General features: G+C 44.7%; 2 protein-coding genes across 4 annotated transcripts; one reads left to right on the top strand and one right to left on the bottom strand.

The window, feature by feature from the left end:
- The first annotated feature begins 26,661 nt into the window (after window positions 1-26,661).
- Window positions 26,662-30,654, top strand: LOC123413204 (protein PHR1-LIKE 2-like). Its single transcript, XM_045106150.1, has 7 exons — window positions 26,662-26,939; window positions 27,513-27,734; window positions 28,083-28,159; window positions 28,238-28,280; window positions 28,360-28,417; window positions 28,645-28,714; window positions 29,890-30,654. The coding sequence occupies exons 1-7, from the start codon at window positions 26,678-26,680 to the stop codon at window positions 30,445-30,447; spliced, it is 1,290 nt and encodes a 429-aa protein (XP_044962085.1). The 5' UTR covers window positions 26,662-26,677; the 3' UTR covers window positions 30,448-30,654.
- A 293-nt stretch (window positions 30,655-30,947) lies between these two features.
- LOC123413205 (probable calcium-binding protein CML21) lies at window positions 30,948-33,840 on the bottom strand. Of its 3 annotated transcripts, none has more exons than XM_045106151.1 (5): window positions 33,634-33,840; window positions 32,808-33,076; window positions 32,273-32,472; window positions 31,924-32,098; window positions 30,948-31,354 (listed from the first exon to the last, which is right to left on the bottom strand). In XM_045106151.1, exons 2-5 carry the CDS (start codon window positions 33,001-33,003, stop codon window positions 31,251-31,253), a joined length of 675 nt encoding a protein of 224 aa, XP_044962086.1. In that variant the 5' UTR covers window positions 33,004-33,076; window positions 33,634-33,840; the 3' UTR covers window positions 30,948-31,250. The 3 variants fall into 3 exon arrangements, with proteins under 3 accessions (XP_044962086.1, XP_044962087.1, XP_044962088.1); XM_045106152.1 differs by having other exon boundaries at window positions 33,639-33,813; XM_045106153.1 differs by lacking the exon at window positions 33,634-33,840 and adding an exon at window positions 33,434-33,615.
- Between the last annotated feature and the right edge of the window lie 38,249 nt (window positions 33,841-72,089).

Below are 72,089 nucleotides of genomic sequence, written 5' to 3' on the forward strand. Positions count from 1 at the left end.
TAGAATTGTATTGCTTGGAAACTCAAATACATGTGTGGATACATAGACAACACACTGTCCCTAGTGAGCCTCTAGTTGACTAGCTCATTGATCAAAGATGGTCAAGGTTTCCTGGCCATAGGCAAGTGTTGTCACTTGATAATGACTTGATAATGGGATCACATTATTTGATCGATAACGATTTCTCAGCTTCAATGTTTTTGTTTTTTGAGTGAGCTTCTTTCCCTTCTTGTTAGTTGACGAATAATTGAGCCCCTCATTGTGACTTTTACTTTTCCATGGAGTACGATCTTTCTTAAGTAATGTAGTACTGATTCTTCTTTTAATGTATACTTCATCGTCGTTGTCATCTTCCCTCATTGGGTTGTCGTACTGGTCGTAGTCTTCCTCGTTGGCGACTCCATCCATTTCAATGATGTTCCTTTTTCCTCTCCGCACGACAACACGGCCGGGATTGCTCGTGTCGGTTATGAAGAAGCATTGTGTCATGTGCTTAGCGTGTACCCATGGCTCGTTTTTTGCGATGGCGTTAACAATAGCTCTCTTGGCGTCGTGTATAGTCATGGTAGTGAAATACCGGTTTTCTCTTTCGACGTTCGTAGTCCATCTGACACGGAACATCGTCGCGATGTGCAGTCTAGAGTAGTCAAGCTCCCAGATCACATCGACCCTTCCGTACAATCTCTCAGTTGCGCCGTTGTCGCTGCCGGTCATGCATTCCATCGTCACCCCTGAGTTCTGAAAATCACTGTTCATATCTTTGGCCTCTGTGTTGAACATGTATCCATTGATATCGTATGCCTGATAGATGGCGAGGTTGGGCGAGGGGCCATGTGCTAAGGCGTATATGAGCAATCCATCCTTAGAGCCCTCTTCTGGGGGATTAGCAAGAATATCCTCTTTGAACCAATGAAGGAAAGTGGAGTTGTGCTCTCTAGTAACTTCGGCGTCCGTCCTGCATACCCATAGATCATGATACTTCTTTGCGATAGTTTATTTCTGTAGTGTCACGAAAGGATCTACCTGATCTAGGTGTTGTAGCACTACCAAGTTTGCTCTTTCAAAGTCGTTGCATCGATTTGAGTAGGCCACATGCAGTTCCCTATGACCGTTGGAGTGACCTTCTCCTTTGAGCCTCCCAGCGTGCTTGTTAACGGGCAAACCAACAGCAAGCGGCATGTCTGCGTCATATAGAAAATTCTCACACAAAGAGATGCACTCTTGTGTCAGATAGCCCTGGACTATGCTTCCATCCGTACAGGACATGTTATGAATGAATCCTTTGATGACCCCGTTCATCCTCTCGAACGACATCATGTTGTGCAGGAATGACGACCCCAGGTCTATTATGTCGTCCACAATATGAACACACAGATGCACCATGACGTCAAAGAACGCGTGCAGGAAGTACATCTTAAGCTCATTTAGTATCACAACAATCTCTTCCTGTAGCCTTCGGAGCTACTTCACACTGATCGACTTTTGAGAGATGACGTAGAAAAAGTTGCAGAGACCAATAAGCGTGTCACGGACATGCTTGTCCATTATCCCTCTAAGGGCAGCAGGTAGTATCTGTGTCATCATCACATGACAGTCATTGGACTTCATCCCACTGAACCTTTTCTTCTTCGTGTCTAGAAATCTTCTTATCTTCCCACAGTAACCGGAACTAACTTTGATTCTGGCAAGGCACTTGAAGAAATGATCGATCTCAGTCAGACTTAAGGTGAAGCAAGAAGGGGGGCAATAATCCTCTTCTTTTACTTTTTTGCCCTTCTTCTCCTGCTCCTCTGTCTCAGTCTTCTCTGACTTTTTACGGGGCGGCATGTGCAGATCTGCCCTGATTTTCAAATCTTGCAAGTCTTTTCTTGCCTTCGGCCCATCCTTGGTTTTATCCAGCGTGTTCATCAGTGTCACATGCAAGCTCTCAAGGACATTCTTACAGATATGCATTTGATCAAGGCAATCAGGCATGTCGAGTTTGTGTCGGTACTCCAAGTCCCAGAAAACAGACCTCCTCTTCCATACCTTCAGCAGCAGCTCCGACACCTTTTTCATCGTCTTTCCCGGCACGGGGCACTGTTCCCAGTTTTTCAACAACTCATCGATTTCGGCATCGCTCCGCTTACGTGGTGGTCCTCGATGCTCAGCCTCACCATTGAATAGATCTCCACGTTTTCTCCACGGGTCATCCTTCTCGAGCCATCTTCGATGCCCCATGTACACGATTTTCCCACACCCGCCATCTTTGGCTGATGTTAGCTGCTGGGACGTCGTATCATCCATGCACCGCGTGCATCTACAATATCCATGGCACACCTGGCCTGCGACATATCTGTAACCAAGATAGTCGTGCACTGTCATGATCAGTGCGGCTCTCATATAGAAATACTCGCCTTTGCTGGCGTCCCATGTCTTGGCCGGTGTTTTCCATTAATAAATGAGAAAGGAGATGCATTAATGGAGGTGGTGTAGTTAGCTAGGAGTAATAAAGAGAGAGAAAGATAGGTAGAAGAAGGGGAGTAATGGGGTGGGAGAAGTAGTGAGGAAGAAGCAAAGTGAGGGAGAGAGGAGGTGGGAGCTAGGGGAAAGTGAAGGAAGAGACGATGGGGGGGCGAGTGGGGAGGAAAAAGGTGGTGGCTGCGGTTTAGTAGTAGCGTTGGGTGTAAAACACGCTGCTGCTAATAAGATAGCAGTAGCGCGCTTCCGGCACACGCGCTACTGCTAAGCATGCCCGCCATGTGCCCAGGTTCATAATTAGTAGTAGCGCCCTGTGAAAAATCTGCGCTACTGCTATTACAATAGCAGTAGCGCGGTTATTGCGGGCGCGCTACTGCTAAACCTCGCTTAGCGGGAACACTCTGGCAACTTTACTAGTATCGTTGTTCTAGCGAGACGTGCTACTGCTAACTTTGTAGTAGTAGAGTCGCGTTGTTACACACGCTGCTGCTAATTACCAGTAGCGCCCCTTCTTTTCCAGCGCTACTGCTAAGATTCTGTGTATAAGATTTTTCCTAGTAGTCACTACGTGTGACGTGCCATCCTCCGCCACTTCTCCACCTCCCGATTCCCGACGATCGATTGTAGTTCGTCACCAAGTCTTCTTCCACACTATCCGCCGGCTTGCCGTCTGCTTCCACTCTTGGAAATATGCCATAGATGCAATGATAAAATAGTTATTATTATATTTCTTGTTTCAAGATAATCGTTTATTATCCATGCTATAATTGCATTGAATGAAAGCATAGATACATGTGTGGATATATAGACAAAACAATGTCCCTAGTAAGCCTCTAGTTGACTAGCCAGTTGATCAAGGATGGTTAAGGTTTTCTGACCATACGCAAGTTTTGTCACTTGATAACTAGATCACATCATTAGGAGAATGATGTGATGGACAAGACACAAATTATAAACGTCGCATGTGATCGTGTCATTTTGTTGCTATTATTTTCTGCGTGTCAAGTATTCATTCCTATGACCATGAGATCATGTAACTCACTCACACCGGAGGAATACCTTGCATCTATCAAACGTCGCAACGTTACTGGGTGACTGTAAAGGTGCTCTACATGTATCTCCGAAGGTGTACGTTGAGTTAATATGGATCAAGACTGGGATTTGTCACTCCGTGTGACGGAGAGGTATCTCGGGGCCCACTCGGTAATACAACATCACACACAATCCTTGCAAGCAATGTGACTAAGTGTAAGTCACGGGATCTTGTATTACGGAACGAGTAAAGAGACTTGTCGGTAACGAGATTGAAATAGGTATGCGGATATATTATTTGTAGAATATGTAGAATATGTAGGATCCAATATGGACATCCAGGTCCCGCTATTGGATATTGACCGGGGAGTGCCTCAGGTCATGTCTGCATAGTTCTCGAACCCGCAGAGCCTGCACACTTAAGGTTCGGTGACGTTTCGGTATAGTTGAGTTACAGGTGTTGGTGACCGAAGGTTGTTCGGAGTCTCGGATGATATCACGGACATCAGAGGGTTTCCGGAATGGTCCGTAAACGAAGATTGATATATAGGATGGTTTCATTTGGTCACCGGAAAGATTTCGGGCATTACCGGGAGTGACGAATGGGTTCCAGGTTTTCAACGGGAGGGGCCCACCCACCTGGGAGTGACGAATGGGTTCTGGGTTTTCAACGGGAGGGGCCCACCCACCCTGGAGTGAGCCCAATAGTCCTAGGGTGGCGTACCAGCCCTTAGTGGGCTGGTGAGGCCAGCCCAAGTGGGCTATGGCGCCACAATAAGAAAACCAAAGAAAAGAAAGAAAAAAAGAGGGAGGTGGGAAGGAAGGAGGGGACTACTCCTTCCCCAAACCGAATTGGGGTGGGAGTCCACCTCCTCCTCTCTCGGCCCGCGCCCTTGGGGCTCCCTTGAGCCCCAAGGCTAGCCCCTCCCCTCCTCCTATATATACTAGAGGTTTTAGGGTTTTTGAGACACAACTTTGCCACGTGCAACTCAAACCTATACCTCTAGAACAAATTTCTACGGAGCTCGGGCAGAGCCCTGCACGAATAGATCATCACCATCACTCGCGCGCCGTCACGCTGCCGGAGAACTCATCTACTTCCCCGTCTCTCTTGCTGGATCAAGAAGGCTGAGATCGTCATCGAGTTGTACGTGTGCTGAACGCGGAGGTGCCGTCCGGTCGGTACTAGATCGGGACGGATCGTGGGATGGATCATGGGACGACGGTGATTTGAATCACGAAGTTGTACCACTACATCAACCATGTTTCTTAACGCTTCCCGCTGAGCAACCTACAAGGGTATGTGGATCCGATCTCCCTCTCGTAGATGAACATCACCATGATAGGTCTTCGTGTGCGTAGGAAATTTTTGTTTCCCATGCAACGTTCCCCAACAGTGACATCATGAGCTAGGTTCATGCGTAGATGTAATCTCGAGTAGAACACAAAAGTTTTTGTGGGTGTTGATGTTCGATTTGTTGCCCTCCTTAGTCTTTTCTCGATTCGGCGGTATTATTGGATTGAAGCGTCCCGGACCAACATTACTCGTACGCTTACGAGAGACCGGTTTCATCGACTAACATGCAACTTGTTGCATAAAGATGACTTTCGGGTGCCTGTTTCTTCAACTTTACTTGAATTGGATTTGACCGAGGCGGTCCTTGGAGAGAGTTTAAATAGCAATTTGCACATCTCCATTGTGGTTTTTGCGTAAGTAAGATGCGATCATACTAGATACCCATAGCAGTCACGTAAAACATGCAACAACAAATTAGAGGACGTCTAACTTGTTTTTACAGGGTATGCTTGTGATGTGATATGGCCAAAGACATGATGTGATATATTGGTTGTATGAGATGATCATGTTGTAATACTTAATATCGACTTGTACGTCGATGGTACGGCAACCGGTAGGAGCCATAGGGTTGTCTTTAAACTAACGTTTGTGTTTGCAGATGCGTTTACTATATTGCTAGGTTGTAGCTTTAGTAGTAATAGCACAGATAGCACGACAACCTCGATGGCGACACGATGATGGAGATCATGGTGTGGCGCCGTTGATGATGAAGATCATGCCGGTGCTTTGGTGATGGAGATCAAGAAGCAGAAGATCATGGCCATATCATGTCACTTATGAATTGCATGTGATGTTAATCCTTTTATGCACCTTATCTTGCTTAGAACGAAGGTAGCATTATAAGGTGACCCCTCACTAAAATTTCAAGATAAAATTGTGTTCTCCCCGACTGTGCACCGTTGCGACGGTTCATCATTTCGAGACACCACCTGATGATCGGGTGTGAAAGACTCAACGTTCACATACAAAGGGTGCAAGACAGTTGCACACGCGGAACACTCGGGTTAAACTTGACGAGCCTAGCATGTGCAGACATGGCCTCGGAACACGAGAGACCGAAAGGTCGAGCATGAATCATATAGTTGATATGATTAGCAAAGAGATGTTTACCACTGAAACTACGCTCAACTCAGGTGATGATCGGATTTGAGTTAGTGAATTTGGATCATGCCACACTCAAGTAACTAGAGGGATGTCTATTTGAGTGGGAGTTTATTAGTAATTTGATTAGTTAAACTCTGATTATCTTGAACATAGTATAAGTCCACTTTGCAATATTTTATGTTGTAGCTCAATGGCTCACGCAGTAGCAACCATGAATTTTAATATGTTCCTAGAGAAAGCTAAGCTGAAAAATGATGGTAGTAACTTTGTAGACTGGGCTCGTAATCTTAGGCTCATCCTACAAGCTGGGAAAAATAATTATGTCCTTGATGCTGCGCTAGGAGATGAACCACCCGCTACGTCTGACCAAGATGTTTTGAACGCTTGGCAATCACGTAAGGAGGACTACTCAGTCGTTCAATGTGCAGTCTTGTATGGCTTTGAACCGGGACTTCAACGACGCTTTGAACGTCATGGAGAATATGAGATGTTCCAGGAGTTGAAGTTTATCTTTCAGAATAATGCCCGGATTGAGAGGTATGAGACCTCCGATAAATTCTATGCTTGCAAGATGGAGGAGAATTCATCTGTCAGTGAACATGTGCTCAAAATGTATGGGTACTCAAACCATCTAGCTGAGCTGGGGATTGAACTCCCGCAAGAGGCTATCATTGATAGAATTCTTCAATCACTCCCACCTAGTTACAAGAGCTTTGTGTTGAACTATAACTTGCAAGGGATGAACAAGTCACCCGGCGAGTTATTCGCGATGCTGAAAGTCGCAGAGTCAAAACTCCGAAAAGAACATCAAGTGTTGATGGTCAATAAGACCACTGGTTTCAAGTAAAACGGCAAAGGCAAGAAGGGTAACTCTAAGAAGAGCGGCAAGACTGTTCCCAATCCGACGAAGAAACCCAAGGCTGGACCTAAGCCGGAAACAGAGTGCTATTATTGCAAGGGCATGTGTCACTCGAAGCGCAACTGCCCCAAGTATTTGGCTGATAAGAAGGCGGCCAACGCCAAACCAGGTATATGTGATATACATGTTATTGATGTGTACTTAACCAGCTTTTGTAGTAGTGCCTGTGTATTTGATACCGGTTCTGTTGCTCATATTTGCAACTTGAAGCAGGGACTGCGGAATAAAAGAAGGCTGGCGAAGGATGAAGTGACGATGCACGTGGGAAATGGTTCCAAGGTTGATGCAATCACCATCGGCACAATGTCACTTCCGTTACCATCAGGATTAGTTATGAACTTAAATAGTTGTTATTTAGTGCGTGGGTTAAGCATGAACATTATATCTGGATCTTGTTTATTGCGAGATGATTACTCATTTAAGTCAGAGAATAATGGTTGTTCTATTTTTATGAGTAATATCTTTTATGGTCATGCACCCAATGTGAGGGGTTTGTTCATATTGAATATTGATTCTGATGACACACATATACATAACATTGAGACCAAAAGATGTACAGTTAATAATGATAGCGCCACATTTCTGTGGCACTGCCGCTTAGGTCATATTGGTGTAAAGCGCACGAAGAAACTCCATGTTGATGGGCTTTTGGAGTCAGTTGATTTCGAATCATTTGACACGTGCGAACCATGCCTCATGGGCAAGATGACTAAAACACCGTTCTCCGGAACAATGGAGCGTGCAAGTGACTTGTTGGAGATCATACATACTGATGTGTGCGATCCGATGAGTGTGGAGGCACGCGGCGGATATCGTTATTTTCTCACCTTCACTAATGATTCGAGTAGGTATGGATATATCTACTTGATGAAGCACAAGTCTGAAACGTTTGAAAATATCAAGCAATTTCAGAGTGAAGTTGAAAATCATCGTAACAAGAAGATCAAGTTCCTACGATCTGATCGAGGGGGTGAATATATGGGTTTCGAGTTTGGTGCTCACTTAAGACAATGTGGAATCGTTTCACAGTTGACACCGCCTCGAACACCACAGCGTAATGGTGTGTCCGAACGTCGTAATCGTACTTTGTTAGATATGGTGCGATCTATGATGTCTCTTACCGATTTGCCGTTATCATTTTGGGGTTATGCATTAGAGACAACTGCATTTACTTTAAATAGGGCACCATCAAAATCCGCTGAGACGACACCATATGAGCAATGGCATGGCAAGAGGCCAAAGTTTTCGTTTCTTAAAGTTTGGGGATGTGATGCTTATGTCAAAAAGCTTCAACCTGAAAAGCTAGAACTCAAAGCGAAAAGTGTGTCCTCATAGGTTACCCAAAAGAGACAATTGGGTACACCTTCTATCTAAGGTCCGAGGGCAAAGTGTTTGTTGCTAAGAACGGATATTTTCTTGAGAAGGAGTATCTCTCGAAAGAATTGAGTGGGAGGAAGATAGAACTTGATGAGGTTGTAGAACCTCTGCTCCCTCTAGATGGTGGTGCAGGGCAGGGGAAACCCCTGTCGAGGCAACACTCATTGAGGAGGAAGCTAATGATGATGATCATGAAGCTTTGGATCTATAACACCCTGTGTTTGGCTTTCCTAACTAATTAACTTATTTCAAAAATTAGGACCAATTAATTTTTTTTGTGAATGCTTGTGATGCTTGAAGTGACTATTGATTGCCTGCTTGCTTGAATGCATGTGATTGCTCCCCCAATAATTCTTGCCATCCTCCAACTCACCTCCTCATCCCATGTTCTCCTGCCTAATAATCATGCCATGTGTTTAGGACAAATATCTATTTTTACCAAATATTATTTTCACCTAAAAGCATTTCTTTGAATTAAACTTTAAAACCCCTGAGATGAGACTTGTACTACAAGTCCTTAAATTAGGGAATTTATTTTGCACAAATTATTTTATTTAAAACCTATTATCAAAATGTCTTCCAAAAACCACAATATTATTATTTTAAAAGTTATTCTATTATTCTATTTAAATGCCTTTCTGTGAGGCCAGAAATGGTCTCTTATGAAGGAAAGTTATTTTTATTGCCTTCAAAATATTTAAGAAAATTTAAGGAAACTCAGTGGATATACTTATTCCATATATATGAGTTTCAACACATGGTCATGTTCAAAATACTGGGCAAACCCCTCAAAAACCCTTCCTGCCTATTTCCAGCTTTTGAAATATTTCTATTAGAAGTATTCTCAATAAATTCCAGTAAAATTCTAGCATGTCATCTATGATATTATTGATGATCTTGCCAATTTTCATCTCAATCCAAGTTGATTTGACTCCCCTAATTATTCTAAAACCCTATCTGTCCAGATTCAAATTTGAGCAACTCTACATTGTGAAGTGTCTCATATTGTTCTCAAATTTGGTGGACATGTTATAATACTCCAATAAGGCATCCACACCAAGTGGTACATCAAGGAGAAAAGAAGAACTTGTCCTAAGACCCTCAAAACCGTCCTTGTTGATTTCTGACTTTGGTAAACTTTACATTATAAAGTTTCTCCAATTAACCTCAAACATTTTGTGCATGCCTTAATGCTCAAATAATGCCCCTAAACCAAATATTGGATTTGTGGGGATTAATTTGAATAGGGTTGTAAGCAGAAAGCCATTTTTGCCCATTTCAGAGGATTTCCAAGTCTACATTGGAAAACTTCTCCAGAAAATCCCAAAATTGGCGTGCAAGCTTATTTTCACCTATTATTTGATCTTGTTAAGTTTCATAGCCATTGGAATCCATCTGGTAGCCCAACCACAGATCAAACACCTTGTGTGCACTCACTAAATTGGCTTCTTTGACCCCTTCCACTTTTACCCTTGAGCTCAACTTTTTACCACAGCCTCAGATAGTTACATTTTACCCCCAGTAACACTCCCATGGCCACTGGTAAATTATTGGGGAAAGACCCTTTGTAACTACTTCTCTTTTTCACCCTTGGCAGCACTCTTTTACCTCTCTTCCCATTCTTCTGCTTAACCCAAGGCTCCCAATTCTTTCCAGAGCCTCTCTAGTGTGTCAATGCTTCATTTCAAACCAAGAGATGGCATGCTCATGTGGAGAAAATGAGCAGCACATCTACAAGTTCATTTCTGGCTGAAACATAGCTTTGTACAACAAGTACTAGCTACACCCCTCTGCTTGATCTCAAATTTGGCAGTATTGTAGTCCTCTCCTAGATAACACTGCCAGACATAATGTTTTCCCAAGGCTCCCCATTTGATACCCACTCTCCTTAACTCTTAGTTTGTTGTTGCAAACTTAACAGCAGTCAAACCCCGTTCAAAACTGGTCCTCTTGTGTACAAACTCCACCAGTGCTTCGTGGCATGCATGCGTTGCATGTTTGAAACCTTCGCCTGGCCAAGGGGTGGCCCAGGACACCAAGTGGGGTGGTGACCACCTCCCTGGCGTGCAGAAACGGTGCTCTGCACCTTGTCTTCTTTCTCCAGGGCGTGTCCAGCCGTTTAATCCTGTCTCAGAGCACCAGGGCATCTCCTTTGACTGGTCCAAGCTCATCCCGACGCTGGCTAACCTCCAAGACGCCCGAGGGACGCGTGTCTTCTTGCTTGTCACAGAGCTCCGGGAGCTCTCGAGCTCACCTTCGCCCCCCCCCCTCCATATGGCTTTCCCCCGAGCCTCTCTGGCTCCCTAAGACCCTCCTCCTCTCTTCCCAGGAAGCCCCTCGTGGGCCCTCTCCTCTCGGGCTCCCTCCTCTCCCCATGGTCGCGGGGTAGAGCTCCGGCCTCCGCTCGGGCTGGCATGCCCAGAGCCTCCTCCGCCTCCTTTCGCCTTGCCGGCGACCCCCCAGGACACCGCAGCCCCTCCTCCAGCTCCCTCCCTTCGCCCCTGGTGTCGACACCAGAGAAGGCCGACGGCCATTCCCACCGCCAGTCACGCCCACGCCGCGACGGCTCTCCTCGATAGGCGAGCGACACGTGGATGGGCGCGGCGCTCCGCCCTGAGCCCCGGTGGGCAGCCCACACGAAGCGGTGGGCTGGAGGCACCCGCAGCCACCGCCAGGCCTCCCTGCGTCCCCGTCGGGAGCTAGAAGAAGGCCTGTAGCCAGGGCCTCCTGTTGGCCAGCCATCTGGGGCAGGGCACTGATGGGTGGGTCCAGGCTCGGGCAAGTGGAGACAGCTCCGGCAAGAACCGCTTCCGTGAGGCGGAAGCGCATCCGGCCTATTACGCCTTCGGCGTAGCCTCTTTCCTTGTAGACCGAGCAGCTGGGCCGGCTCGAAGCCTACCCAACGCCTTGAGCGTTAGATAACCCCGAGGCTAAGCCTTTTCCCTTTTCCTATTTGGTTAAACTTCATAAATCCATCCAAAATTCATACTAACTCCAATTTAAATTGATTCAAATTTCTACAGGTTCCTAAATTCAAGCTCTATCCACATATGTGCCTTTCACATTTTTCCAAGAAATGTTTGTGTGGTGTTTTATTGAAATCCAATGCTGGATAATTTAAACCCCATTTTGTAAAAATCATGTAGGTTCCAAATCAACTCCAAATGGAGTGATTCCAAATTCGGGAGGCTTCTAAAATCATTCCCTATTTTTAAAACCTTGGTCAACATTTTATCCAGGCTTTATTCTGTTGCATAACATAAATAGCATCCTATTGCTATTTACTCCATGTTAGAAAATTCCTAGTATATTCATTTCAATTTGAAATCGAGTGAAACAACTTCCTAAATATTTCTAAAGTTGTTCTCTGTTAAATGAGTGCCTCCACTCATTTTTATAACAATATTTTCTGTGGGCTTCATTAAGAATTCCCTACTCTTCCTTTCATCCATTCAAAATTCCCTGATGAACAAAATCTCCTAAATCAAGCTTCAGGTATTTTTCTTATGACCACAGATGTTCAAGAAAAATAAAACTTCTATTTATAGCACATTTTTATTCTGCTTGCTATGTGCCTTACTGTGATTGTTTCCGACGATAGTTGACGGTAGACGGAGTATTCGGAGTTGGAGCGGAAGACCTCGAAGACCCCGAGGACTTACGTGAGCAAGGCAAGCAGCCCTTTGACCATGACTGAGCATATGTTACTTTGCGTGTTAAAATAGCAAGTACTGCCGTTGCATATGATCATAAGTGCCGGTAATCATTTGACATGATTTTACCGAAGTCTCCCTGGAGCACATGCATTGAGCTTGACCCTACCCCTTCAGGGTCTTGCTAATACCATGTTGACAAGTAAAGATAGAAGTAGCATTATCATGATCATGTTGATGACATAAAGCAAGAGTTTATGAAAACCCCGTCGGGTGCCACCAATGCCCGAGGGTGATGATGAGTTAGGTGGTCACTTTCGCTGAAGTGATGCACCCAGTATTTGTGTGAGTATGGTTTTGGAAATGGGATTAGATTTATGATGTGTCGACTGTCCCAACCCTACCAGTACGACCACGTTACCCCTCGTGGGACGGGGCTATGTTAATTACTCTGGTCGGTGCTAGCAAAGAGCCACATTAGTAGTGGTGGGAGTGATGTGTGGTCACTCTCGTGATGGGGTCGTGCCAGGTAGGACGACTATGCCATTTGTATGAGTTCTAGTCACACCGTTGGTCCCCGCATGGTTGGTACTGTCCAGAGTTGGTACTCGTAAGACGTACAACATGTGGGCTGGGTACCAATCGAGTGGACCTCTTTGTCTAGTATCGTCAGGGGAAAGGCACTGATTGGGTACTTACCTCGGGTATGTGATATACCGCGAGTTGTGGATGACACAGAAGTTTTCCCGGATCTCGTGGGTCCAGCGTACTACCTCTGCAGAGTGTAAACTATTTGAATAGCCGTGTCCACGGTCAAGGACAGTTGGGTAATCCTGCTTAAACTACGTCCGATCATTTCCGCATAAACCAAGTGTGTGTGTGTGGTGTTAAAAAAGGTGTTGCTATGATAGCAATGATATGACCAAGTTCGGTGACTTGGCATATAGGGTGAACCCGGATGGTTCAGCCCTCGACAGATATATTGATATGTGTAACATGTTCTTCAAAAGTAATTCTTTATCTTGATGCATATTCATGATCATTCCACCTAGATGACTTACACCAAAGATGCATGATATTGTTATCCTTCACTTTTGTTGATTATATCATGGGTTGTTTGCGAGTACATTAAAAGTACTCATTGGCTTGCCACTGGTTATTTCATTGACCAGGTGTGAAAGAACATGATATGGTGAAGATTAACTCGGTGACGTTCTTGCGAGCTAGGACGCTTCCCAGACAGAATGCCTATAGGTTAAGGCTGATGGCATGGGTTCACGCTTTCAACCAATAATTCCGCTATTGGTCCAGTTTTGAGTGTAGGCCTTTAAGGCCCTATATATGTAAGACTCGACCGAGGTGGTCATTTACTGTATCAAATGGTATGTATGGATGTAAGACTCTTTTATTTGGTATCTGTGTTTGGTGAGCATTGATCTCTGGGATCACTAAGCACGGCGATCTCGACTCGTAAGTCGGGGTCCCCACAGAGCTGGTATCAGAGCCATCCTGACTGAAGGAAGCCCTTAGTTAGCATGGACGTTAGTTAGGATAAAACTTCTTTCGAGATCCTTCAAAATACTTACAAAACATATATATTTTCTCGACTCTCCTAAATCCTCAAGGAAGGCGAAGGTTATACTTTAGCCTTCCACCCTTATTTTCTTGACACTCCTCATCTACTTTTTGAAAACTTGCAAATGGTCTCTAGTACCTTCTGCCCTCAAACCACGGGATAAATTGAAATCCTCATGAGTAGCCTGCAAGGAAGTAACCTTTCCAGGCAAACACCTGTGCTGAAGGACATAGAAGACAACTCTGCGACTAGACGACACCAACAGAAGTACCTCCATGAGGAACAAGGACATCGAGGCTTAGAAGATGGTGACACCTTGGGCATTGTTCCAGAGTGATGCCACTTTCACCTATGATAATCTGGACATAATATATGCAAACCATGATATGCATCACTAATAGAGCGACCCTGTCAATTATAAGGATTTTGTCGACCACCCCCGGTGGATGAGAACCTCGCCATTTGGTCCGCCTCACCTTAGTGAGCAGGAAAACGGTTCTCTTCATTCCCCGCTCTAGGTGTCGATCTCGCAATTAGTATGATTGACATATCAGAACTCTATCATGTCTTGCAAATATCAATGCATAAAGATGTCCACTTGAGACTTTCGAAGCCTCGAAGACAAGAAGACAATGACAAGATCATGAAGACAAGTAGATCCTGTCAATGACAGCCATGAAGAACCACCTTCGTCAGCAACTCCCCAGATGAGAAGACAACAAGAGTTCTTTACAACTCAAGTGAATTGCTTCGGCAAGCGACAACAAGAGGCGTGGCAACACCATGAGAAGGTCCAGAAGACTTAGCGGACTCCTCTCCGCGGCATGAAGCAAGCACGATTGTCGAGTCCTAGAACCCTAGGTTAGGATGAGTCGTAAATCCCCTATGCGAAGTCGAGTCCGTGAAATGGTTTGGATGGACCATGTTGTGTGTTGCTTATTTTTGTTGTTTGTGCTTTGATATAAGTCGCACTTTTGCTTAGGCAACAAGCATGCGGTTATATCACTCGTCTTATTTTTGATGTTCAAAATGATTTTAGCACTTGTTTGAGTTGACTTTCCAATGCTTATTTGATTGCACTAAGACCCTTAGACACTCCCCTCTGTGCTCTCTCTCTCTCACCCCTCTCGACAACTGAAGACGGCAAGACAAGATGCACCAAGGATCCACTTCGAAGGACAACTGACACTGAAGACACTGACTGTGCTATGCTTAACCACACGCAACCGTAGGAGTGTGCTTTCCCCTCAAGATTGGAAAACCACACTAGACCAGACTAACCTCCACAAGCCTTTCCGGCTCAAATTTTCTGGTCACGTGTCTAGTACACGGACTTGCCAGAACACGTGTAGGTCCCCGATAAACCCCGCTTAGCACCGGGTTCCTTATGGAAGAGTGATCGCAGTGAACAAGTATCCTTCAATCTTAAGATAGCACCATAACCTTGATGCCATAAGAGGATCGTTCTCTGATATATAAGAGTATAGACTAAAGACTATCATGGTGATGATGATATGTGTCTTGAGGATATAGCTAGACTATCTTGGTGGATCATAAGACCCTTATGAAGGTAGGTGAATTTGGTGGAACAAGTTGATATAGTAGCGTAACCTACATATTCCTGGAGTAAGGTTGGATTTAGTAGGACGATTATAATCGTGAACAACAATATTTTGGTGGTATACATGACTTTAGCAAGTAATTGGCATGATTTGATGCCTTTACCATAATGACTTGGAGTATCAAGTAGACTTCTTATTGGACTTGAGTCTTGGATTTTCATAGGTAATCTTAATACTTTAATAGAGTATCGAGGATGTCAGAGACCACATGGTTCGGAGTAAATTGGATTTAGCCTGATAATCTCGACCGTGATACCATGTTTCTTGGTGGAATGAGAGTGCATATACTTGGAGTTGTCAAATTGATTTACAACCTATGTGGTTTGGCCTTGGAGATTAGTTGGCCATGATTATTGTAGTAGGTGGATATACTATGACATAATCCTTGCAGTAATATGTGAATTATGAGGACCCTAAACAATTATGTAGAACCCCGTCAATATTGGATTTGTAGGAGTGATGGGTCCAGTAATGATTGATCGGAAGTGATGGATCACTTGATCGGATTCATAGCAGGAAGCAAGATATTGGATTGATATACTATGTGTTTCCTTAATATAGTAATGTAGTACCTTGTCCGTTGTATGATCTAGCTGGACATTGGATTTGTAGCATCCCAGTGCAACCTTAGCAGCTTATATACCTCCCCGAGGTTCTTGCATAGTAATGCATGTGCATCGTTGCTACACCATACTTGTAGTGTTTGGATTTAGTTCTTCCCTCAACCCGGAGTTGACTAGCATGAGCGGTGTGGAGTTGACCGTGTGGGATGGTATCTTGACGAGATGAGGGATGTCGTTCCAAGATTAGAGGTCGAACTATTGGCATCAAGAAATGTGCTTAGAGATGAGATGATAATTGTTCGCCCACATCCTAGTTCCATGAGACCCAAAAGCTTCGCCCATTGTGTCTGTGACGAACATGGGCATAAAGGACCAGGTCATGTGTACCATAAACCCCCGACCAGCGATCCACCATAGCAATCCCCGTTCTCCTCATCCGACTCTTGAGCACTGTGCTTTATGTCTTGTTTGGGGAAAATATGTGGTCATCCTCACTGATGACATACTTACTCACCCATAAGAGGAAGAACACCTTAGTCCTGTTTGGATGAGCCCCAGGAACGCCGATTGTTATGCCTCTCGAGGGTACAATGTTATCTCGAGAAGGTGGGCTTCTCGAAGCAATCCCAAGACAACGGAAGTCTATCCTACTCAAGTCAAGACGAAGAACCGTCGTGGCGAGGAAGCCACGACAATGATGATGAAGCAACAGAAGTCAACCACCGACCGCGCACCGACTACATCAACGACGTCAAGAAGCCTCGACGATTCAAGATGATGAAGCCTTTGGACAAGTGAAAGAATCAGACGACCTCTCGTTGGTCCAAATTAAGGACGCGAGTACTAGTAGTCGTGGTGAAGACCTTCCTAAGGTGATTCACCCACTCGCCAAGTCGCATACCTTGGGAATGGATGACTGGTCTATACTCTTGGGTAGCCAGCTCATCCACAAACCCTCGCAAGCCCTCCCAGATAGCAGGACCATTCTGGGCTCTGAGCCTCCGAGCTTAGGCTCATGGGTAAGACCCAACCCGGACCCTTTCACGAGAAGCCTTCGAAGACCACTGCAACGCCCTCAAGGATGAAGACTAATTGCGACCATAGTTTGCCTGTCGCAAAGGAGTCAAAGACTTCCCCGTAAGCAGGAAACTACATGAAGACTTTGGCAGTGCAATCTAACACGAGACATCTTGATGTCACTAACCGGCATGCGAAGCCCGGGACCAGAACCCAGACACACCATCTTGCCACGTATTCTAACTTTGGAATACACTTGCAAGCCGGAACCTTGCACAGACTTAGCTCACCAAGCCTTGACCTCAGTCAAGCATGACTTATTTCCAGATCCCACTCACAATCACGCAAGGACGTGCGAACATTCAAAGTTGTATCATCAAGCACCTCAAGACCACCACAACATGGGGACATGAAGACTACCTCCGACTCAAGATTTTGGATCTCTCCAACCCCAAGCCTAGAAATCTCGGGGACGAGATTTTCTTAAGGGGGTAAGATCTGTAACACCCTGTGTTTGGCTTTCCTGACTAATTAACTTATTTCAAAAATTAGGACCAATTAATTTTTTTTGTGAATGCTTTTGATGCTTGAAGTGACTATTGATTGCCTGCTTGCTTGAATGCATGTGATTGCTCCCCCAATAATTCTTGCCATCCTCCAACTCACCTCCTCATCCCATGTTCTCTTGCCTAAAAATCATGCCATGTGTTTAGGACAAATATCTATTTTTACCAAGTATTATTTTCACCTAAAGGCATTTCTTTGAATTAAACTTTCAAACCCCTGAGATGAGACTTGTACTACAAGTCCTCAAATTAGGGAATTTATTTTGCACCAATTATTTTATTTGAAACCTATTATCAAAATGCCTTCCAAAAACCACAATATTATTATATTAAAAGTTATTTTATTATTTTATTTAAATGCCTTTCTATGAGGCCAGAAATGGTCTCTTATGAAGGAAAGTTATTTTTATTGCCTTCAAAATATTTAAGAAAATTTAGGGAAACTCAGTGGATATATTTATTCCATATATATGAGTTTCAACACATGGTCATGTTCAAAATACTGGGCAAACCCCTCCAAAACCCTTCCTACCTATTTCAAGCTTTTGAAATATTTCCATTATAAGTATTCTCAATAAATTCCAGTAAAATTCTAGCATGTAATATATGATATTATTGATGATCTTGCCAAGTTTCATCTCAATCCAAGTTGATTTGACTCCCCTAATTATTCTATAACCCTATCTGTCCAGATTCAAATTTGAGCAACTCTACATTGTGAAGTGTCTCCTATTGTGCTCAAATTTGGTGGACATGTTCTAATACTCCAATAAGGCATCCACACCAAGCGGTACATCAAGGAGAATAGAAGAACTTGTCCTAAGACCCTCAAAACCGTCTCTGTTGATTTCTGACTTTGGTAAACTTTACATTATAAAGTTTCTCCAACTAACCTCAAACTTTTTGTGCATGCCTTAATGCTCAAATAATGCCCCTACACCAAATATTGGATTTGTGGGGATTGATTTGAATAGGGTTGTAAGCAGAAAGCCATTTCTACCCATTTCAGGGGATTTCCAAGACTACATTGGAAAACTTCTCTAGAAAATCCCAAATTTGGTGTGCAAGCTTATTTTCACCTATTATTTGATCATGTTAAGTTTCATAGCCATTGGAATCCATGTGGTAGCCCAACCACAGATCAAACACCTTGTGTGCACTCACTAAATTGGCTTCTTTGACCCCTTCCACTTTTACCCTTGAGCTCAACTTTTTACCACGGCCTTAGATAGTTACATTTTACCCCCAGTACAATCCCATGGCCACGGGTCAATTATTGGGGAAAGACCCTTTGTAACTACTTCTCTTTTTCACCCTTGCCAACACTGTTTTACCTCTCTTCCCATTCTTCTACTTAACCCAAGGCTCCCAATTCTTTCCAGAGCCTCTCTAGTGTGTCAATACTTCATTTCAAACCAAGAGATGGCATGCTCATGTGGATAAAATGAGCAACACATCTACAAGTTCATTTCTGGCTGAAACATAGCTTTGTACAACAAGTACTAGCTACCCCCCTCTGCTTGATCTCAAATTTGGCAGTATCGTAGTCCTCTCATAGATAACACCGCCAGACATAATGTTTTCCCAAGACTCCCCATTTGAGACCCACTCTCCTTAACTCTAAGTTTGCTGTTGCAAACTTAACAACAGTCAAACCCCATTCAAAACTGGTCCTCTTGGGTTCAAACTCCACCAGTGCTTCGTGGCACGCATGCCTTGCATTTTTGACACCTTGGCCTGGCCAAGGGGTGGCCCAGGACACCAAGTGAGGTGGTGACCACCTCCCTGGCGTGCAGAAACGGTGCTCTGCACCTTGTCTTCTTTCTCCAGGGCGTGTCCAGCCGTTTAATCGTGTCTGAGAGCACCAGGGCATCTCCTTTGACTGGTCCAAGCTCCTCCCGACGCTGGCTAACCTCCAAGACGCCCCAGGGATGCGTGTCTTCTTGCTTGTCAGAGAGCTCCGGGAGCTCTCGAGCTCACCTTCGGTCCCCGCTCCCTATGGCTTTCCCCCAAGCCTCTTTGGCTCCCTAATACCCTCCTCCTCTCCTCCCAGGAAGCCCCTCGTGCCCCCTCTCCTCTCGGGCTATCTCCTCTCCCCATGGCCGCGGGGTAGAGCTCCGGCCTCCGCTCGGGCCGGCATGCCCAGAGCCTCCCCCCGCCTCCTTCCGCATTGCCGGCGACCCCCCAGGCCACCGCAACCCCTCCTCCAACTCCCTCCCTTCACCTTGGTGCCGACACCAGAGAAGGCCGACGGCCATTCCCGCTGCCAATCACGCTCACGCCGCGTTGGCTCTCCTCGGCAGGCGAGCGGCACCTGGATGGGAGCGGCTCTCCGCCCTGAGCCCCGGTGGGCAGCCCGCCCGAAGCGGTGGGCTGGAGGCACCCGCAGCCACCGCCAGGCCTCCCTGCGTCCCCGTCGGGAGCTTGAAGAAGGCATGTCGCCAGGGCCCTCGTGTCGGCCAGCCATCTGGGGCAGGGCACTGACGGGTGGGTCCAGGCTCGGGCAAGTGGAGACAGCTCCGGCAAGAACCGCTTCCGTGAGGCGGAAGCGCATCCGGCCTAATACGCCTTCGGCGTAGCCTCTTTCCTTGGAGACCGAGCAGCTAGGCCGGCCCGAGGCCTACCCAACGCCCTGAGCGTTAGATAACCCCGAGGCTAAGCCTTTTCCCTTTTCCTATTTGGTTAAACTTCATGAATCCATCCAAAATTCATACTGACTCCAATTTAAATTGATTCAAATTTCTACAGGTTCCTAAATTCAAGCTCTATCGACATATGTGCCTTTCACATTTTTCCAAGAAATGTTTCTCTGGTGTTTTATTTAAATCCAATTCTGGATAATTTAAACCCCACTTTGTAAAAATCCTGTAGGTTCCAAATCAACTCCAAATGGAGTGATTCCAAATTCCAGAGCCTTCGAAAATCATTCCCTATTTTGAGAACCTTGGTCAACATTTCATTCAGGCTTTATTCTATTGCATAAAATAAATAGCATCCTATTGCTATTTACTCCATGTTAGAAAATTCCTAGTATATTCATCAACTTCAAATCCAGTGAAACAACTTCCTAAATATTTCTAAAGTTGTTCTGTGTTAAATGAGTGCCTCCACTCATTTTTATCACAATATTTTCTGTGGGCTTCATTAAGAATTCCCTACTCTTCCTTTCATCCATTCAAAATTCCCCGATGAACCAAATCTCCTAAATCAAGCTTTAGGTATTTTCTTATGACCAAAGAGGTCCAAGAAAAATAAAACTTCTATTTATAGCACACTTTTATTCTGCTTGCTATGTGGCTTACTGTGATTGTTTCTGACGATAGTTGACGGTAGACGGAGTATTCGGTGTTGGAGCGGAAGACCTCGAAGACCCCGAGGACTTACGTGAGCAAGGCAAGCAGCTCTTTGACCATGACTGAGCATATGTTACTTTGCACGTTAAAATAGCAAGTATTCCCGTTGCATATGATCATAAGTGTCGGTAATCATTTGACATGATTTTACCGAAGGCTCCCCCGGAGCACATGCATTGAGCTTGACCCTACCCCTTCAGGGTCCTGCTAATACCATGTTGACAAGTAAAGATATAAGTAGCATTATCATGAGCATGTTGATGACATAAAGCAAGAGTTTATGAAAACCCCGTCGGGTGCCACTAATGCCCGAGGGTGATGATCAGTTAGGTGGTCACTTTCGGTGAAGTGATGCACCCAGTATTTGTGTGAGTATGGTTTCGGAAATGGGATTAGATTTATGATGTGTCGACTGTCCCAACCCTACCAGTACGACCACGTTACCCCTCGTGGGACGGGGCTATGTTAATTACTCTGGTCGGTGCTAGCAAAGAGCCACATTACTAGTGGCGTGAGTGATGTGTGGTCACTCTCGTGATGGGGTCGTGCCAGGTAGGACGACTATGCCATTTTTATGAGTTCTAGTCACACCGTTGGTCCCCGCATGGTTGGTACTGTCCAGAGTTGGTGCTCGTAAGACGTACAACATGTGGGCTGGGTACCAATCGAGTGGACCTCTTTGTCTAGTATCGTCAGGGGAAGGCACTGATCGGGTACTTACCTCGGGTATGTGATATATCGCGAGTCGTGGATGACACGGAAGTTTTCCCGGATCTCGTGGGTCCAGCGTACTACCTTTGTAGAGTGTAAACTATTCGAATAGCCGTGTCCACGGTCAAGGACAGTTGGGTAATCCTTCTTAAACTACGTCCGGTCATTTCCGCATAAACCAAGTGTGTGTGTGTGTGTGGTGTTGAAAAAGGTGTTGCTATGATAGCAATGATATGACCAAGTTCGGTGACTTGGCATATAGGGTGAACCCGGATGGTTCAGCCCTCGACAGATATATTGATATCTGTAACCTGTTCTTCAAAAGTAATTCTTTATCTTGATGCATATTCATGATCATTCCACCTAGACGACTTACACCAAAGATGCATGATATTGTTATCCTTCACTTTCGTTGATTATATCATGGGCTGTTTGCGAGAACATTCAAAGTACTCATTGGCTTGCCATTGGTTATTTCATTGACCACGTGTGAAAGAAGAGGATATGGTGAAGATTAACTCGGTGACGTTCTTGCGAGCTAGGACGCTTCCCACACAGAATGCATGTAGGTTAAGGCTGATGGCATGGGTTCACGCTTTCAACCAATAATTCCGCTATTGGTCCAGATTGGAGTGTAGGCCTTTAAGGCCCTATATATGTAAGACTCGACCGAGGTGGTCATTTACTGTATCAAACGGTATGTATGGATGTAAGACTCTTTTATTCGGTATCTGTGTTCTGTGAGCATTGATCTCTGGGATCACTGAGACGGCGATCTCGACTCGTAAGTCGAGGTCCCCACAGTATCAAGTTACTGTCGGACCTCGCAGGGCGACAAGATCACGTACTGCTCCTGAGTGGTACGGTAATCCTATCTTATCTATCATGTTGTTAAACAACAATGAGCCTGCGAATTATGAAGAAGCAATGGTGGGCCCGGATTCCAACAAATTGCTGGAGGCCATGAAGTCCGAGATAGGATCTATGTATGAAAACAAAGTGTGGACTTTGGAAGTATTACCCGAAGGTCGCAAGGCTATTCAGAACAAATGGATCTTTAAGAAGAAGACGAACGCAGACGGTAATGTGACCGTTTATAAAGATCGACTTGTGGGAAAGGGTTTTTCACAAGTTCAAGGAGTTGACTACGATGAGACGTTCTCACCCGTAGCGATGCTTAAGTCCATCCGAATCATGTTAGCAATAGCTGCATTTTTCGATTATGAAATCTGGCAGATGGATGTCAAAACGGAGTTCCTTAACGGTTTTCTTAAGAAAGAGTTGTATATGATGCAACCCGAAGGTTTTGTTGATCCAAAGAATGCTAACAAAGTATGCAAGCTCCAGCGATCCATTTATGGACTGGTGCAAGCATCTTGGAGTTGGAATAAGCGCTTTGATGAGGTGATCAAAGCATTTGAGTTTATACAAGTTGTTGGAGAATCTTGTATTTACAAGAAAGTGAGTGGGAGCTATGTAACGTTTCTAATATTATATGTGGATGACATATTGCTGATTGGAAACAATGTGGGGTTTTTAGAGAACGTAAAAGATTACTTGAACAAATGTTTTTCAATGAAATACCTAGGAAAAGCTGCTTACATATTAGGCATTAAGATCTATAGGGATAGATCGAGGCGCCTAATAGGACTTTCACAAAGCACATACCTTGATAAAGTTTTGAAGAAGTTCAAAATGGAACAGTCCAAGAAGGGGTTCTTGCCGGTATTACAAGGTATAAAGTTGAGTAAGACTTGGTGTCCAGTAACTGCGGAAGATAGAGAAAAGAAGAGTATCGTCCCCTATGCTTCAGCCATAGGGTCTATCATGTATGCAATGTTGTGCACAAGACCGGATGTCAGCCTCACCATAAGTATGGCATGCAGTTTCAAAGTAATCCAGGAGTGGATCACTGGACGGCGGTCAAGAATATTCTGAAGTACTTGAAAAGGACTAAGGAAATGTTTCTCGTTTATGGAGGTGATGAAGAGCTCGTCGTAAAGGGTTACGTCGATGCAAGCTTTGCCACTGATCCGGATGACTCTAAATCTCAAATCGGATACGTATTTATTCTCAATGGGGGTGCGGTAAGCTGGTGCAGTTCCAAGCAAAGCGTGTAGCAGATTCTACATGTGAAGCGGAGTACATGGCTGCCTCGGAGGCAGCTAAGGAGAGTGTCTGGATGAAGCAGTTCATGATGGATCTTGGAGTTGTGCCAAGCGCACTAAATCCAATAACTCTGTTCTGTGACAACACTGGTGCCATTGCTTTAGCAAAGGAACCAATGTTTCACAAGAAGACCAGACACATCAAACGACGCTTCAACCTCATCCGCGACTATGTCGAAGGAGAGGACGTAAATATTTGCAAAGTGCACACGGATCTGAATGTTGCAGATCCGCTGACTAAACCTCTTCCACGAGCGAAGCATGATCAACACCAGAACTGTATGGGTGTTAGATTCATTCCAATGTAAATTGCATAGCGATGTGATGATAGATTATTGACTCTAATGCAAGTGGGAGACTGTCGGAAATATGCCCTAGAGGCAATGATAGAATAGTTATTATTATATTTCTTGTTTCAAGATAATCGTTTATTATCCATGCTATAATTGTATTGAATGAAAGCATAGATACATGTGTGGATATATAGACAAAACAATGTCCCTAGTAAGCCTCTAGTTGACTAGCCAGTTGATCAAGGATGGTTAAGGTTTTCTGACCAAACGCAAGTGTTGTCACTTGATAACTGAATCACATCATTAGGAGAATGGTGTGATGGACAAGACCCAAATTATAAAAGTAGCATGTGATCGTGTCATTTTGTTGCTATTGTTTTCTGTGTGTCAAGTATTCATTCCTATGACCATGAGATCATGGAACTCACTAACACTAGAGGAATACCTTGTGTATATCAAACGTCGCAACGTTACTGGGTGACTATAAAGGTGCTCTACAGGTATCTCCGAAGGTGTCCGTTGAGTTAGCATGGATCAAGATTGGGATTTGTCACTCCGTGTGATGGAGACGTATCTCGGGGCCCACTCGGTAATACAACATCACATATAAGCCTTGCAAGCAATGTGACTAAAGTGTTAGTCACGGGATCTTGTATTACGGAACGAGTAAAGAGACTTGCCGGTAACGAGATTGAAATAGGTATAGAGATACCGACAATCAAATCTCGGGCAAGTAACATACCGAAGGACAAAGGGAATGTTATACGGGATTATATGAATCCTTGGCAGAGAGGTTCAACCGATAAGATCTTCGTAGAATATGTAGGATCCAATATGGACATCCACGTCCCGCTATTGGATATTGACCGGGGAGTGCCTCGGGTCATGTCTGCATAGTTCTTGAACCCGCAGGGTCTGCACACTTAAGGTTTGGTGACGTTTCGGTATAGTTGAGTTATAGGTGTTGGTGACCGAAGGTTGTTCGGAGTCCCGGATGAGATCACAGACGTCATGAGGGTTTCCGGAATGGTCCGGAAACGAAGATTGATACACATGATGGTTTCATTTGGTCACCGGAAAGATTTCGGGCATAACCGGGAGTGACAAATGGGTTTCGGGTTTTCAACGGGAGGGGCCCACCCACCCGGGAGTGAGCCCAATAGTCCTAGGGTGGCGCACCAACCCTTAATGGGCTGGTGAGGCCAACCCAAGTGGGCTATGGCGCCACAAGAAGAAAACCAAAGAAAAAAGGGAGGTGGGAAGGAAGGAGGGGACTCCTCCTTCCCCAAACCGAATTGGGGTGGGAGTCCACCTCCTCCTCTCTCGGCCCGCGCCCTTGGGGCTCCCTTGACCCCCAAGGCTAGCCCCTCCCCTCCTCCTATATATACTAGAGGTTTTAGGATTTTTGATACACAACTTTGCCACGTGCAACTCAAACCTATAACTCGTAGTTCTACCTCTAGATCGGATTTCTGCGGAGCTCGGGCTGAGCCCTGCAGGAATAGATCATCACCATCACCGGCGCGCCGTCACGCTGCCGGAGAACTCATCTACTTCCACGTCTCTCTTGCTGGATCAAGAAGGTGGAGATCGTCATCGAGCTATACGTGTGCTGAACGCGGAGGTGCCGTCCGTTTGGTATTAGATCGGGACAGATCGTGGGACGACGGTGATTTGAATCACGAAGCTGTACCACTACATCAACTGTGTTTCTTAACGCTTTCCGTTGAACGATCTACAAGGGTATGTGGATCCGATCTCCCTCTCGTAGATGAACATCGTCATGATAGGTCTTCGTGTGCGTAGAAATTTTTTTATTTCCCATGCAACGTTCCCCAACATCCACATCGTAGCTTAAGGTGAGCTACTCCGTCTCTCTCTATAAATCTGCTAAAATAAGTATGCAGCATGCATTTTTGTAGGCAATACATGCCCTGGCTCTACCTTCGTTCCTCGCCACACTTTTTTTTTCTCCCAGCAACAACCCATATCCTTCCACCTCGCCTTGTACTCCCTCCTTCTTGCCTTCACGGCGTGCTGCGAGCCTGGAGCGGCGGAGTTCATAGCATGGACGACAAAGTTGTGAGTGCCTGATCTCATCAAAGCTGCAACCAATAGGAGCACTAGCGATCCACGCAAGGCTCCTCGAGAGCTGCAATGGAGTTCGTCAAGGTCGTCCATCGATGCTGCGATGAAGCTACGACATGCTGCCGGTGCTGCACTGCAGCTACAATGAAGCATCGTAGCGGCCAATGAAAGCTGCAACGGGAGCACCGTCGTGCCGGTGTCGGAGTTGCAATGACGCATCACGGGCTCCCGTCGGTGCTGCGATGAAGCTACGACGACATGTCGGTGTCGCGACGGAACATCGCCGCACCGGCGTTGACGCAGCAATGAAGCATCTCCGGCTCCCATCGATGATGTGGTGGAGCTGCAATGGACTGCAATGGAGCACCTCCACGACGGTGTTGGGGCTGAAATGGAGGATCACTATATTGTCGTTTGCTGCAAGTCGGACGAGGTGTGTTGGTGCTGCGATCCAACGCTTATTGGGGCCGCCGTACGGGGGTGTGGCGGTGTTGTGCTCAAATACTTGTTGGGGACGCCGGTGGACTGATGCAAGAGAAAACAGGGGTGTGACGGGTGTTGCGATCGACCAGCTCCATCGACGGGAGGGGGATGCGCATCTGCTGCAGTGAGCCGACCAGAGCTGTTTTTCCATGACGATGTGTGTCGTTACTTTGATGCGGCTGGAGATCGATGCGTTAAGGAATTCAACGGCTGCGGAGGGGCGGGGTCAGATCCGACGACTCGGGATGATTTATAGCAGCGTCCCAAAAGAAAAAGAAAAACTAAAGGCGGAAGGTGCACTCCACTTGGGCGACACGCGTCACGTGAAGAAAGCCATGTCGAAGGGCACCCGCAGGCCGCAGCCCAGTCCTTCTCTCCAATTAAACATCGAAAAAGAAAAGGAGCACCTGAACCCATCGAAATCTCTGCTCCCAGGAGGACAGGGCGGAGAAAGGCAAATCTCCCAATCCGTGGGAGCCATCGGCTGGCTCCGATTCCGCGCCAGCGGGGTCTCTAGCGGGGAGCATTCTTCCCCGCGGCCCGTCTGCGCCGTCCGCCGAGCTACACATCCCCCGGGAGGGCTGGGTCTTGATTCGGGTGCGCGGCCTCTTCCCCCGCCGAGTTCTTGGCGTATCTCCTTTGGAATCTTAAAGTTCTTCTGGTTTCTGCTTCATAGGGTAGGTTTTGGTTTAGGTTTCGTTTATTACTTGCTGAGGCCAAACCGACTCAACCTACTTGTTGTCTTGTGTGTTGCGGCACATGCATTTTGCATGTTTTATCCTGTATATATCATCACTGCAAAGTGTACTTCTATCTTGTTTATTATGGCGCTAGATCTTGGCTGAGGGTTTCAGTATTTTTATGAAATACACTTGTCAGTAATAAGGAGGCCTAAAGAAGTTGGATATCGACGTCTCCGGGTCTTATAAACAAACAACTTTAATCTGTTCCACTTATGGGTGGACTGCATTCCTAGCGAAGTGATTGTTCAAGAACATCAAACTTTATATCTGTGGGCTGCAGTGCAAATCTCTCAGATTTGTTTTACCCGGCCTGCAGATTCTGCCTGGTGTGGTCAAAATCCACTAAACGAAGATGGTTCCGCAATAATTTCCGTCGAATTGACAACGTGGTTACCTAGTTCTAGTTGACGACATTCTTTCTTCACAGGATGCCAGATGTATGAACCAAAGCCATTTTTGAGCACTGGGTCAGCTCACGGCACTCCGGTTTCTCACGATCAACAAATCGGACCAACTGCCAACAATGCAGTATCTAATATTGGTGGAAATAGCTCAAACGACAGCTTTGCCACCAGACAGCGTTTACGGTGGACAGATGAGCTTCATGGACGTTTTGTTGAGGCTGTAGCACAGCTTGGTGGACCCGACAGTAAGTTTTTTTTTTCCGATGAAAGGGCCACATAGCCCCATTTTCATTGTGAAATTGAAGTCATACATCATATTGTGTTCTATTACAACCTCATGATGCATCAACATGTTATAGCTGCGTAGCTTGTTGGATTGTCATTAGCTTATTTCTTCCTTCCTACTTCCCTTCACCTTAACCTGCAACTGACATATATGCTCCCTGTTTAATATGTTTACCCCTTGGGTGCATTTTTGCCGACTCTTGGCACAGGTTTATTCTAGTTAGTTAATGAGCAGCCAAACATGATATGTTGATATCCAAATATTTTATGACGCATACATTTAGGCACTGATGCAGTTGTTCTTTCAGGGGCTACTCCTAAGGGAATTCTTAGAACAATGGGTGTTCAAGGGTTGACCATTTATCATGTTAAAAGTCATCTGCAGGTAACTACTTAGGACTTTGGCATAATATTCTTATGAACTTACCCCTGAATTTACTGATTGAGTTGTCTGTTTCTTCAGAAATATCGGCTTGCAAAATACATCCCAGACACCACAGCTAGCGGTGGGTAATTGTACAACAAAAGGTCTTTATTTAGCACGCGAGAGTTCAAATGCACTGTGATTCAATTTTTGTATTGTAGGCGACAAGCCGGAGAAGAAAGATTTAGGAAGTCTGCTTGAAGGAATCGAAAGCTCTCCGTAAGTTTACTTTTCGCATGTAGAGTAATTCGCAAAAGGCTGATATAGTGGCATTCTAAAATGTAAACTTCCATTTGATACCGCTTAACAGTATACTGTCAAACTATCGACTGTGGAACTTTCTGGTAGATTGGTAGCCAACTTTTTTCTGAAACTTGAAGACTGGTAGTCAACTTGAAGGTTCTTCTGTTTCCTGAATCTTGATAAAGCATACCTTTCAACAGCAGGGGAACGGAGACAAGCCAGGTTCTAAAATTGCAGGTGGAGGTGCAGAAGCGTCTACGTGAACAATTAGAGGTATACATCATGGGCTCCGAATCTGTGACAAAGATTCATATGCTGGCACTGGCTGGTAGTAAAACAATAGTACAATACCATACTGATATTAAGGTTTTTCACGCATGCTGAACATTTGTACCTTTATCGTTGTACTGCCAAAATGTCTTACATTTAGGAACAGAGGTAGTGTATTATTGGAGGTAGTACTGTTTTCTGCATTGAATCTGGTTAATTTATCATATTAAGCCCATTGACATGCATCCTTTAGCATGTGATTGCCAAGTATTTACAGCAGCACATTCTTCTTACTGTACGTTACCCCAAAACATAAAAAGACTCGCTCAATGGTGTACTCCCTCCGTTTCTTTTTACTCCGCGTATAAGATTTGGTCAAAGTCAAACAACATAAAGTTTAACCAAATTTATATCAAAAAATATGAATATCTACTATATTAAAATTATATAGTATGAAAATACATATCGTGGTGCATCTAATAATATTGATTTGATGTTGTGAATGTTGATATTTTTTAATATAAAGTTAGTCAAACTTTACAAAGCTTGACTTTGACCAAACCTTATATGCAGACTAAAAAGAAATGGAGGGAGTACATTCTAATGGCACAGTATATGTTTTTGATCTACTCCCTCCGTACCTAAATATAAGTCTTTTAAGATATTTCACTAGGTGTCTACATACGGAGCAAAATGAATGAATCTATACTTTAAAGTATGTCTATATACATCCATATGTAGTCCATTAGTTGAACCTCTAGAAAGACTTATATTTAGAAACGGAGGGAGTATCATGCATACAAATTTCTCTGCCTGGCTTCAAATCAGCTGAAACACATCGTATTGCAAAAATCAGTTGAAGTTGAAACACACCATCAAGACCTAAATAAACACATCATCGCTAAATAAATACATCTCTGCAATAAAACCTAAATAAGAGTTTGCAAATATTATATTTGTCGGATGACATAATCCTGTGTCAGTAATCATCTGTTCACATGAGCTCTTGATTTGGTCTCTGACCAGCAGTGAAACTGCTGTAGGAAGCACAGTGGTGTAACTGGTCTTGTCATGCACAATTTTTCAGGCAGTGAAGCAGTGTCATACGAAGCTTCTATCTTTGCCTTCTAATTGCAGGAAACTATATCACTAACTGCTTCAGCAAAACATATTTGCAGGTACAAAGGCAGCTACAGCTCAGAATAGAAGCCCAAGGCAAGTATCTCCAGAAGATCATGGAGGAGCAGCAGCGCCTGACTGGTGTGCTGTGCGAATCAGGTAAGATGAACGCCCTCGCCCTGGCTGAGGAGGAGCTCCACCATGATTTCAGCAACACTGAGCCATCGACCCCAGTGCTGACCTCGGAGCCCCCATTCCGGGACAAGGCCGTTACTGCGAGTTGTAATCTGGAAGGAACAGACGAGCTGCTCAAGGTTCTTTCTTCACATGACGACTGCCTCTCCTTGGACCGTGAGCTTTCGACACCGGATTCCAGTTGTGGTGCCGGTTACCTCCTAAACAGCCCCAGAGATAGCAAGAGGGCTCGTGTCAGCAACAACCTTGGCGACGGAAACAACGAGTTTGCACTTCCTCACATCACTCCGGAGTCGAGCTCGGGTTCCGATTTGCAACTGAGAAGCTCGGTGTTCTCATCCGGCACAGGGCGATCTGATTCATCGGTGGCTCTCGATGCCAATGAAGATGGTTTTACCAATGGCTCAGGCAGTGACGTTTGATTAGTATTCGCCAATTGTCTCTATCAGTCACTAGAGCTATTTGTCTTGGAAGAGAGTAGATGACGTAGATGACGTGGACCATGTCTTTGATGTGTATTGTATTGCACCACTTGTGTTTACTCTGTCAGAGGTTCCATGCTATTTTAACAGATTGTAATGTAATGATCTAGAGCTTAATCACGGTGAAATTGCTGTTATCGGGCTTCAGATTGCATGATTTTGGGCTCTGTATCCGGTCGTTAAACTGAATTGACAATTTGTTGTCAATACAAGCCTAGATAGAGATGATGCGTGTCAATTACTCCCTCCGTTCTTAAATATAAACCTTTTTAAAGATTCCACTACAGACTAATACGAAGCAAAATGAGTAAATCTACATTATAAAGTACTCCCTTCGTCCCATAATTCTTGTTATTATTTTAAATTTTGAAGTAAAACAACGACAAGAATTATGGAACGAAAGGAGTATGTCTATATACATCCGTATGTAGTCCATAGTGTAATCTCTAAAAAGACTTATATTTAGGAACAGAGTAGTATTAAGCTACACAAGACCAAATTAACATGGGTGAGCCAAGGTTGTTGCTGACACGAGCCCTCTTGCTATCAATGTTTCAATATTTTGCTTACTACACAACATAACTTGCAATGGAGGCGAAGCCGTCACAGACACTGTTTGGTACAGGTGTTCAGACATGTCAGTCCTTCTATGGAACATGCCGAGTCACTATTAACAGAAAGATAAAACCACCACGCAACCAATTTATAGTCAGCCATTCTTCGGCTGTCAGCTTCCACATCATTCATTCATCTTCGTCCTCGTTTTCGCCTATCCCAACCCAGCGAGTGAATGCAAACAGAAATTCCTTGAAGGTAACCATCCCGTTCTTGTCCCAATCCATCTCCTCTGGTGCCATGTGAAAAAAATGGATATACGTCAGAGGGTGGTACTAGTAGCAGTGTCAAGCATATCTTCCTGTGCATATTTAGTTTTCTTCATCTAGATGACTATTCATGAGTGCAGAGTGAACAGCAAAAAGGGCGAACAGATATTAGAGAGCTAGTCATTTTATTTAGTAGGCATATGAGCATAATTGGTTTGATGCCAACATATTTTGATTTTGGCATTGCCAATGTTTGACAAGCCAATATTTGGCAAATTCAAAAGTTGCCAAAAGTTGCAATTTTTCGTGAGGTTAGCAAGAGAAGTTGGTAACCAATCAATCAGTAGCCAAATATTGGCATCACAACTTTTGGCATCAAACCAATCATGCTCTATGTTCAGTTAATGGGAATAATTCATCTCAAGAGACATTTTTGCCAGATCCACACCCTTATTTTTCCTTTGGGTGAAGAATATGGTATGAGAAAAAGATGTGACGATTCACAAATATATATGACTGGGGAATAAGATGTGCTGGTTCCCTCCAAAAAAAATCACCAAGAAATTGGGCTACTACGAACTGGAGAACTCACCAAATCTTTTCATGGCTATACGGCCAGCAGAGCGTTCCCCTGGTATGCTCTCATTTATTGCTTGAATCATCTCATCCTTACTCACATACCCATCCTTGTTCTTATCCAAGAAGACAAATGCATCAACCAAGGTCTCAAAAGTTGACTCAAGATCTCCTAATCCCATCTTTGTTTTCTGCGTTTTCAGTTAAGGAAACAGTAAAACTCCTGCATAATTAGTGTACGAGAACTAAAACAGGAACTGAATGCAGAAGTCCGTGAATATCATCTAAGAAATATTGATAATCCAATCATATTTATGATATGATATCCTTTTAACGGGAAACAGTGTATAAAGAATGAAGGATACTGCTTCTGATGCAGCAGGGTCATTGAGAAGATAAACAAGGCACAGAAAGACAATGAACTCATTGTACTTCATGCCCATATCTTCATTTATGTCGCAAGCTTCAAAGAGATCACTTATCTCCTCCTCTGTGAATGAGATTTCCAGCTTCTGAAAGCAATTCTTGAGCTCTTCTTTATCAATTTCACCATTGGAATCTTCATCTGAGAAAGGTAGGAAGCAAGTTCCGGATCTGTTAGTTACACAAAAAGCAAGAAATGCCTAAATTAATTATGCTCCTTTGCACAAGTCGGTTAATATTTGTCAAAGGGCAGCATTCTTCCGCATAGGCACTGCTGCACTGTAAAACATCACTTGAACTCAACAGTTTATTGGAAGGAACAATAAGTGAAACAAGAGTTCAGATATCAACAATTTATTGACCCGCTCCTCCTTCATTATAACTTGAAAACATAGCAAGCAAGATCTCCATCGCAATTTGTTAGCTATGAACTTAGAAGGACAAGAGAAAACTGACTAGCACACAAAGAGGGCTCACCGAATTGCTGAAAGATAGTCTTGCATTTTCTCAAGCCCTTGTCGATTTTCGCGAACTTCATGATAATACTGTTGAACGACTTGACCGAAGTTCCATGCGACGCTCTCTGCTTCATGGACTCCACCATCTTCGACTCTAGCTTCATACCGTGGGAGCTCTGCCTGCCGGCGTCGTGGCGTCCAAACACGCCCCCCATGCCAGCACTTCACTTCACTCAGTGCCCACAACTGGTAGTGGATACACACCAAATGACCAAACAGTAGCAGCACCTGAAAATGAGTCTCAACCTTTGGTGACCGCTTCAGAGCACTATAATATCCTGCAAGTAGTAGCAGAACCAAACTATGCTCGCCGCTAGTCACCGCACTCAGATTCACAACTCACTAAAATATCATTCTTTTTCACACGAGAAGAACATGACTCCCAGCAATTCATCGTCACAGCCATCAACCAATCAGCTAATCACAAGACAGCGCGTACGCAAAGACTGAACCCGAAATGAACAGTGAGGAAATCAGCAGTGGCGGCACGGGCAGGGCGCGCGATAGCAAACAACGAGGGCCTACTTCACAGCAATAATTAATAACGAGTAAGTATAAATAATCTCGGCACAGGCAAGTCCCCACCTAATCCTACCTACCCATCGGGCTTCGGGCTCAGTTGGGTTGTCGCGTACAGCCAAATCATCGTCTACCAAGAAGAAACCTGCAGAGGTCCAGGACTCCAGGTTGCTTGCGCGCGCGCAGGACGAACAGGCCAGCCGCAAGAAAACCACGCTGCATCGATCAGGGTGTAGAGACTACGAGTGGGTAGAGCATGGGCTTGCCTTGCCTGGGCTCGACTCGGAGGTCGGTGCTGCGGATCCGCACGGGGATCCAGAACCGGAGGCGCTGATCGGCGGCGGGGGGAGGCGCGATATTTTTCCTTCTTCGCCGCTGGGATCCTTCGGGTCTGGGGGAGGCGAGGGAAGCTTTTCCTTTTCGGTGCAGCAGATAGGAGAAGGAGGGTGGCGAGAGCGGCGTGAGGTGGCAACGGCCTGCGCCACAGGACCGGGCGAGGATGGTTTTGTGCGGCTGACATGTGGGGGCAAGACGAGGTGGGGTCCAGGATTCAGGGAGTGATAGGTGGGGCATAGGGTGGTGGGTGGGTGGCTCTGGAATGGCGATGACTTCGCCCGGATGACACGCCGGGTGGCGGGTGCCCCGTGAATGAAGAGCCGACCTCGGACCGTTTGTCTCGCTGTCGCCGTTTCCTTTTATTTATTTCCTTGATTATTGTTTTTCTGGGAAAAAAGTTCTCCATTAACTCATGGGGGCTTCTCAGCCATAGCCAGATTTACAACAAAGTCCATTCCGACAACCAGCTATACTGTTGTGCCTTGTGCGCAGAGTACTGCCACAATAGGGTTCCAGCTCATGTTTTTTTTAAATGATAGTTATCCCGTGTTCATTAAAAAAAGAGTTTTTTATTAATTAGAAAAAGCCGAGCGAAAATCAGATTGCTGAGTTGATCATGAAAAACCAGGCGAAAATCATTACAACTGTTAAGCAGCACACACAAGAAACCCACCCACCAATGAAGGCATCACTGAGACAGCATACATGCGTCATTGTCATCACTCCTCCCCTAGACGCGTCATCGTCATCCGTAAATCCTGAGCAAACGACTCCGACTTTGCCGTAGGCGATCATCGACTCAACGCGCACTGTAAAGGCCGCGTGAAGAAGTATGAAGAACCGCGCCAAAACTCAGCCATCTAAACCAGGCAGCGCAGCTCCGGCTTTGACGAAGAGCTACAAAGGACAAACCAGGCACGGTTGGCGTCACGAAAGCTCGTCGAACGGTTCACCTCGAGCGAGTCATCGTATACCAGAGGGCCCCGCCGCAGCAGCTTCGACTTCACATCAACAAACAAACAGAGACAGACGCACGAACACGCCGAAGAAGAGCCGATTATCGCAACAATTGCCATGTCGGCGACATCGCTCCCACCACCATCGTTGCCACAACCGATGTCATCCACCGGTCTCGCTTGTTGATGCCTAGCTCCCAAGATGAAGCCCTCAAGAGGGAATGCAACGCCAAGGCGCCGCCGTCGTCCGATCATAGATCAAGGGTTTCCCCCGGAGATGCCGAGATGGTCGGATCCACACGGGAGGGGTGCGACAGCAAAGCAACAATGCCTCCGGGAAGGTCAACGACGGCCATAGCCACCAGCATCGCTAGCCACGGCATAAAGTCAAGACACGGTCTTCACCCCAACTGCCACAGCCACACATCATCCCGCACTGGCGCCGACAAGCCCAACAATCACCCCACCATCGGAGTTGCCATGTGACGAAGAAGGGCTTTGAGATCCGCCTCCCTCGCTATCTCGGGCCCCCGATCTGCGCACCACCAGGGCCATTCTCGCGATGCTGTATCGCGTAGGAATGCGCCTCGCCCACTCCTCGCGGTCGAAGCCGCCACCCGAGTGTCATGCACGCCACCCAAGCCCCTCCATCACGATCAGGTGGCCACCGAGCCGAGCGCGTACAATGTTCTGCGAGCGCGTATAGTGGGTAAAGGAGATATCCCTAGCGGGGAGACTAACCAGTGTGTGAATCTCCTCTACTAGTGTACGATAGATCTATCCTGCTTACACCCCGTGATCATGGCCACCGCCTCCATGATATCCATCTCGACCAAGATAGGTAGGTTCATCCGATATAAGGCTAGTTGAGGGAGTCCTGATTAAGGGGTCCTCAGGGTGCTGGCTCATGGAACGAATCATGAGAGTCCTTATAGTTGACAACTTCGTACGCAGGAAGGAAGGCTTCGAGGACCGGCGTGTACTCCAAGCTTAGAAGGACTAGGTCGGCTCATCTATCCCCGACTGATAGTCAGTAACTTGTAAACCCTAGGGTCCCTGGTGTCTATATAAACCAGAGACCCCTATCCGTGTAGAGGAGGCTGAATCATCTAGGGCTTAGCATATATGATCTCGAGGTAGATCTACTCTGTAATCACCTTCATCAATACAATCAAGCAGGATGTAGGGTATTACCTGTTGGAAATATGCCCTAGAGGCAATAATAAATTGGTTATTATTATATTTCCTTGTTCATAATAATCGTTTATTATCCATGCTAGAATTGTATTGATTGTAAACTCAAATACATGTGTGGATACATAGACAACACACTGTCCCTAGTGAGCCTCTAGTTGACTAGCTCGTTGATAAAAGATGGTCAAGGTTTCCTGGCCATAGGCAAGTGTTGTCACTTGATAACGGGATCAGATCATTGGGAGAATGATGTGATGGACAAGAACCAAACTATAAACGTAGCATATGATCGTGTTAGTTTATTGTTACTGTTTTCTGCATGTCAATGTATCTATTCCTATGACTATGAGATCATGCAACTCCTAGACACCGGAGGAATACCTTGTGGGTTATCAAACGCCGCAACGTAACTGAGTGACTATACACGTGCTCTACAGGTATCTCCAAAGGTGTCTGTTGGGTTGGCATGGATCAAGACTGAGATTTGTCACTCCGTGTGACGGAGAGGTATCTCGGGGCCCACTCGGTAATACAACATCACAACAAGCCTTGCAAGCAATATGACTAAGGAGTTAGTTACGGGATCTTGTATTACGGAACGAGTAAATAGACTTGCTGGTAATGATATTGAACTAGGTATAGAGATACCGACGATCTAATCTCGGGCAAGTAACATACCGAAGGACAAAGGGAATAGTATACATGATTATATGAATCCTTGACATAGAGGTTCAACTGATAGAGATCTTCGTAGAATATGAAGGAGCCAATATAGACATCGAGCTCCCGCTGTTGGTTATTGACCGGAGAGTGTCTCAGGTCATGTCTGCATAATTCTCAAACCCGTAGGGTCTGCACACTTAAGGTTCGATGACGTTTCGGTATAGTTGAGTTATATGTGTTGGTGACCAAAGTTTTGTTCGGAGTTCCGGATGAGATCTCGGACGTTATGAGGAGTTCCGAAATGGTCCGGAAACAAAGATTGATATATAGGAAGTTGGTATTTGGATTCTGGAAGGTTTTCGGGCATTGCTGACAGTGTACCTGGAGTGACGAATGGGTTCCGGGGGCCCACTGGGTGGGCCCACCACGCCCCAAGGGGTCCACATGGGTTTATTGGATGTGCAATAAGGCATAATGGGCTGACAAAGTCATCCAAGGAAAGCCCATGAGGAAAAAGTGGAAAATCCAAAAGAGGTGGGAAATTAAGGAAAGAGTCCTAATCCAAGTGGAGTTGGAGGAGGACTCCTCCCTCCTCCACTTTGGCCGACCCAAGGGAGACTCCCTTTGGGCGCAAGGCCTGCCCCTCCCTCCTCCTTTATATACTAGAGGTTTAGGGCTTTGAGACACAACTTTGCCACGTGGTGCCCTCTCCTCTAGATCGTAGTTCTTCCTCTAGATCGGTTTTTTGCGGAGCCCTGCAGGAATAGATCACCACCACCACCGGAGCACCGTCACGCTGCTCGAGAACTCATCTACATCCCCGTCTCTCTTGCTGGATCAAGAAGGCGGAGATCATCATCGAGTTGTATGTGTGCGGAACGCGGAGGTGCCGTCCGTTCGACACTTGATCGGGACAGATTGTGGGACGGATCGGGAGACGGTTCGTGGGATGGATCGTCGGACGATTTCGTGGGACGGATTGTTTTTATATGTTCCTAGAGAAAAATTAGTTGAAAGATGATAGTAGCAATTTTGTGGACTGAGTCCGTAAACTGAGGATTGTCCTCATTGCTGCGCAGAAGGCTTATGTCCTTAATGCATGGCTTGGTGTGCTGCACCTCGAGCGTCGTCTGTGGATGTTGCGAACATGTGACATACACGTTTTTGATGACTACGTGATAGTTCAGTGCATAATGCTTAATGACTTAGAATTGGGGCACCGAAGACATTTTGAAACGTCACAGAACATATGAGATGTTCCAAGAGTTGAAATTGAGATTTCATGCTCGTGTCCTTGTTAAGAGGTATGAGACCTCCGACAAGATTCTTTGTCTACAAAGTAAGGGAGAAAATCTCAATCATTGAGCATGTGCTCAGATTGTCTGAGTGCTAGAATCGCTTGAATCAAGGGAGTTAATCTTCCAGATGAGATAGTGATGGTTCTCCAAGGTCACTGCCACCAAGCTATTAGAGCTTCGTGATGAACTATAACATATCAAGGATACATATGATGATCCTTGAGCTATTCGCAATGTTTGACATTGCGAAAGTAGAAATCAAGTAGGAGCATCAATTGTTGATGGTTAGTAAAACCACTAGTTTCAAGAAAGGGCAAGGGTAAGAAGGGATACTTTATGAAACGGCAAAACAATTGCTGCTCTAGTGAAGAAACCCAGGGTTGAACCCAAACCCGAGACTAAGTGCTTCTGTTATGAGGGAATCGGTCACTGAGGCGGAACTACCCTAGATACTTGGTAGATGATAAGGCTGGCAAAGTCGACAAAAGTATATTGGATATACCTGATATTGATGTGTACCTTACTAGTATTCCTAGTAGCACAATGGTATTAGATACCGGTTCAGTTGCTAAACTGTTAGTAACGCAAAGTCATAGCTACGGGTTAAAAGGATACTAGCAAGGGTGAGGTGAAGATGTGTGTTGGAAGTAACTCTAAGGTTGATGTGATCAAACATCGCACGCTCCCTCTACCATCGGGATTGGTGTTAAACCTAAATAATTGTTATTTGGTGTTTGCGTTGAGCATGAACATGATTGGATCGTGTTTATTGCAATACGATTATTTATTTAAAGAGAATAATGGTTATTCCATTTGCTTGAATAATTACCTTCAATGGTTTATTGAATCTCGATCGTAGTGCTACACATGTACATAATATTGATGCCAAAAGATACAAAGTAGTAATGATAGTACCACTTACCTGTGGCACTACCACTTGAGTCATGTTGGTGTAAAATGCATGAAGAAGCTCCATGCTGATGGATCTTTGTACTCACTCATTTTTGAAACATTTGAGACATGCAAACCATACCTATTGGTGTAAACGCATGAAGAAACTCCATGCAGATGGATCGTTTGGACTCACTTGATTTTGAATCACTTCAGACATGCAAATCATACCACATGGAACAAGAAAGTAACTTGTTGGAAGTAATACATTTTTTATGTGTGCGGTCCAATGAGTGCTGAGGCACGCAGTGGATATCGTTATGTTCTTACTTAACTGACGATTTGAGTAGATACAGTAGTATTTACTTGATGAATCACAAGTCTGAAATATTGAAAAGTTCAAAGATATATCAGAGTGAAGATCGTCGTGACAAGAGGATAAACTATCTACGATATGATCATAGAGATGAATATCTGAGTTACGAGTTTTGGTATACACTTAAGACAATGTGGAATTTTTTTTGCAATTCATGCCACCTAGAACACCATAGTGTGATGGTGTGTCCGAACGTCATAGTCGCGCCCTATTTGATATAGTGCATACTATGACGTTTCTTATCGAATTACCACTGCCGTTTATGGTTATGCATTAGAGACAACCGCATTCACTTTAAATATGGCACCACATATTTCCGTTGAGATGACACCGTATGAACTATGTTTGGAGAAACCTAAGGTGTCGTTTCTTAAAAGTTTGGGGCTGCGATGCTTATGTGGAAAGGTTTCAACATTATAAGCTCGAACCCAAAGCGGATAAATGCATCTTCATAGGACACCCAAAACAGTTGGGTATAGCTCCTATCTCAGATCTGGAAGCAAAGTGTTTGTTTCTAGAATAGGGTCCTTTCTCGAGGAAAAGTTTCTCTCGAAAGAATTGAGTGGGAGGGTAGTGGAACTTGATGAGGTTATTGAACCGTCACTTCAACCAGTGTGTAGTAGGGTGCAGAAAGTTGTTCCTGTGGCGCCTACCCCAATTGAAGTGGAAACTGATGATAGTGATCATTAACTTCGGATCAAGTTACTACAAACCTCGTAGGTCAACAAGGTCGCGTACTGCTACGGAATGGTACGGTAACCCTGTCTTGGAGATCATGTTGTTGAAAAACAATGAACCTACGAGCTATGGAGAAGCGATGGTGGGCCTGGATTCTAACAAATGGGTGGAGGCCATGAAATCCGAGAGAGGATCCGTGTATCAAACAAAGTGTAGAATTTGCAAGAACTACTTGATGGTCATAAGTCTATTAGGTAAATATGGATCTTTAAAAGGAAGGCAGACGATGATGGTGAAAAGTAACCATTAAGAATAGCTCGACTTGTCGCAAAGATGTTTCTGGCAAGTTCAAAGAGTTGACTATGATGAGACTTTCTCACTTGTAGCGATGCTAAAAGTCTGTTGGAATTATGTTAGCAGTTGCTACATTATTTATGAAATATTGCACGTCGGATGTCAAAACATTGTTTCCTCGACGGTTTCGTTGATGAAAGGTTGTATGTGATACAACAAGAAGGTTTTGTCAATCCTAAGGATGCTAAAAAGTATGCAAGCTCCAGCGATCCTTCTATGGACTTGTGCAAGCATCTCGGAGTTGGAATATACGCTCTGATGAGATGATCAAATCTTTTGGGTTTATACAAGGTGTTGGGGAACGTTGCATGGGAAACAAAAATTTTCCAACGCACACGAATACCTATCATGGTGATGATCATCTACGAGAGGGAGATCGGATCCACATACCCTTGTAGATCGCTAAGCGGAAGTGTTAATAAACGCGGTTGATATAGTGGTACGTCTTCACGATCCGTCCCACGAACCGTCCCACGATCCGTCCTGCGAATCGTCTCACGATCTGTGACAGAGCGATGCCGACGCCCCAGAAGATTCCCCTTTATTTCCGTTTCCGTCGTGTGATTAATTTTATTTGTTGCATCGTCATGTAGTTTGCATCATGGCATCTTGCATCATTTGTTGCGTGTGGTGTCTTTAGTGTGTGTGCTTCAAGTGCTCTCCGAGTCTTGGTGCAATAGGAACTCCCCTTCTCTCCTCTTTTATTTATTTTGTGGTTGCGTTAAAGTTTCAGTTTTAACCCCCTTTAAAAAAATTGTCTTCTTTCAAAAATCAATTTATTAAAGGTGGAGGCAACCCCTCTGGTTTTCCTTTATTTCTTCTTTGTTTTATTTCAAAATAGAGTCCCATTTTATTTATAAAGAAAGGGTTTTATTTTATTCTTCAAAAAAGGTTTCATTTTATTTCTTTTAAAAAAAATGCCCAATCTATTTCTTTTAGCTGGGGTATGTTTTTAAAGAGCCAAAAGTATTTTATTTTATTTTATTTTGTTTAATATTTTCCTTTTGTGTGTGTTTCTGTTTAAAAAAAATCTAGAAGAGAGTAGGGGGAGAGGAGCCCAGCCAGCCTGCAAGGCCAAGGCCCAGCCGACCCAAGGCCAACCAGGCCCCAACCCTAGCCTTCCCTCGCTCGATCCCTCTGTCCCCCCTGCGCCGTCATCTTCCCCGCGCGTCCTCCCTCTCCTCCCGATTCCTCCTCCCTCTCCTTCCCTGCTCGTCGGCCTCCCCTGCCCGAGCTGCTCTACCCCGCGCCCGCCATGGTCGCCGCCTCCACGCCTCGCAGCAGCTGCTTACCAGCCCCGCGATGCCCGCCTGCGCCCTCCGCCAGCGCCGTAGCCCCCTGCGTCCACGCAGCCGCCGAGCCCGGCTCGCCCTCTTTGCCCTCGCCGGTGCCCGACCTCGCCTCCATGGCCTCGACCTCGCCTCCTAGGCCTCGAGCTCGCCGTTCCCCATGCCGCCGTGCTGCCAAGCTCCTGCGCCGGTGCCCGCCTCGTCCGGTCCTCGCCGCCCCACCGTGGCCGTCTCCCGCTCGACGCCCTGACCCCGCCGTGCTCGCCGCTGCTGCCTGCCACTGGGTGCTTGCCGATGCTGCCGCTGTTGCCGCTTGCCTGTTGTCGTTGCTTGCTGATCCTGCCTGTTGTTGTTGCTCTGTTTGCCTGCTGTGCCGGTTGCGGTGATGTTACTGCTGCCATTGTAGCTTACGTGCCGCCTATGCTCTTGCTGCTGCCTGTAGCTGCTGCGAGCTGAAGCTGCTTGCTGTAGCTAGCTGTTGTTGCTAGCTTGCTAGTTGTAGTTGCAGCTTGCTTGTTGATGTTGCTTGCCTGCCAGCTAGATGGTGTTGCTTGCTTGCTTGCCTTGCTAGTTGCTGTTGCTAGTAGTTGTTGTTGCTAGCTGCATTACTAGTTGCCGTAGTTTGCTGCTAGGTTGCTAGCTGCTGTGCCTGAGAGTAATTGCTAGCTGCTGTAGCTTATCGCGTAATCTGCTAGATGTTGTTGTTGTGTCGCCTGCCGTCGCCGCTTAGATCAACCCCGCCGCCGTGGAATCGACAAGTTCGCCGAGTACCACGACGTCCTCGACGACCCCCGGACATCTTCGGAAACATGTTCGACTACCGACGAGAAGACCCGTGTACCAACGACAAGAGTACGACTACCGTCGACGAGATCGCGAGTTCCACTACTTCCATGACGACCACGACGATCTTTGTTCGCCTTCACCGCTACGATCCGAACCCCTCCGATTCGCACGCTTCGAAGGTATACCGTTGGAACGTGTCGTGACCGTGTGCTTATGATGTATGAGATGTATCGTATGTTTGCGCCATATGTTTGCCTGTTGCACGTTGTCTTCCTTTTCGTCGTGCCCTTGACACATGGGAACCCGGTAGGGGGATCACCCCATCTTTACTTAGTGTTCCCGCACGCGCTCCCTATTCGTTGGCACCGATATCTCGTCGAGTTATCGGGATAGGAACGTTGTCGTGGCTTCGTTTCCGTCTTGCCGCCATGGTTCCCTTTCACTCGCCGTGGCGGCACATGCTTATTTCTCTTCTTGCCCGTGTTGTTGTAACTTGCATGCATGTCATATTCATGGCATATATATCTTGTGTTGCATGTTTCTTGTGCCGTAGCCCCGATCTATGCTCCGCGTGTTAACCGACTAGGATGACTTGTAGAAGCACCCGCTTGAACCTTGCCATGTTAACAACATTTTAATACTGCCAAGTAAGTAAACAGGAGTGAACTAAATAATTAAACGTGGAGTTTCGTCGATATGCAACTCGTTGCATATCGAGCTTCACTTAATGTGTAGTGTTGTGTGAGGTGAATTGCCATGCCATCCCCTGCATTTTGAACTGATCATGCATCATAGTAGGTTGTGCATCATGTTGTGCATCGTGTGGTGAATATCTGTGTTGATGTTTGTTTCCGGTTTGCTCCGTCTCGATAGAGTTCCACAAGCGTGTCGGAATGTGAGGACCCGTTCGACTACGTTGGTTTGCCGACTTCACGGAGTTCTTCTTCTTCCAAGCGGGATCTCAGGCAAGATGACCATTTCCCCAGATATCATTACTATCATTGCCATGCTAGTTTTATCGCTTCTATCGTTTATGTCTCGTTGCCTACCACATGTTAAATATCAGCCTCTCAACAATGCCATGAAACCTTTAACTCTTCTACCTAGCAAACCACTGATTGGCTATGTTACTGCTTGCTTAACCCTGTTGTTAGCGTTGCTAGTTGCAGGTGTAGTTGCTTCCATGTGATAACATGGGTCCCTTGTCATATCACCATATTAAATGCTATTTAACTTAATGCACTTATATACTTGGTAAAAGGTGGAAGGCTCGGCCTTTCTAGCCAGGTGTTTTTTCCACCTTTGCCCGCTTAGTTTCGGCTACCGGTGTTATGATCCATAACTGAGCGCTCCTAACACGATCGGGGTTGTTATGGGGACCCCCTTGATATTCGTTTTAGATTAAAGCTGGTCTGGCAAGGCCCAACATTGGTACTATTTGCCCAACATAATAATTTTTTTAATACTGAAAGCATAGGGCGTCACGAACCCGAGGAGTAATTTTACATAATACAGGGGGGCCAGTGCTGATGGTGCTGGTCCAACACTAGAGCCATTTGCGGGGCCAACCCGAGGCAACTTGGGAGATTTCTATCAGGCCACCGTACGCTGTGCTTATCCGTCGTGTCCTGAGAACGAGATACGCGGCTCCTATCAGGATCGTCGACACGTCGGGTGGCCTAGCTGGATTAGTTTTACCTTTGACGAGATATCTTGTGCATCGGGATTCCGGTGATGCTTTGGGTAATCTCAGAGTTGAGGTTTTCCACTAAGGAGTCCGACGAGATCGCGAGCTTCGTGATCGAGGATTTGTATGCGGCTTGTGGTAATTTGTGATGGACTAGTTGGAGCACCCCTGTAGGGTTAAATCTTTCGGAAAGCCGTGCCCGCGGTTATTTGGCAACATGGAAACTTTGTTTAACATTGGTTCTAGATAACTTGGAGTTAACTAATTAAAACATGCCAACTGTGTGCGTAACCGTGAATGTCTCTTTCGTGAGTTCCTTCTCCGATTGAGGACACGGTGGGGTTATGTCTGACGTAGGTAGGTGTTCAGGATAATTCATTTGATCATCAGTAGTCACGCCCGCTATGCGTTGATCTTCCCCCTGTTATTTCTTGTACTCGTAAGTTAGCCACCAAATATATATGCTTAGCCGCTGCTGCAACCTCACCACTTAACCATACCTCACCCATTAAGCTTTGCTAGTCTTGATACCTTTGGAAATGAGATTGCTGAGTCCCCTGTGTCTCACAGATTACTACAACACTAGTTGCAGGTACATGTAAAGGTTACTTGACTCGAGCGCGTTGATTGTTCATTTGTAGTTGCTTCTTCTTCTTCTTCTTCATCGATCTAGGATGGGTTCCAGGCCGGCAGCCTGGGATAGCAAGGATGGACGTCGTTCTTCTTTTCTCGTTTGCTTTCGTCCGTAGTCGGACCCTGCTCTTATTCATGATGATTATGTATTGTACTGATGTGACTCTGATGTAGCTTGTGGCGAGTGTAAGCCAATTATATATATATATATATATATATAACTCTTCTTTTCAGTACATGTACTTGTAACGATATCCATTCTTGTGACACGACAAGATGCGCTTCTATCCCTGACGAGGCCCTCGTGTCAAATTGAGGATAGGGTCGCATCTTGGGCGTGACAAGTTGGTATCAGAGCAGTACCGACCTAGGAGCCCCCTTGATTGATCGAACTTGGCTGAGTCGAGTCTAGTGAAAAACTAATTTGAGTCTAGTTATATATCGGAGAGTAGGATTCTTTTTTCTCCTCTTCTATGCTCCGGTGAGGAATCTTGACGTAATAATTTATTCTACTCCTCTTCTCACTCAAATTTTTTTAGGATCATGCGGATATTCTTGGAGTCTATATGATGCCGATGTGATGGAGTTCTGTCTTGGTGCCTCCTGTCTGACTTGATTTCTTCCGGGGAGTTGAGCTCCAGGGGATTCTCGAGCACATCGTTATCATTCAGATTTCTTTGTATCTCAGAACGAAGGATGTTCGTAATTGCTTCAATACTAGTAGTGGCGAGATAACCCCGATGTCCCCAGTACTGGTGCAGATTGTTCGGGAGTACTTCCATACTTTGTATCATTGTGATCACGAGGGTCTATAGTAGATGAAGGTTCGAGATTCTGGTCGTGTGTTGACGGATGTGATACATTGGACGGGTTAGTATAGGAGTTGAGTGATATATTACTCCTTTGTATCCGTGTACCAGATTGCATGACCAGAAATTTCGGGAATTCTTAGGTGGGAATTCAAGTAGTTACTTATAGGGCAATCTTCCAACAAATGCATGATGTTAGGTTGGGGTTCGACATCTAGTGGATTCGTTTGTTGACGGTCGACTTACAACAGTTCTCATTGTGTCTTAAAGAGTCCTTGTAGCTTGCTACGACTCGGGGACACTTCGTATGTCGGGTACACTGCCTTGCACTTGATGGCTACTGTAAGATTCGAGCCCGTGCGATCCTGTCCACGAAAATATCGAGCGGAAATCTCTCTCATGAGTTTGTACTGGCTAATTTGCAAGCCTCACCCCTGGTTTTGTTAGAATATGGTAATTCGAGTTGCTTTGATGTCAAGTGGTGATTTCAGATCTTTCCTAATCCATGTTCTCATATTTTTATGTGAGCGCTAATTCTTTTTCTCAATCAGTTGTCTTATCAATTCTTTTTCAACCGGAGTCATCTTGTCAATTTTTTTTAAAACCGGTCCGTTTCTCTCCAAGTGAATTCAATCCTCTCCAATATTTGCAGATCATTCTCTCAATTCTTACCGGAGTTGTCTCATCTGTCTCAAGTTGTCTTTGTTTTCCCCCGCCATCCCACCCTTTTCTTCAGTGATTAGGTGACCATCCTGGTGCATTTCATTTTGTTGTTGTTTCCGCTATCTTGTTCTTTCTCTCCTATCCGGTGATTCATTGTGAAGATTATCAGGAGCTTCGTGTTCATCTTTATTCATCCTTGTTATTCTTTCCTATGTTGGGATTTCTTATTAGCCTATGTTGCTTATTCATTCCTCTCTTTTCTATCCGGAGTGTTGTAGATATCTCAGTAGTTCTGGTTTTCAATCCTTCAGTTATTTCGAGGTGCTAACCTCATCTAGTTCTCTTCATACTGGTGCAGTATCTATCCTTCTAAGCAATCTTTTCAACGGTGGTTTCTTTTGAGTGGGCCCATAACCCACAGGTTCTTTCACAGGATCTTTCCTGGCTCTTTTAATCTTTTCCCGAAGATCATTAATTCTTTTGAGCTATGACGTAAGTATGGATTTCATCAGTCATATTACTTCTTCAAGATCCATTTGAATTAATTCTCATATTTGGCTCAACCTTTCATTCTTCATTATTCTGGAGTGTCTCAGTTATTCTTGGTGGTGTTCTTCTCGTCATTTTCAGCTTTGAAGACCGAAGGAGTGTTCCTCTCAAATCTTGGTCTATTCTATTGGATATTCGTCATTTCAGCTTCGTGTTATCATCTTGAATTTGTTTCCAATCATGAGTGATTCATTTCTTGCTATCCTGTGTTTTTTTTGAATTGTTTTCATTCTCGATCCTCCGAAGGCCATCATTTTACAAGATTCTTCGTTCTCAGCTTTCAGCTTTCATCCTCAATTCTTCTCAATTGTTATCTCTTCGTTCGTCTCTCAATTATTCTGGTGTCTTGTTTAAATTTTTCTCTCAGGTGGATCATGGTCTCTTCATTCTCTTGTATCTCCATTCAATTGTGAATTCTCACCGGGGCTTCCTTCAAATATGCTTCAAGTGGTGATTATCTCTCTGTCTCTTCAAGATTCTTTCAAGAAGAATAAGTTGTATGCTAAATACGTTGATTGTCATCAATTTTAATTTGATGAAGAATGAGCATAACATAATTCTTATTCTTGTTCTTCCTTCTTCCAAAGATTTCAATTTTTCTTCCGGAACGGCTCATGATTTCAATTCATTCTCAAGTGTTCTTCAAGAATCTTATTGGAGAACCTCAAGTTTTCTTCTCTTGCATTTCCAAGTGCATTTGTTCTTCCTTTTCCTTTGAGGTAGTATTATAGCATTCTTGTTAGTGTAGGAGTCTCGAAGAGATTGCTTTTCAAGAACAAGATAATTAAACCCACCAATTCTATGATCACGAGATATATTTTTTTCAACCCATGATTTCTTCATTGAGCTATCTTGGTTTGGATTTCACCTAAAGCTTTTCCTATGGATTGTTGCTATCAAGGTGCTTGTCGTTGATCCAAGTTTTCAATGTATCCTCTTGGTGTAACAAATTGTTCATATCTTGTTTCTCCCAATCAATCCTTGTTTCTGTTAGTGCCTGGTTGTCACTTCATTAGTTTGAAAAGGTTTCCATAAGCCCACTACTATCTTGTTCTTTTCGTTGTTGTTTTTCCAACAACTCCGTCCAATTCTTCTTGTAAGGATGCTTGCCAAGTTCATTGGAGTTAGTAGTTGTCATTCTCTCTTCATTCTTTTCTTCCGTATGAGCTAGTTCCTATTCTATTGTTCCGGAGGCATTGTGATGTTGCTCTTTTGGGTCTATCATGTTGTTCTATCAAGATAATGGTGTTCCCTTGTTATATTTAGTTGTTGGCTGTGAATTTTGTCTATTTCTTCCATCTTATCGAGTTTTTTTGTCCCATTTTCCTACCGAAGTGCTGCCGAAATTTTCCGTGAATTCTTGCTTCTTTCTCATATCATTCCTCATCTCTTCGCAACCTTCAAGGATCGTTGGTTTCATTCGTTTGTCAAAGAAGCGACTAAGTTTTTACCTCTTATTCTTTCTCATCCTCTCCCCCTTTCATTCTAGGATCTCGGGGCGAGATCCTCTTGTAGTGTAGGAGAGTTGTGACAGCCCGATGCCGACGCCCCAGAAGATTCCCCTTTATTTCCGTTTCCGTCGTGTGATTAATTTTATTTGTTGCATCGTCATGTAGTTTGCATCATGGCATCTTGCATCATCTGTTGTGTGTGGTGTTTTGAGTGTGTGTGCTTCAAGTGCTCTCCGAGTCTTGGTGCAATAGGAACTCCCCTTCTCTCCTCTTTTATTTATTTTGTGGCTGCGTTAAAGTTTCAGTTTTAACCCCCTTTAAAAAAATTCATCTTCTTTTAAAAATCATTTTATTAAAGGTGGAGGCAACCCCTCTCGTTTTCCTTTATTTCTTCTTTGTTTTATTTCAAAATAGAGTCCCATTTTATTTATAAAGAAAGGGTTTTATTTTATTCTTCAAAAAAGGGTTTCATTTTATTTCTTTAAAAAAATGCCCAATCTATTTCTTTTAGCTGGGGTATGTTTTTAAAGAGCCAAAAGTATTATTTTATTTTATTTTATTTGGTTTAATCTTTTCCTTTTGTGTGTGTTTTTGTTTTTTTTAAAAAACTAGAAGATAGTAGGGGGAGAGGAGCCCAGCCAGCGTGCAAGGCCAAGGCCGAGCGGCCCAAGGTCAACGAGGCCCCAACCCTAGCCTTCCCTTGCTCGATCCCTATGCCCCCCACGTCGTCAACTTCCCCGCGCGTCCTCCCTCTCCTCTCGATTCCTCCTCCCTCTCCTTCCCTGCTCGCCGGCCTCCCCTGCTCGAGCTGCTCTGCCCCCCGCCGCCCGCCGTGCTCGCCGCCTCCAGGCCTCGCAGCATCCGCTCGCCAGCCCCGCGATGCCCGCCTGCGCCCTTCGCTAGCGCCGCAGCCCCTGCGTCTGCGCAGCCGCCGAGCCCACCTCGCCCCCGTTGCCCTCGCCGGTGCCCGACCTCGCTTCCATGGCCCCGACCTCGCCTCCTAGGCCTCGAGCTCGCCGTTCCCCATGTCGCCGTGCTGCCAACCTCCTGCGCCGGTGCCCGCCTCGTCCGGTCCTCGCCGCCCCGCCGTGGACGTCTCCCGCTCGACGCCGTGGCCCCACCGTGCTCGCCGCTACTGCCTGCCACCGGGTGCTCGCCGATGCTGTCGCTGTTGCCGCTTGCCTGCTGTCGTTGCTTGCTGATCCTGCCTGTTGTTGTTGTTGTGTTTGCCTGTTGTGCCGGTTGCTGTGATGTTACTGCTGCCGTTGTAGCTTACCCGCCACCGATGCTCTTGCTGCTGCATGTAGCTGCTGCGAGCTAAAGCTGCTTGCTGTAGCTAGCTGCTGTTGCCAGCCATCTAGTTGTAGCTACTGCTTGCCTGCCAGCTAGATGGTGTTGCTTGCTTGCTTGCCTTGCTAGTTGCTGTTGCTAGTAGTTGCTGTTGCTAGCTGCATTGCTAGTTGTCGTAGTTTGCTGCTAGGTTGCTAGCTGCTATGCCTGAGAGTAATTGCTAGTTGATGTAGCTTATCGCGTAAGCTGCTAGATGTTACTGTTGTGTCGCCTGCCGTCGCCGCTTAGATCAACCCCGCCGCTGTGGAATCGACAAGTTCGCCGAGTACCACGACGTCCTCGACGACCCTCGGGCATCTTCCGAAACGTGTTCGACTACCGACGAGAAGACCCGTGTACCGACGACAAGAGTACGACTACCGTCGACGAGATCGCGAGTTCCACTACTTCCACGACGACCACGACGATCTTTGTTCACCTTCACCGCTACGATCCGAACCCCTCCAATTTGCACGCTTCGGAGGTATACCGTTGGAACGTGTCGTGACTGTGTGCTTATGATGTATGAGATGTATCGTATGTTTGCCCGTTGCACATTGTCTTCCTTTTCGTCGTGCCCTTGACACATGGGAACCCGGTAGTGGGATCACCCCATATTTATTTAGCGTTCCCGCACGCGCTCCCTATTCGTTGGCGCCGATATCTCGTCGAGTTATCGGGATAGGAACGTTGCTGTGGCTTCGTTTCCGTTTTGCCGCCATGGTTCCCTTTCGCTCGCCGTGGTGGCACATGCTTCTTTCTCTTCTTGCCCGTGTTGTTGTAACTTGCATGCATGTCACATTCATGGCATATATATCTTGTGTTGCATATTTCTTGTGCCGTAGCCCCAATCTATGCTCCGCGTGTTAACCGACTAGGATGACTTGTAGAAGCACCCGCTTCAACCTTGCCATGTTAACAACATTTTAATACTGTCGTGTAAGTAAACGGGAGTGAACTAAATAATTAAACGTGGAGTTTCGTCGATATGCAACTCGTTGCATATCGAGCTTAACTTAATGTGTAGTGTTGTGTGAGGTGAATTGCCATGCCATCCCCTGCATTTTGAACTGATCATGCATCATAGTAGGTTGTGCATCATGTTGTGCATCGTGTGGTGAATATCTGTGTTGATGTTTGTTTCCGGTTTGCTCCGTCTCGATAGAGTTCCGCAAGCGTGTCGGAATGTGAGGACCCGTTCGACTACGTTGGTTTGCCGACTTCACGGAGTTGTTCTTCTTCCAAGCGGGATCTCAGGCGAGATGACCATTTCCCCGGATATCATTACTATCATTGCCATGCTAGTTTTATCGCTTCTATCATTTATGTCTCGTTCCCTACCACATGTTAAATATCAGCCTCTCAACAATGCCATGAAACCTTCAACTGTTCTACCTAGCAAACCACTGATTGGCTATGTTACTGCTTGCTTAACCCTGTTGTTAGCGTTGCTAGTTGCAGGTGTAGTTGCTTCCATGTGATAACATGGGTCCCTTGTCATATCATCATATTAAATGCTATTTAACTTAATGCACTTATATACTTGGTAAAAGGTGGAAGGCTCGGCCTTTCTAGCTTGGTGTTTTGTTCCACCTTTGCCCCCTTAGTTTCGGCTACCGGTGTTATGTTCCATAACTGAGCGCTCCTAACACGATCGGGGTTGTTATGGGGACCCCGTTGATATTCGTTTTAGATTAAAGCTGGTCTGGCAAGGCCCAACATTTGTACTATTTGCCCAACATAATAATTTTGTTAATACTGAAAGCATAGAGCGTCATGAACCCGAGGAGTAATTTTACATAATACAGGGGGCCAGTGCTGATGGTGTTGGTCCAACACTAGAGCCGTTTGCGGGGCCAACCCGAGGCAACTCGGGAGATTTCTATCAGGCCACCGTACGCTGTGCTTATCCGTCGTGTCCCGAGAACGAGATACGCGGCTCCTATCGGGATCGTCGACACGTCGGGTGGCCTTGCTGGATTAGTTTTACCTTTGACGAGATATCTTGTGCATCGGGATTCCGGTGATGCTTTGGGTAATCTCAGGGTTGAGGTTTTCCACTAAGGAGTCCGACGAGATCGCGAGCTTCGTAATTGAGGATTTCTATGCGGCTTGTGGTAATTTGTGATGGACTAGTTGGAGCACCCGTGCAGGGTTAAATCTTTCGGAAAGCCGTGCCCGCGGTTATGTGGCAACGTGGAAACTTTGTTTAACACTGGTTGTAGATAACTTGGAGTTAACTAATTAAAACATGCCAACTGTGTGCCTAACCGTGATTATCTCTTTCGTGAGTTCCTTCTCCGATCGAGGAAATGGTGGGGTTATGTCTGACGTAGGTAGGTGTTCAGGACCATTCATTTGATCATCAGTAGTCACGCCCGCTATGCGTAGATCTTCCCCCTCTTATTTCTTGTACTCGTAAGTTAGCCACCAAATATATATGCTTAACCGCTGCTGCAACCTCACCACTTAACCATACCTCACCCATTAAGCTTTGCTAGTCTTGATACCTTTGGAAATGAGATTGTTGAGTCCCCTGTGGCTCACAGATTACTACGACACCAATTACAGGTACATGTAAAGGTTACTTGACGCGAGCGCGTGGATTGTTCATTTGGAGTTGCTTCTTCTTCTTCTTCTTCATCGATCTAGGATGGGTTCCAGGCCGGAAGCCTGGGATAGCAAGGATGGACGTCATTCTTCTTTTCTCGTTTGCTTTCGTCCGTAGTCAGACCCTGCTCTTATTCATGATGATTATGTATTGTACTGATGTGACTCTCATGTAGCTTGTGGCGAGTGTAAGCCAATTCTATATATATAACTCTTCTTTTCAGTACATGTACTTGTAAAGATATCCATTCTTGCGACACAACGAGATGCGCTTCTATCCATGACGAGGCCCTCGTGCCAAATTGAGGATAGGGTCGCATCTTGGGCGTGACACGATCCGTCCCACGATCCGTCCCGATCAAGTGCCGAACGGACGACACCTCCGCGTTCCGCACACATACAGCTTGATGACGATATCCACCTTCTTGATCTAGGAAGAGGGGGCGGAGAGGTAGATGAGTTCTCCAGCACGGCTGCGTGGTGGTGGTGGTGGTGCTATTCGAGCAGGGCTTCGCCTAAGCACCATTGAAACTAGAGGAGAAACAGATCTAGAGAGAGGGCATCACATGGCTCTTTTCTATTGTCCAAAAACCCTCAAAACCCTTAGTATATATAGGAGGAGAGGAGGGAGAGGGCTGCGCCCTAGGGCGGCCTTCTCTTCCCTTGCGCAAGGGAGAGGAGGAGGAGTCCTACTCCAATCCTATTTGGAGTAGGATTCCTCCTTCCCACTTGGAAACTCTTTACATCATGTTTTTTTCCTTCTCAATCCATATGGGCCTTAGTGGGAACTTATTCCAACCCACTAGGGGCTGGTTTATCTCTTCCCACAGCCCATGAGTCCCCTTGGGGCGTGACACCCCTCCCGATGGTCCCCAACACCCCTCCCGGCACTCCCGGTACACTGCCGACAATGTCCGAAAACCTTCCGGAATCCAAATACCAACTTCCTATATATCAATCTTCATTTTCGGACCATTCCGGAACTCCTCGTGACGTCCGGGATATCATCCGGGAGTCTGAACAAAACTTCGTCACCAACACATATAACTCAACTATACCGAAATGTCACCGAACCTTAAGTATGCAGACCCTCTGGGTTCGAGAACTATGCAGGCATGACCGTAGCCACTCTCCGGTCAATAACCAATAGCGGGACCTGGATGTCCATATTGGCTCCTACATATTCTACGAAGATCTCTATCGGTTGAACCTCCATGTCAAGGATTCATATAATCCCGTATACCATTCCCTTTATCCTTCGGTATGTTACTTGCTTGAGATTCCATCGTCGGTATCTCCAGACCTAGTTCAATATTGTTACCGACAAGTCTCTTTACTCGTTCTGTAATACAAGATCCCGTGACTAACTCCTTAGTCATATTGCTTGCAAGGCTTGTTGTGATGTTGTATTACCGAGTGGGCCCCGAGATACCTCTTTGTCACACAGAGTGACAAATCCCAGTCTTGATGCCAACCCAACAGACACCTTTGGAGATACCTGTAGAGCACCTTTATAGTCACCCAGTTATGTTGCGACGTTTGATAACCCACAAGGTATTCCTCCGGTGTCTGGGAGTTGCATGCTCTCATGGTCATAGGAACAAATACATTGACATGCAGAAAACAATATCAACAAAGTGACACGATCATACGCTACGTTTATAGTTTGGGTCTTGTCCATCACATCATTCTCCTAATGTTGTGATCCCGCTATCAAGTGACAACACTTGTCTATGGTTAGGAAACCTTAACCATCTTTGATCAACGAGCTAGTTAACTAGAGGCTTACTAGGGATATTGTCTTGTCTATGTATCCACACATGTATTTGTGTTTCCAATCAATACAATTATAGCATGGATAATAAACGATTATCATGAACAAAGAAATATAATAATAACTAATTTATTATTACCTCTAGGGCATATTTCCAACAGTCTCCTGATGACCCACAAGTATAGGGGATCAATCATAGTCCTTTCGATAAGTAAGAGTGTCGAACCCAACGAGGAGCAGAAGGCTTTGATAAACGGTTTTTAGCAAGGTAATAACTGCAAGCACTGAAAGTAGCGGTAACAAGTGATGGTGTAGTGAGGTGAAACGTAGCAAGCGAAAAGTAAAAAGTAACAAGTAGTAGAAACGGTGCAGCAAAGTGGCCCAATCCATTTTGTAGAAAGGTACAAGCCTGAACAAAGACTTATAAGAGGAAAAACGCTCCCGAGGACAGACGGGAATTTCTGTCATGCTAGTTTCATCATGTTCATATGATTCGCGTTCGTTACTTTGATAGTTTGATATGTGGGTGGACCGGCGCTTGGGTACTCCCCTTACTTGGACAAGCATCCCACTTATGATTAACCCCTCTCGCAAGCATCCGCAACTACGAAAGAAGAATTAAGACAATGTCTAACCATAGCATTAAACTAGTGGATCCAAATCAGCCCCTTATGAAGCAACACATAGACCGGGGTTTAAGCTTCTGTCACTCTAGCAACCCATCATCTACTTACTACTCCCCAATGCCTTCCTCTAGGCCCAAATATGTTGACGTGTTATGTAGTCGACGTTCACATAACACCACTAGAGGAAAAGACAACATACAACATATCAAAATACCGAACGAATACCAAATTCACATGACTATTATCAGCATGACTTATCCCATGTCCTCGGGAACAAAAGCAACTACTTACAAAGCATAATCATAATCATGATCAGAGGTGTAATGAGTAGCATCAAGGATCTGAACATAAACTCTTCCACCAAGTAATCCAACTAGCATCAACTACAAAGAGTAATCAACACTACTAGCAACCTTACAAGTACCAATCGGAGTCGCGAGACGGAGATTGGTTACAAGAGATGAACTAGGGTTTGGAGAGGAGATGGTGCTGATGAAGATGTTGATGGAGATGACTCCCCTCCGACGAGAGGAGTGTTGGTGATGACGATGGCGACGATTTCCCCCTCCGGGAGGGAAGTTTCCCCGGCAGGATCGTCCTGCCGGAGCTCTAGATTGGATCTGCTCAAGTTCCGCCACGTGGCGGCGCAGAATCCACGAAAAAGCTCCACCCTCATTTTTTCTCGGACGAAGCCCTTCATATAGCAAAAAGGGGGCCAGTGGGCTGCCAGGGTGCCCACAAGCCCTGTTGCCGCGGCCAGGGGGGTAGGCCGCGGCAACCAGGCTTGTGGGCCCCTGGTTGCTCCCCTCTGACACTTCTTTCGCCCAGTATTTTTTATATATTCCCAAAAAATCCACGTTGATTTTCAGGGCATTTGGAGTTGCGCAGAATAGAGGACTCATACTTGCTCCTATTCCAGTCCAGAATTCCAGCTGCCGGTATTCTCCCTCTTCAAATAAACCTTGCAAAATAAGAGAGAAAAGGCATAAGTATGGTACCATAAAGTATAATGACAGTCCATAAAGCGATAAATATCAACATGAAAGCATGATGCAAAATGGACGTATCAACTCCCACTTGCACTAGAGTCAATAAGCTAGTTCACATCACTATGTGATTTTAACGAATCCACCACCCATACAGTTCTGGGGTTTGATCACGTCTTGCTAGTGAGAGAGGGTTTTAGTCAATGATTCTGAACCTTTCAGATCTGTGTGTTCTTTAGAAATCTCTATGTTATCTTGTATATGCTGCTACTACGTGCCATTTGGAACTATTCCAAATGACTGCTCCACTATACGAATCCGTTTTACTCCTTAGAGTTATTCGGATTAGTGTCAAAGCTTGCATCGACGTAACCGTTTACTAAGAACTCTTTAATCACACCCATAATCGAGAAAAATTCATTAGTCCATTAGTTACTAAGGATAACTTTGGCCGTTGTTCAGTGATTCAATCCTGGATCTCTCTTTGTACCACTTGACAGACTTATGGCAAGGCACACATCAGGTGCGGTACACAACATGGCATACTTTAGAGCCTACGGCTAAGGCATAGGGGACGACCTTCGTCCTTTCTCTTTCTTCTGCCATGGTCGGGCTTTGATTCTTACTCAAATTCACATCTTACAACAAAGCCAAGAACTCCTTTTTTGCTGATCTATTTTGAACTCCTTGAAAAACTTGTGAAGGCATGCATCTCATTGAAAGTTCTATTTAGCGATTTGATCTATCTCTATAGATCTTGATGCTCAATGTTCAAGTAGCTCTATCCAGGTTTTCCTTTGAAAAACTCCTTTCAAACAACCCTTTATGCTTTCCAGAAATTCTTCATTACTTCCGATCAACAATATGTCAACCACATATACTTATCAGAAATTCTATAGTGCTCCCACTCACTTCTTTGGAAATACAAGTTTCTCATAAACCTTGTATAAACCCAAAAGCTTTGATCATCTCATCAAAGCATATATTCCAACTCCGAGATGCTTGCACCAGTCCATAGAAGGATCGCTGGAGCTTGCATACTTGTTAGCATCCTTAGGATCGACAAAACCTTCTGGTTGAATCACATACAACCTTTCCTCAAGGAAACCATTGAGGAAAAAATGTTTTGACATCCTATGCGCAATATTTCATAAATAATGCAGCAACTGCTAACATAATTCCAACAGACTTTTAGCATCGCTATGAGTGACAAAGTCTCATCATAGTCAACTCTTTGAACTTGTCAGAAACATCTTTGCGATAAGTCGAGCTTTTCTTAATGGTGACTTTTCACCAACACCGTTTGTCTTCCTTTTAAATATCCATATGTACTTAATAGTCTTGCGACCATCAAGTAGTTCTTCCAAAGTCTATACTTTGTTTTATACACGGATCCTCTCTCGGATTTCATGGCCTCTAGCCATTTGCCGGAATTCGGGCCCACCATCGCTTCTCCATAGCTCGCAGGTTCATTGTTGTTCAACAACATGACCTCCAATACACGGTTACCGTACCACTCTGTAGGAGTACATGACCTTGTTGACCTACGAGGTTTGTAGTAACTTGATCCGAAGCTTAATGATCACTATCATCAGTTTCCACTTCAATTGGCGTAGGTGCCACAGGAACAACTTCCTGCGCCCTGCTACACACTGGTTGAAGTGACGGTTCAAATAACCTCATCAAGTTCCACCACCCTCCCGCTCAGTTCTTTCGAGAGAAACTTTTCCTTGAGAAAGGACCCGTTTCTAAAAACAAACACTTTGCTTCCGGATCTGAGATAGGAGGTATACCCAACTGTTCTGGGTGTCCTATGAAAATGCATTTATCCGCTTTGGGTTCCAGCTTATCATCCTGAAACATTTCCAAATAAGCATCGCAGCCCCAAACTTTTAAGAAACGACAGCTTAGGTTTCTCCAAACTATAGTTCATACGGTGTCATCTCAACGGAAATACGTGGTGCCCTATTTAAAGTGAAAGTGGTTGTCTCTAATGCATAACCCATAAACGATAGTGGTAATTTGATAAGAGACATCATATTATGCACTATATCAAATAGGGCGCGACTATGACGTTCGGACACACCATCACACTATGGTGTTCTAGGTGGCATGAATTGCGAAACAATTTCCACATTGTCTTAACTGTGTACCAAAACTCGTAACTCAGATATTCATCTCTATGATCATATCGTAGACAGTTTATCCTCTTGTTACGACGATCTTCACTCTGAAATAGCTTTCAACTTTTCAATATTTTAGACTTGTGATTCATCAAGTAAATACTCCTATATCTACTCAAATCGTCAGTGAAGTAAGAACATAACGATATCCAGTGTGTGCCTCAGCACTCATTGCACTGCACACATCAAAAATGTATCCCTTCCAACAAGTTACTTTCTTGTTCCATGTGGTATGATTTGCATGTCTCAAGTGATTCAAAATCAAGTGAGTCCAAATGATCCATCTGCATGGAGTTTCTTCATGCGTTTATGCCAATAGGTATGGTTTGCATGTCTCAAACGTTTCAAAAATGAGTGAGTACAAAGATCCATCAGCATGGAGCTTCTTCATGCATTTTACACCAACATGACTCAAGCGGCAGTGCCACAAGTAAGTGGTACTATCATTACTACTTTGTATCTTTTTGCATCAATATTATGAACATGTGTATCACTATAATCGAGATTTAATAAACCATTGAAGGTATTTATTCAAGCAAATAGAATAACCATTATTCTCTTTAAATGAATAATCGTATTGCAATATACACGATCTAATCATGTTCATGCTCAACGCAAACATCAAATAACAATTATTTAGTTTTAACACTAATCCTGATGGTAGAGGGAGTGTGCGTTGTTTGATCAGATCAACCTTGGAAACACTTCCAACACATATCGTCACCATGCCTTTAGCTAGTCTCCATTTATTCCGTAGCTTTTATTTCGAGTTACTAACACTTAGCAGCTGAACCGGTATCTAATACCCTCGTGCTACTAGGAGTACTAGTAAAGTACACATCAATATCATGTATATCAAATAGGGTTTTTTATTTCCGTGCCCTTGGTTCGTTAGCTCTACTCACTCATCCCCACGCTCTTAACTTTTTCTCACTTTTCCCCACTCCCTTGGCCGAAACCCTCAGAACTGGTCACAAACGATGGATGCCGTCGGGTCAGTCCTTTGATCGTTAACTCTGACGAGTGGGGCCGCGCTGACTGTGTCCCCCGTTGGACCGATGAGTGGGGTCACGGCGGATGGTGTCGCGGTTAGCCCGTTGGTCCGTGGTTAGATTGTTGGGCCCTGCGTGGCGTAACGACATGAGCCTGCTATGGATGCACGTAGCTAGCCTGCCTCCATCGGTCGCTGTTGGGACCTGTGCACACCATAACGACATGAGCTTGCTATCATGCACGTAGCTAGCCTGCCTCCATGCGCTGATGCCCGCCACCACGATGCGCTGACCTCCCCTCTTTGTGCACACGAGCCGCCACATACGATGACCGGCCTCTTTCTGCATGCTAGCCGCCGCAGACGCAGGGACGGTCGCTGCTGCTGGCTCGTCTCATGTCACATGCTTGTCTCCCCTATCCGCTCGCATCTATTCAACGTGGCAATTAAAGCTATGCATGCGCGACATGAACCGCGTGCCTGCCAGCATGCGTCGATGCGCCCCGCCACGGATGCAGCCTTCCTGTGAGCCGCCACGGGACGCAGTGTCTGTCGCCTCCTTGATCGATTCACAGTTCACACCGTCTCAGCCTTTGACCACCGCGGCATCAATTCAGCATGGCAATTAAACTCTAGGGCATACCGATCGACGTGCGCGAAGCCTGCTGTGCATGCCATGTGATCGAGCTAGGTTGCGTGCATGCGCGCCGTCACGGACGCAGCGACAGTCGCTGCCACTGGTTCCTCTCTTCTCGCACACGTATCCACCTTGCAAGTACCACAGACCAAGGCTAGGTTGCAGTGCTACGTTTAGGGTTAGGTTTTAGGTATTTTAGGGTTTAGGGCTTTGAAGCATCAACAAAAAGCATGTAATATATTTTTTGAAGCATAACATTTTGAAGCATCAACAAACATAGCTGAGAGAGCATAATAACGAAAGCATACATGCTGAAGCATCAACAAACGTAGCTTAGAGAGCATAATAACGAAAGCATACAATATAGGGAAGCCTACGATATATATCCTACGTACTGCCTAGTGCACTATGCGTCTTCGTAGTGGCTTATCAATTGGAACTGCCGGCGAACCTTTCTCAGGTTCACGATGTTTTCCATGTGTCTCAGCTTTGCCGCTGCTTCAAGGATCCTATTCGAGCTGTGGATCATGATATGCTTGAGCTGCAACAAGACCTCTCTTATAAAGAGCTTCCGGTCCGCATTCTCGACCAGGCTGAACGTCACACTCGACGCAAGTCACCAAGTTCCTTAAAGTGCGATGGTCAAACAATTGTGAAGATAAGGCCACTTGGGAACGCGAGGATCATCTTCGTGATGAATACATTGAGCTCTTTCCTTCTACCTCTTAATTCTCGGGATGAGAATTCTTGTTAGTAGGGGAGAGTTGTGACATCCTCAACTCTTGCTACAGTGTTGGATGTAGTTAAGCTACAATAAACCTATGCAATGAATGCCACGTCACCGTGTTTCCTATCATTGATCTCGCATTAGTTCAAAATAATTCGAATTTAAATTTAAAATTAAAGTCAAGCGATAAAAGTTTTGAATGCAAAAATATTATGGTTGGATGAATTATAAAAATTCCCTAATAAAGTACAAAAGTGAAACGGGCATTTTTGAAAGTATTAAAACCCATATGTACTTAAAACAAACTATATACGGATAATAATAGCTAAAAGAAATAATAGAAAAACAAACCTAAAGCCCCTGGCCCAACTAGGCCAAAGTGGCCGAGCCGGCCACCTCTCACCGGCCCGTTCCACCTCGGGTATTTAACCCCGAGGGAACCCTAGCGCCAGCCCCCTCCCTCCCCATTTCCTGCCGCCGCCAGAAGGAGACGAGGGCAACCCCCTGATACGTCCATTTTGCATCATGCTTTCATGTTGATATTTATCGCTTTTTGGGTTGTTATTTCACTTCACGGTACAATACTTATGCCTTTTCTCTCTTATTTTGCAAAGTTTACTTGAAGAGGGAGAATGCAAGCAGCTGGAATTCTGGCCTGAAAAAGGAGCAAAGTTGAGATACCTATTCTGCGCAACTCCAAACGCCGTAAAAATCAACGAGGATTTTTTCGGGATTTATAAAAAATACTGGGCCGAAGAAGTGCTAGAGGGGCGCCAGCACGTGGCCACAAGCCTCCTAGCTGCGGCCACCCCCTGGCCGCACCTAGGGGCTTGTGGGCACCCAGCTGGCCCTCTAGCCCCCCTCTTCTGCTATATGAAGGGTTTCGTCAGGAAAAAAATCAGGAGGAGGCTTTTTCGTGGATTCGCTGCCGCCACGAGGCGGAACTTGAGCAGAACCAATCTAGAGCTCCGGCAGGACGATCCTGCCGGGGAAACTTCCCTCCCGTAGGGGGAAATCGTCACCATCGTCATCACCAACACTCCTCTCATCGGAGGGGACTCATCACCATCAACATCTTCATCAGCACCATGTCATATCCAAACCCTAGTTCATCACTTGTAACCAATCTCCGTCTCGCGACTCCGATTGGTACTTGTAAGGTTGCTAGTAGTGTTAATTACTCTTTGTAGTAGATGCTAGTTGGATTACTTGGTGGAAGATTTTATGTTCAGATCCTTGATGCTACTCATTACCTCTCTGGTCAGGAATATGATTATGCTTTGTGAGTAGTTACTTTTGTTCGTGAGGACATGGGATAAGTCATGCTAATAGTAGTCATGTGAATTTGGTATTCGTTCGATATTTTGATGTGTTGTATGTTGTTTTTCCTCTAGTGGTGTTATGTGAACGTCGACTACATAACACTTCACCATTATTTGGGCCTAGAGGAAGGCATTGGGAAGTAGTAAGTAGATGATGGGTTGCTAGAGTGACAGAAGTTTAAACCCTAGTTTATGCGTTGCTTCGTAAGGGGCTGATTTGGATCCACTAGTTTAATGCTATGGTTAAACTTTGTCTTAATTCTTATTTCGTAGTTGCGGATGCTTGCGAGAGGGGTTAATCATAAGTGGGATGCTTGTCCAAGTAAGGGCAGTACCCAAGTGCCGGTCCACCCACATATCAAACTATCAAAGTAACGATCGCGAATCATATGAACATGATGAAAACTAGCATGACACAAATTCCCGTGTGTCCTCGGGAGCGTTTTTCCTCCTATAAGACTTTGTACAAGCTTGTCCCTTGCTACAAAAGGGAGTGGGCCACTTTGCTGCATAGTTGCTAATTTTGTTACTTGTTACTTGCTACGAATCATCTCACCATACAACCACTTGTTACCGATAATTTCAGTGCCTGCAGATATTACCTTGCTGAAAACCACTTGTCAGATCCTTATGTTCCTCGTTGGGTTCGACACTCTTACTTATCGAAAGGACTACGATAGATCCCCTATACTTGTGGGTCATCAACACTCTTTTCTAGCACCGTTGCCGGGGAGTCAAGCGCCTTTGGTAAGTGGAACTTGGTAAGGAAACATTCATATAGTGTGCTGAAATTTATGTCACTTGTCACTATGGATACTAATCCTTTGAGGGGATTTTTCGGGGTATCTTCACCTCGAACAGAAGCACAAAGAGTTGCTCCTCAACTTTCTGCACCTACTAAAAATATTTGCTTTGAATTTCCTTAGGGTATGCTTGAGAAACTGCTGGCTAATCCTTTTACACGAGATGGAACATCACATCCGGACTTGCATCTAATCTATGTAGATGAAGTTTGTGGTTTATTTAAGCTTGCAGGTTTGCCCGAGGATGAGGTCAAGAAGAAGGTCTTTCCTTTATCTTTGAAGGATAAGGCGTTGACATGGTATAGGCTATGTTTGGATACTGGATCATGGAACTACAATCGGTTGAAATTGGAATTTCATCAAAAGTTTTATCCTATGCATTTAGTACATCGTGATCGGAATTATATATATAATATTTGGCCTCGTGACAGAGAAAGCATCGCTTATGCTTGGGGGAGGCTTAAATCAATGTCATATTCATGCCCCAACCATGAGCTCTCGAGAGAAATTATCATTCAGAACTTCTATGCTCGGCTTTCTTATGATGATCGCACCATGCTTGACACTTCTTGTATCGGTTCTTTTATGAAGAGAGATATTGACTTCAGATGGAATTTATTGGAGAGAACTAAACGCAACTCTGAAGATTGGGAGCTTGAAGAAGGTAGGGAGTCAGGTATGAATTTCACGTTTGATTTCGTTAAATCCTTTGTTGAAACAAATACTTTTTGTGATTTTAGCGCTAAGTATGGACTTGACTCTGAGATAGTAGCTTCACCGTGTGAATCTTTTGCTGCTCATATTGATCTCCCCAAAGAGAAGTTGTTTAAATATCATCCTCCCTTAGAAGTCAATGTAGTTAAACCCAATCCAGTTGAAGAGAAAGTCATTGCCTATAATGATCCTGTTGTTCCCAGTGCTTACATTTAGAAACCACCTTTCCCTATTAGGATAAAGGATCATTCTAAAGCTTCAACTGTGATACGTAGAGGCTACACTAGAACATCTACACCCCCTGAGAAAATTAGAGTTGAACCTAACATTGCTATTATCAAAGATCTTCTGTCCGACGATGTTGAGGGACATGATATTAACTTCTGTGAAGATGCTGCTAGAATTGCTAAACCTCACACTAGAGACAAACAAAGGCGTGTTGTTGGCACGCCTGTTGTTTCTGTTAAGATAGGAGATCATTGCTACCATGGTTTATGTGACGTGGGTGCTAGTGTTAGTGCAATACCTCAATCCTTATATGATGAAATCAAAGACGAGATTGCACCTGTTGAGGTAGAGCCTATTGATGTCACTATTCAGCTTGCCAATAGAGATACTATCTGCCCTGTGGGAATTGTTAGGGATGTTGAAGTCTTGTGCGGTAAAACGAAGTATCCTGCTGATTTCCTCGTTCTTGCTACCACACAAGATAGCTTTTGTCCCATCATATTTGGCAGACCTTTTCTCAATACTTTCAATGCTCTTATTGACTATGAGAAGCAAACTCTCACTGTTGGCTTTGAAGGAGTGTCACACAAGTTCAATTTCTCCAAGTTTGGTAGACAACCTCTTGAAAAAGAGTTGCCCAGTAAGGATGAAACTATTGCCTTAGCTTCTATTGCCGTGCCTCCTACTAATCCCTTAGAGCAATACTTGCTTGAGTATGAAAATGATATGCATATGGATGAAAGGGATGAAATAGATAGAGTTGTCTTAGAACAATATCCTATCCTTAAGAATAATCTGCGTGTTGAACTGCTTGGGGATCCACTCCCACCAAAGGGTGATCCTGTGTTCGAGCTTAAACAGTTGCATGATACTCTTAAGTATGCTTATCTTGATGAAAAAGAGATATATCGTGTTATTATTAGTGCTAGCCTCTCAGATCATGAAGAAAAGAAGTTACTAAAAACTCTGAGGAAGCACCGTGCTGCTATTGGATATACTATTGATGATCTTAAGGGCATTAGTCCTACTCTATACCAGCACAAGATTAAAACTGATCCTGATTCTAAGCCAGTTGCTGATCATCAAAGGAGATTAAATCCTAAGATGAAAGAGGTAGTAAGAAAAGAAATACTAAAGCTCCTGGAAGCAGGTATTATCTATCCTGTTGCTGATAGTGATTGGGTGAGTCCGTTGCATTGCGTCTCTAAAAGGGGAGGTATTACAGTTGTCCTTAATGATAAGGATGAATTGATCCCGTAGAGGATTATTACTGGCTATAGGATGGTGATAGATTTTAGGAAATTGAATAAAGCCACTAGGAAAGATCATTACGCTTTGCCTTTTATCGACCAAATGCTAGAAAGGTTGTCAAAACACACACACTTCTGCTTTCTAGACGGTTATTCTGGTTTCTCCCAAATACCAGTTGCACAAGCTGATAAGGAGAAAACAACTTCCATCTGCCCTTTCCGTACCTTTGCTTATAGACGTATGCCTTTTGGCTTATGTAATGCACCTGCCACCTTTCAAATATGTATGATCGCTATATTCTCTGACTTTTGTGAAAAGATTGTCGAGGTTTTCATGGATGACTTCTCCGTTTATGGGTCTTCTTTTGATGATTGCCTCAGCAACCTTGATCGAGTCTTGCAGAGATGTAAAGACACCAATCTTGTCTTGAATTGGGAGAAGTGCCACTTTATGGTTAATGAAGGCATCGTCTTAGGACATAAAATTTTTGAAAGAGGTATTGAAGTCGATAAGGCTAAGGTTGATGCAATCGAGAAAATGCCATACCCCATAGATATCAAAGGTATAAGAAGTTTCCTTGGTCATGCTGGTTTCTATAGAAGGTTCATTAAAGACTTCTCTAAGATTTCTAGGCCTCTTACCAATCTCTTGCAAAAGGATATTCCTTTTGTTTTTGACGATGATTGTGAGGAAGCCTTCGAAATACTTAAGAAGGCTTTGATAACTGCACCTATTGTTCAACCACCTGCTTGGAACTTACCTTTTGAAATCATGTGTGATGCTAGTGATTATGTTGTTGGTGTTGTCCTAGGGAAAAGAGTTGATAAGAAGTTGAATGTTATTCACTATGCTAGTAAAACTCTAGACAGTGCCCAAAGAAATTATGCTACTACGGAGAAGGAATTTTTAGCAGTCGTGTTTGCATGTCAAAAGTTCAGGTCTTACATAGTTAATTCCAAAGTCACTATTCACACTGATCACGCTGTTATTAAATACCTCATGGAGAAGAAAGACGCTAAACCTAGACTTATCAGATGGGTTCTCTTGCTAAAAGAATTTGATTTGCACGTTGTCGACAGAAAGGGTGCTGATAACCCAGTAGCAGATAACTTGTCTAGGTTAGAGAACGTTCTTGATGACCCACAACCTATTGATGATAGCTTTCCTGGTGAGCAATTGAATGTCATCAATACTTCACGTAGTGCAACGTGGTATGATGATTGCAAACCATGTCGTTGCCAAATATATACCACCTAGTTTCACATACCAGCAAATAAAGAAATTCTTCTTTGACTTGAGACATTACTTCTGGGATGATCCTCAACTTTATGAGGAAGGAGTAGATGGTGTTATTAGACGTTCTGTACCTGAACATGAACAGGGACAGATCCTATAGAAGTGTCACTCCGAGGCCTACGGAGGACACCATGCGGGAGATAGAACTGCACACAAGGTATTGCAATCAGGTTTCTATTGGCCCACTCTCTTCAAGGATGCCCGTAAGTTTGTCTTGTCTTGTGATGAATGTCAAAGAATAGGTAATATCTATAAACGTCAAGAAATGCCTATGAACTATTCACTTGTCATTGAACCATTTGATGTTTGGGGCTTTGATTATATGGGACCTTTTCCAAAATCCAACGGGTATACTCATATCCTAGTTGCTGTTGGTTATGTCACTAAGTGGGTAGAAGCTATCCCCGCTAGTAGTGCTGATCACAACACCTCTATCAGGATGCTTAAAGAAGTTATCTTCCCTAGATTTGGAGTCCCTAGATATCTAATGACCGACGGTGGTTCACATTTCATTCATGGTGCTTTCCGTAAAACGCTTGCTAAGTACGGTGTCAACCATAGAATTGCGTCTCCCTATCACCCTGAGTCTAGTGGTCAAGTAGAACTAAGCAATAGAGAGATTAAACTTATTCTGCAAAAGACTATCAACAGGTCTAGAAAGAATTGGTCTAAGAAGCTCGATGATGCACTGTGGGCTTATAGAACTGCCTATAAGAATCCCATGGGCATGTCTCCGTACAAAATGGTGTACGGTAAAGCATGTCATTTACCTCTTGAGCTAGACCATATAGCTTATTGGGCAATCAAAGAGCTCAACTTTGATTTCAAACTTGCCGGTGAGAACAGGTCATTTGACATTAGCTCGCTTGATGAATGGAGAACTCAGGCATATGAGAATGCCAAGTTGTTCAAAGAAAAGGTTAAGAGGTGGCATGATAAGAGGATACAAAAGCGTGAGTTCAATGTAGGCGATTATGTCTTGCTATGTAATTCTCGTTTAAGATTCTTTGCAGGCAAGCTTCTCTCTAAATGGGAAGGTCCCTATATTGTTAAGGAAGTATATCGTTCCGGTGCTATCAAGATCAACAACACGGAAGGTAATTGTCCGGGAGTGGTAAATGGGCAGAGAATCAAGCATTATATCTCAGGTACTCCCATTAATGTTGAAAGCAATATTATCAACACTATAACTCCGGAAGAATACCTAAGGGATATTTACCAGCCTGTTTCAGACTCCGAAAACGAAGAGGTATGTGATTCAGTAAGAAAACAGACTCCAAAACTTTTCAAGTAGGAATTTTCTCCGTTTTGGAATATTTGAAAAAATAGAAAAAATGGAAGTAGTCCAGAAAGCGCGTGAGCAGGCGACAAGCCTGCCACGCGCGGGCCCACCCCTTGGTCGTGCCTGGGGGGCTTGTGGCCACCTCGTGTGCCTCCCGGACTCTGTTTTTGTGCGGAGTACTCCTTCTGGTCTGAAAAAAATCATTATATATTCTCCCATAAGGTCTGACCCTCGTATCACGCAGATTTCCTCTGTTTTCGTTTCGAGCATGTTTTCTACCGCAGATTTAGGTCAAGATGTCTTCTCAGGATTCAGAGGGGGAGAGCTATGTGGCAGATTACCTTGCTGACCCCAAGGTCTATGGGGACTTGCATCCTTATGGCTGGACTAGTGATGAAGAAGAAGATTATGATCCCAAGGGGAAGGAACAAACAAGTTGCGATGAAGAGGAGGCTCCTCTACCTCAACCTGGACACACGCATGTGGAGTTCAAGAAGTCGAGCCTCCCTGACTTAAGGAAGAAGCCTAATACTTTGTTTATCCCTTCTCGTTTCTTGTAGGAGAGTAAGCAGGAATTATGCCAAAGTGTGTTGAAGCTTGAAGAGGAAAATGATGATCTGAGGGAGCAGAATTTTATGCTCACGTGGAAATTAGACAAGCTCAAGACCTCTGCAACAACTCCACCACCATCACCTCCAAAGGAAGACAACTGAGCATGGGTATGGGCAATCCCCTTGGCTTGTGTCAAGCTTGGGGGAGTTGCCCTGGTATCGTATCACCATCACATCTTTTGCCTTTACCTTTGTTTTAGCTTGTTCCTCTTCAGTTTTCTTTTTCTCTAGTAGAATAAAAGTCTTAGTGTTTTAGTCTTGAGTTTTTCTTTGTGTCACCCCCGATGTATTCGAGCTCGTGAGCCATATAATAAAGAGTGTCTTAGTTGAAGGGCTTTGCCTCTTGCCATCATCAAAAGAGTGAGAAAAGAACAAAAGCATGAAAGATCATGTAATGATCTTATGGGAAGTGATGGCTTCACATATAAATAGAATGATGATTGAAACTTGTTGATGGTAGACAAAGGTAGACCTTGGTTATTGTTGCAATTAATAGGAAGTGATAAAGAAGGAGGGTTCACATATAAATATATCATCTTTGACACCATCTATGATTGTGAATACTCACTAAACTATTGCATGCCTTGAAGTAGATGTTGGACAAGGAAGACAACATAATGAATTGTGTTTGCTTGGTTATGAACAATGTTATGTGATTAGAGATCCCTTGGCATGTGACGATTGCTTCCACCTCATATTAGCCAAAACTCCCGCACCAAGTAGAGATACTACTTGTGCATCCATAAACCTTCAACCCAGATTTGCCATGAGTGCCCATCATACCTACCTATGGATTGAATAAGATCCCTCAAGTAAGTTGTCAACGGTGCAAGCAATAAAAATTGCTCCCTAATATGTATGATCTATTAGTGTGTGGAAAATAAGCTTTGTACAAACTTGTGATGAGGAAGACATAAAAGAGACAGAATGCATAATAAAGTTCTTTATCACAAGAGGCAATATAAAGTGACGTTCCTCTGCACTAAGAGGATACACATCCAAACCTCAAAAGCGCATGGCAACCTCTGCTTCCCTCTGCGAAGAGCCTATCTTGTACCTTTACTTTTTCCCTTGAAAGAGTCATGGTGATCTTCACCAATTCCTTGTTTCGCCTTTATCTTGGCTAACGTCATATGCTAGGGAAAGATCTATTTTCATATGTCAACTTGGAAGTAAGTATTCATGAACTATTATTGTTGACATTACCCTTCAGGTAAGTAGTTGGGAGGCGAAACTATAAGCCCCTATCTTTCTGTGTGTCCAGCTGAAACTTTGATCTCATGAGTACCACGTGAGTTGTAGCAATTGTAGAGAATGAAAAGATGGTTGAGTATGTGGATTTGCTTTACAAGCTCTTATTTGACTCTTTCTGACGTTGTGATAAATTGCAATTGCTTCATTGACTAAAGGCTATCGGTTGTTACTTCTCGGTAAGGTTCTTGATCCATACTTTACTTTGTGAAGGAATTGTCACTTTAGCATGAGAGATTATATATTGGTATTGCTGTTCTAATCATGATCGTGATGCATGCATGTTCATATCTTGTTTTGTCGACACCTCTCTCCCTAAACTTGTGGACATATTTATTGAGCTCGGCTTTCGCTTGAGGACAAGCGAGGTCTAAGCTTGGGGGAGTTGATACGTCCATTTTGCATCATGCTTTCATGTTGATATTTATCACTTTTTGGGCTGTTATTTCATTTCACGGTACAATACTTATGCCTTTTCTCTCTTATTTTGCAAGGTTTAGTTGAAGAGGGAGAATGCCGGCAGCTGGAATTCTGGCCTGAAAAAGGAGCAAAGTTGAGATACCTATTCTACGCAACTCCAAACGCCATAAAAAATACTTGGCCGAAGAAGTGCGAGAGGGGCGCCAGCAGGTGGCCACAAGCCTGCTAGGCGCGACCACCCCCTGGCCGCGCCTAGGGGGCTTGTGGGCACCCAGCTGGCCCTCTGCCCCCCCTCTTCTGCTATATGAAGGGTTTCGTCCGGAAAAAAAATCTGGAGGAGGCTTTTTCGTGGATTCGCCGCCGCCACGAGGCGGATCTTGAGCAGAACCAATCTAGAGCTCCGGCAGGACGATCCTGTCCGGGAAACTTCCCTCCCGAAGGGGGAAATCGTCGCCATCGTCATCACCAACACTCCTCTCATCGAAGCGGACTCATCACCATCAACATCTTCATCAGCACCATCTCATCTCCAAAGCCTAGTTCATCACTTGTAACCAATATCCGTCTCGCGACTCCGATTGGTACTTGTAAGGTTGCTAGTCGTGTTAATTACTCTTTGTAGTTGATGCTAGTTGGATTACTTGGTGGAAGAGTTTATGTTCAGATCCTTGATGCTACTCATTACCTCTCTGGTCATTGATACGGTTGCAACGTATCTATAATTTTTGATGGTTTCATGCTATTATCTTGTCAAACTTTGGATGTTTTGCATGCCTTTTATATTTTTTGGGACTAACTTATTAACTCAGTGCCAAGTGCCAGTTCCTGTTTTTCCATGTTTTTGACCCCTTTCAGAGGAGGATTTTGAACGGAGTCCAAACGGAATGAAACTGCCAAAAATATTTTTTCTGGAACAGAAAAAGATCGGGAAGCTGGAGAATCAGGGTAGGGGGCCACCAGGGACCCCACAACAATCATGGCGCGGCCAGGGGGGCCCGCGTCCCCTGGCTTCTGGGCTCCCTGAGCCTCCTTTGCACTAGGTTTTGCGCCTATATATTCCCTAAAATCCCATAAAAAATCAGGAGATCATCGAAAGTACTTTTCGGCCGCCGCAAGATTTTCTCTCCGCAAGATCCCATCTGGGGCACGTTCTGGTGCCTCGGATTCAGATACGGAGGGCTTCTTCATCAACACCATGACCTCTTCGATGATGCGTGAGTAGTTCACCATAGACCTACGGGTCCATAGCTAGTAACTAGATGGCTTCTTCTCTCTCTTGGATCTTCAATACAAAGTTCTCCATGATCTTCATGGAGATCTATCCGATGTAATCTTCTTTTGCGGTGTGTTTGTCGAGATCCGATGAATTGTGGATTTATGATCAGATTATCTTTGAATCTTATTTGAGTTTCTTCTGATCTCTCTTATGCATGATTTCATATCCTTGTAATTCTCTTCGAGTTGTGGGTTTTGTTTGGCCAACTAGATCTATGATTCTTGCAATGGCAGAAGTGCTTGGTTTTGGGTTCATACCGTGCGGTGACTGATACGTCTCCATCGTATCTACTTTTCCAAACTCTTTTGCCCTTGTTTTGGACTATAATTTGCATGATTTGAATGGAACTAACCTGGACTGACGCTGTTTTCAGCAGAATTGCCTTGGTGTTATTTTTGTGCAGAAATCAAAGTTCTCCAAACGTCCTAAAAATTTACGGGGAGCAGTTTTGGAAAATAAGAAAAATATCTGCGCCAAGTTCCACCTCACGGGGTGGGCCAGTGGGCCACAAGCCCTGGCTCCGCCACCACCCCCCTGGTGGTGGTGGGCAGGCTTGTGGGGCCCACACGGCTCTGCCGCCCCCAATTCCAGCTCTATAAGATCCCTTTCGTCCCAGAAAAAATAAAAAGAGAAGTTTTCGTCGCGTTTACGATACGGAGGCGCCGCCACCACCTGTTCTTCATCTAGAGGGCAGATCTGGAGTCCGTCTTGGGCTCCGGAGAGGGGAAATCATTGCCATCGTCATCATCAACCTTCTTCCCTCTCCAATTCCATGAAGCTCTTCATCGTTCGTGAGTAATTTATTCGTAGGCTCGCTGGGCGGTGATGAGTAGGATGAGATCTATCATGTAATCGAGTTAGTTTTGATGGGGATTGATCCCTAGTATCCACTATGTTCTGAGATTGATGTTGCTACTACTTTGCCATTCTTAATGCTTGTCACTAGGGCCCGAGTGCCATGGTTTCAGATTTGAAATTATTATGTTGTCACCAATATATGTGTGTTTTAGATCCGATCTTGCAAGTTGTAGTTACCTACTATGTGTTATGATCCGGCAACCCCGGAGTGACAATAACCGGAACCACTCCCGGTGATGACCATAGTTTGAGGAGTTCATGTGTTCACCAAGTGCTAATCCGTTGGTCCGGTTCTTTATTAAAAGGAGAATCTTAATATCCCGTAGTTTCCTTTTGGACCCCGTTGCCATGGGAGGGATGGACAATAGATGTCATGCAAGTTCTTTTCCCTAAGAACGTATGACGACACACGGAATGCATGCCTACATCAAATTGATGAACGGGAGCTAGACACATATCTCTCCGTGTTATAGCTGTTGCATGATGAATATCATCCAAACAAATCACCGACCCATTGCCTACGAGTTTGTCCTACTGCTGCTGTTACTTGTCTTGCTCTGCTGCTACTATTGTTGCTACTGCTGTTACTTGTCTTGCTCTGCTGCTGCTACTACTACTGTTGCTATTACTATCGCTTGCTACTGTTGCTACTTGCTACTGCTGTCACTACTGCTTTTCCTTGCCGCTGCTATTGCTCGTTACACTACTACTACCTACTACAATTTTGGTTCGCTGGTCGTTGACGGGAACTGACAATTTCCGTCAACGAGGCAACTTGGCGCCATTGATACAATCGTTAGGAATAGTCTGCCGTCAACAGATCGTTTCTGACACCGTTGTTATCACACTACTTTGTTGTTACTACTTTGCTTGCAGATACTAATCTTTCAGGTGTGGTTGAATCTGACACAGTCAGCTGCTAATACTCGAGGGT

This window comes from Hordeum vulgare, chromosome 7H (genome assembly GCF_904849725.1).
Source record: "Hordeum vulgare subsp. vulgare chromosome 7H, MorexV3_pseudomolecules_assembly, whole genome shotgun sequence".
In the NCBI taxonomy this organism is placed as follows: Eukaryota; Viridiplantae; Streptophyta; class Magnoliopsida; order Poales; family Poaceae; genus Hordeum; species Hordeum vulgare.

What these genes read in the sequence shown, in the direction of transcription:
- LOC123413204 (XM_045106150.1), top strand. Translation starts at nt 26,678, where the DNA reads ATGTCGAAGGGCACCCGCAGGCCGCAGCCCAGTCCTTCTCTCCAATTA. An exon ending in CCCAGACACCACAGCTAGCG is followed by an intron (nt 28,281 to 28,359) that starts GTGGGTAATTGT and finishes TTTGTATTGTAG; the next exon opens with GCGACAAGCCGGAGAAGAAA. An exon ending in GAAGGAATCGAAAGCTCTCC is followed by an intron (nt 28,418 to 28,644) that starts GTAAGTTTACTT and finishes TTTCAACAGCAG; the next exon opens with GGGAACGGAGACAAGCCAGG.
- LOC123413205 (XM_045106151.1), bottom strand. Translation starts at nt 33,003, where the DNA reads ATGGGGGGCGTGTTTGGACGCCACGACGCCGGCAGGCAGAGCTCCCAC. An exon ending in ACCCTGCTGCATCAGAAGCA is followed by an intron (nt 32,099 to 32,272) that starts GTATCCTTCATT and finishes CTGAAAACGCAG; the next exon opens with AAAACAAAGATGGGATTAGG. An exon ending in TATAGCCATGAAAAGATTTG is followed by an intron (nt 31,355 to 31,923) that starts GTGAGTTCTCCA and finishes ACATGGCACCAG; the next exon opens with AGGAGATGGATTGGGACAAG.